The sequence below is a fragment of the Saimiri boliviensis genome, chromosome 13 (genome assembly GCF_048565385.1).
Source record: "Saimiri boliviensis isolate mSaiBol1 chromosome 13, mSaiBol1.pri, whole genome shotgun sequence".
Taxonomy (NCBI): domain Eukaryota; kingdom Metazoa; phylum Chordata; class Mammalia; order Primates; family Cebidae; genus Saimiri; species Saimiri boliviensis.
The window spans coordinates 46,537,611-46,609,699 of NC_133461.1; the positions used below are offsets into that span (position 1 = coordinate 46,537,611).

General features: G+C 36.1%; 1 protein-coding gene and 1 non-coding gene across 2 annotated transcripts; one reads left to right on the forward strand and one right to left on the reverse strand.

The window, feature by feature from the left end:
* Positions 1-506: 506 nt before the first annotated feature.
* Positions 507-34,052, reverse strand: DSG1 (desmoglein 1). The gene is made up of 15 exons (XM_003924759.4): positions 33,846-34,052; positions 25,099-25,134; positions 24,714-24,845; positions 23,381-23,536; positions 22,150-22,294; positions 20,319-20,485; positions 18,394-18,528; positions 17,916-18,101; positions 15,486-15,745; positions 13,715-13,854; positions 12,138-12,419; positions 8,341-8,471; positions 7,937-8,006; positions 5,773-5,972; positions 507-3,734 (listed from the first exon to the last, which is right to left on the reverse strand). The coding sequence occupies exons 1-15, from the start codon at positions 33,891-33,893 to the stop codon at positions 2,679-2,681; spliced, it is 3,144 nt and encodes a 1,047-aa protein (XP_003924808.1). The 5' UTR covers positions 33,894-34,052; the 3' UTR covers positions 507-2,678.
* LOC120361704 (U6 spliceosomal RNA) lies at positions 6,485-6,590 on the forward strand. The gene has a single exon (XR_005577844.1). It is a non-coding gene; the product is annotated as a U6 spliceosomal RNA (small nuclear RNA).
* Positions 34,053-72,089: the final 38,037 nt, after the last annotated feature.

The following is a 72,089-nucleotide window of genomic DNA, read 5'->3' on the forward strand; positions in this document are numbered from 1 at the left end:
AGAGTAAACATCTAAAAGAAGAATGAAGTTCTGCCCAAAGCTTGTTCGTTGAAAAATGACATGCCTTTAAATAACTACTAAAATGGCTGATGGCTTAAAAAGGTAATTTTCAAATTTAGGACTAAACAATGTGCAATCCTGGAAGAAAAAAATGGTTGGAAAGTATCTTCCCAGAAAGATAGATGACTAATACTTCCATTTTTCTTGTTTTCCCATCAGTGTGCAATTCTGGAGGAAAAATTTGGTTAGAAAGTATCTTCCTAGAAAGACAGATGACTATTACTGCCATTTTTTTTTCTTGTTTTTCTCAGTGTTTAACAGTGTTTAGGAGTTCAAATGTAACTAAATTGGGGGAATCTTAACTACCTGCACATTTTAACAGCAATAGTTATTAAAGACAGTTATTTGTTGTTTGCCAGACAACCTAAAAAATATCTCTGGAAGCTATCAGGTGTTTTAAGAAACGGCCTGTGGTGAGGATATTTCATATCAAAACAACAAGCAAGTTTCCTGTGGTCAGATATCATTCCCTTTAATAAATTACTTAATTAATTCATTAATAATTTTTTCTATTCTTTACAACTGGACCCAGGCATACTCAAGTATATTTTTGACTTTTTTTTTTTATACCTTTTGACTTTATTTCTGGAAAGATTACCCATCCTTAATGTAGCTCCCTAAGTGGTAGAAAAAGAAGACTCCCTTCGAATGACTTTATTTATATCTCTGCATTTTGGCATACTACAGACTATCAAAATTTTACATATTCTACAGAGTTAAAAGAAGATGTACACTGTAGCTTTAAAAAACATTAGCCTTATCTGCTGTTATTCAGAGCAAAATAGCTCTATGTTAAATAATTCACTCCTGTCCCCTTTATACCAGTGTAGGAAGTCAAATAACTATTCTTAGGCCTTGTAATTTCCTGGAAAATTTGAGTAATTATGGTAAATTCTTTAAAAGTTGTATATAATTCACAACTCCAGGGAAAAATTTTTGTTCTAATTTTATTCTGTCACATAGGTCACATAGACTTTCAGTTTAGTGAGCTTATAGTAACACTGTATTTAAGAAAGAAAAAAATTTCTCTACCATGCAATAGTAAATTTACCTTTTTCTTAGAGTGCTTTGATTCTTTTTAGAGATTTTTAGTCAGATAACACTATATAGCAAACATACAGACATGGTATTTCATCAATAGGACATTACTAAATTTTGAAGCTAGAAAAATATGTTATACTATATAATTTGGATGCTATCTATAAATCAGAGCACATGTAAGCCAAGGTCTTATTGACAAATCAAACCAGGAATTTAAAATTTATGCCAGTGAGAAAAATTAGTGGGTGAGATAAACTAGTGGAATAGGTTATCTACATTTCATTCTGGTCAACACAGTATTGTCAACTCTGTTAAAGGCTCCTGGTTGACCCCCGCAAAATGGTAGCAGAGATTTGCTAAAGCAACCACTGCTTTACATACTAAAAGCCAATAATTAGCATAGTATTACTTTACAAAAGAATTCTTTTCTAACTTTCCCCATTAAACATTTTACATGTTCTAAAAACATTTTTTTAGATCCCCTTAAAAAAAAATTCCCCCAAGCTTAAGCATACTGCAAGCTTCTTTTCTTCTTCTTCAGTTTTGCCTACAGCTCAGCCTATGTAAATCATTTTAACATTGGAGCTATGTAATAAAGAGCTGGATAAGAATGAATATCACATACTAAAAACAAAACCTGAAAACACAATTCAGTTCCCATCTGCTTACTTGTAAGGTCATTTACCAGTAGTTATGAGAACCATGCAGGGCCTCATTTGCTTCGATTTGAGAAGTTAACTTAGCAAGTTTTGCTTTCTTACGTCAAAACCACAGGGGTAAATGGAAAGTTGAGTGTGATATTCCTCAACTTCACCAGTAAGCAGTATTCACCAAGATTACATCTAACACTAAACACAAACTAGAATCAGAACAATCCTTGACTCCACAGGAGATTTAACTGAGGCCCTAAATTAAGATTCAGAGTCAGGCATTGTTAGTTTACCCTGCACAGACCTCATTGCCACTCTCTAATGGAATTTTCCTCCTAGGAAATACTTCCTAATTTAAAATTTATTTTATCTAGTGCAGTAATTAAGGTAGGAGTGCTTGATGGCTTGTGGACTTGACTATGCTGTCATTCTTAAACAAAAATCAGTTAACCCTTGTATAAATCTGTGGTTGAATTTTTATTTATGTTATCTGTGAAACCGACAGGGTGTCTGTCTGGTACACATTTTAGATTTTCTCACAGACATGAACACATATTGCATGTTTAGTTCTTTTTGAATTTTGCCCAAGCTATGTGGCAAAGCAAAACAGAGCAAGGAGAATGATACCAATTGATGTCATAAGACCAGTTACAGGCTGGAGATACGCTACAGGCCACACAGGCCCAAAGAAGACTCTGCCTCAAGTTTTAGTTCCTTAGTCCTAATATAACAAAAAAGTTTATGAATGCTAAGGAGAGCTCTCCCTAGTAGCAATGTTTCCATTTATTTTTCCCATTGTGCTTTCTCACCTTGGTCCTCAATGATCTGAGCACCAAGTGGTGCATCATAAATCACATTGCTAGTTTTTGGGTGGTGAGAATTGGATCCGAATCACAGTGACTATGAAAAAGTGAGCTGGGATCCTGACTACTTGCTGTATTGCATGGTACTGTACTTTGTGATTCGACTTCGAGCTGTGCTAGGGGAGGCAGACCCAATGGTTTGGTTAAAGTGATGGTCAGAGGAGCTCCTCATGTGGCCAATGGTGGCTGTCCCTCCCAAGCTGCTCAGGCCCATGCCACTACCACTTATGCCGGCTCCACTCAGGGCCCCGCCTCCAGCACCCATGCTGGTGCCAACCAGGCCACTGCTGCCTATGCCACCGCTTATGCCACTGGTGCCACTGATTCCAGTTACACCAGTGCCAGAAACAACCCTCTCTGTGACAATCACATTGTGGGCATTGCCTAACTCAGGGTGCATACTCAGACTACCTATCATGCCGGAAGTTGGTTGGATTACTCTTTCTGTCACTACCACATTTGAAGACTCTCTAGGATGATGGAAAGTCAGAGAGGTGGGTAGACTAGAACTTGGTGCTATTACCCTTTCTGTCACTATAACATTTGACCCATCTCGCAGATCAGGCATCTCTAACATTCCATGCAAATCAACGCCAGAGATCGGGCCGACCACTCTCTCTGTCACCACCACGTTTGATGCTTGTCGGTTATCGTGAATGTGCACAGAGGGCTTCAGAGTGTCAGAGGTGGTGTAAGACTCGGTCACAGTGACATTACCATAGCCCAGAGGATCGGGAATAGGCTTAGGATGCTGTACACCAGGTCCCGAGGGATAGGTGCTCTCAGAAATTACTGTGGTAGTGCCAAAATGTGGGGAGATGGGTGGGTGTCCACTAACCATGGGCTCTGTTTCCTGAGGAGGGCAAACGGGTTCAGTGCTTTGGGGTGGCCAAGAAGGATCAAGGTCTGGATACGATTCAATTTCTTTTCCCAGGCTGATGTCTGCCAACTTCTTAAATTTAGGCCCCAGCGTATCCAAGAAGCTGTCATCCAGATCTTCTCCAATGAAGCTACAACAACCCACAGAACCAGCAGGGGAACCTACACCTTCGATGTCATATATGAGCAAACAGTCATTGGATGGGCGTCCTTCATCTTCATCTGCATAAGCATATGCTTTCTGAATTTATAGGAGAAAGAGAAAGTGAAATTATGAATGCATATTTAACAACAGTAGAATGGCCTTTACCATTAGTTTTTCTTCCAGAGCATTTTCAAAGAGAAATGAAATAAAACAAGATTCTAACATCTGCTAGAGATACTTTAAAAATAATTTTGTAATTACTTGAAATAATTTGGTTAGAAATTATTTTAAGTATAATTCTAATAATATATTATGATATTAAAAATTTACTTAGATGGACCTATTTATAATTGTGTACTTTGGACATAAAACTATGCACAAAAAATCACATGAATTATTTTATAACGAAGTTAAAGGGAGGCATATAAAAATGCTGAACTTGAAGGACACAAAAATGTGTTGTTTCATTTTTTTATCTAGAAAGGGTAGTTCATAGTTGATTTGGGTTCACTCAGGATTCTGTTTCTTTCCTTCAGATGAAATGAATATGCAGATTCTGTGAAGGTTTATTGCAACCTGGCTTTTTCAGCACAGCAACAGGAAAATTGGACTCTGGGTCTGTTTTACAAAATTGAAGGTGACCAAAGATAGTTTAAAAAATAGATAATATCTCTAAATTCAAAGTAAAAGCCCAAAGGCATGTATATTTCTGTTTCATCTTTGCTGTTCATAATAGTGGATTGTAAACTTTCAGGTTAACAGAAATACCTTATAGGAAACCAATTCATTGTGCCATTCATGTAAAAAAAAATTATTGAGCCTTTGCTATTTGCCAGACACTCTGTGTTTGGAACTTAGCTATGCATAATGAACAATACCAGAAACACAGAGCTTATATTTTGGTTGAGTGAGACAGACCACACAGAAGCATATGGTCAGGAGGTGGCAGATGCAGGGTAAGGAAAAGGAAAGTGACAGGTGTTGTTTTAGATAGGGTGATTAAGGAAGGGATCTGTGATAAAGTGATATGTGATCAGAGATTTGAAGGAAGATGTTTTTATGTTACATTTTTATAACAACAGATAATATACAAATATTATGTTATATGTATGGAGAAGCATTCCTGTGGTTTTCAACAAGCCTCATTACTATCTATTGCTATTTGAAGGCTTTTACTAATATTTTATTTTAAAATATCAGCTTATTTAACCCAGTGATGTCAATATCACTAGGTTAGTTAATGAAAGCCTTTTAGGCCAGAATGAAGGACAGAAATGTTTTTCCAGTCAGTATCAGGGACAAGAACTTCCTGAAGGTTGGGTGTCACGTAGTGTGCGACCATGGACAATTACGTCTCTTCCTGGCTATGGCAAAGTTAAGTCTCCTGCAGTTGCTTCTCCAGGCTTCATGTCTTTCCCACCAGCTGCAGCACGTTCTTACAATGTTTCAGAAGTAGACTATAGCTCTTGATCCCACTCTTATTAACTGTTGACTATGTGTCTAGAATTGAGCTAGGTACAGGCAATATAATGTAGAGAACATGTGGATGAGACACTAAAAATGGTGGTAGACATGTAAACTGACAGATCTTAGCAATTGCAGGTTCTATAAATGTATAAACCAAGTGCTGCAGAAATACAGATGAGAAAACATTACACCTATTTTGGATGAGAGGGTTAAGTGTAAAAACTTCAGAGGGATAGTGATATTTGGACTGGGTCTTGATGGGTAGGGGTTTGTGAAAGACCTAGTGGGATGCAAGCAAAGGCATGGAGGTGAAACGTCTGTGGCAAAGGTGCTCAGCAAGTGGAATTGATGTCAATGAGTAATTGGAGATGAGAGGGAGGGTTCATTTTGTGAACATCTTAATTAACATGTTAAGGACTTTGGATTGCAAGCCCTGAACAAAAGAAAGCTGGGAGCCATTGGCTGTTCTTAAGTGGAGGAGTAAAGTGTGGAGGTCAGAGCTTTTGCTATACAATTCATTGACAGCATGGATTGTTGGGCACAAAGATTAAAGGCTGGGAACCCAGTTAGAAGACTCCTGCCAAAGCCCCTTTGGGAATTAGGGAAAGCTTGGAGAAGAGCAGTGGACACATGAATGGTGAGAAAAGCATGTGGCTAGGGACATTACCTGACAGAAGTAGCTTTCCATGAAATTCATATTCAGACCTCCTTCTCTACATTCCCTCATAGAATTTCTTCTTAATGTTCCAGAGTATTCTTGACATGTCTCAGGCATTCCTGACATGTTAACTTCCTCTCTTAGTTCAACTCTCTCTCCTCCTCCCAGATCATGCATTTTTCTGCCATCATACTCATTTGTATAAACTCCTAAAAGTGTTGAACGAATTACATTTATTTTCTTTTGTCTATTATAAACTAAAAATCAACAACTTGATACAAATATACGATTTCTTCATTTAGATATGCATTTGTGAATAAAGAAATAAAAGATAACACATAAAGGAGATATTAATACACTATTGAGCTCAAAATAATATTATTAATCAATTTGTCAATTTGGTAATTATCTGTTAAGAGAGTACTATATTCTCTGCTGGAAGTGAAGGCTACAGAGAAATTAGAAAAATCTTTGTCTTAAAAAGTTTGATTTCAACATGAGGGAAATTGGAGGGAAAATATTCAAATTCTGAAAGTTAAAAAAATAGTGTAAGAATACCCTAATGTATTACCAGAAGCACAGGACATCCAGAAAAAGACATGAGAACTACTGGCTTTCAGAGAGAAGGTTATGGCTATGTGAGGAGAAAGGTTTTCATGAATCTTGGGTTTGCACTTGGATGTGAGGGGTAAATTGAACACTGTTACTCTATTTGAGGTAGGTACTCACTTCGGTAGCACATATACTAAAATTAGTACTATACAGAGAAGAGTAGCATTGCCACTGCACAGGATGATACACAAACTGGTCAAGTGTTCCCTCTTTTTTTAATTGAAAAAAAAAAGAGAAATATTTGAAGTAGATGAGAAAAAAATGATGGTCTGGACTGTGGAACTGCTATGGAATGAAGAATGTTGTCAGTGGGATAGGTACACATTGGCTTTAGTATGTGAAGGATCTTGAGTTTGGGAACAACATGTTTTTCATGTTTCAGTTGTCCTTGGTGCCTCCTATGGTGCTTTGCTCAAAATGTGTGCAAGTTTGTAGGCTAATGGGGACAAATGCATAAATAAATACTGATGGATGTGATGATCTGACAAGTCTTGAGAACTGATTCGGTGTCAGTGAATGTGAGTCAACAATGAGATTCTGCTTTTGAGGTGAGAAGACATTGGGGTTATTAATGAAAATGGACAATCAGGTGGAGAAATAGATTTAAAGACTGATGTTTCCAGTTCTTTGAATAAGGTCCAGTTCTACAAGTAATACACATTCCTATGCCTGTTGTATATTAGAGTTTAAAGTAGAAAATAATGGTTACTGTTTAAAAAGACTATGAGACAAATAAGCTAACCAACAGTAATTATTTACCTTAAGAAAAATAATGTGATACAACTATTTTTACAGATATGATTTTAATTGTTCTTTATTGTAGTGGTAGTTATCCACCTACTGTGAAATTCTAATTGTTCCCTGGTTTTTGCCTGTGAATTGGTCTAGACAACCATTTTAAGGCAAGTTGTATTCATGTAGTCTTACCCATGTGCGAGAAGAAACTCCACCATGTGCACACAATGTCAATTGAGAGCTTTGAAAGATTTGATAGTGTTTCAGCTACTTACTTTCAATGAAAGAAATTGGACAAATATCTTTTGGGTAATATTTATGATGATAAGGAAAATGAATGTAGTTTTTGCTTTGTTATAATAAGCAGCTAAAGTCAAAGCAATTTTAAATCCTTAAATTAATTGTGTATAAAGATTTTAGCCTCAATAAATGAGCACAGATTTATTTCATTTGGGTTTAATTCTAATTAACGTATATATGTGTATGAAATATGTGTGTTTATAATGAAAGTTGTTCCATGAAATTAAATGTCTTGACAAAAACTTACTCATGGTTACAATTCAGTACTTCTATATATAGAGAGATCCTAATTAAGTCACCTTCTAAGTACTCTTTGATGGTTGAGGAAAATTTTTAAAATGCAGCATCTAAGAATCATAATTTCAGTAGGTTTTTCCTTGCCATTTCATTTACAAATTAGTCATTTAAAAAAGAATGATATAAACACTTTTAAAGAAAAGTAAGATAATCAAAAACAATATGCAAAGAGAGAAAACAGACTGCCTCCTTAGTCATTTGAGTTGTTAAACAAAATTTTTTTTCTTACCTGAGTTGTCAACGAATTCGATCAGATTTGTAGCACCAGATATTGGTGGTACACAGACAGTGTTTGTAGGCTAAAAGACAGGAAACAACATTTCCATTTGTAATGACAAATGATTATAATCTTTCTATAGTTATACATTTGGTTTATTCTCAAATTATCTTAGATTTCCTAACAGGATACTATTTAAGAAATTCTGAAATATAGTTAAATTTGAACTTCATTTAGAAAGCCTTTTCTGGTTACTTCCATCTAATTTTGTTGGACTTTTGATTTCATTTTCCCCATTAGCTTTCTCAGCACAAAAAAACAGCATAGACTGTGAGTGATGGTGGCCATCTTGGTTCATGTGTAGAGACTGAATTTCAGTGACGACCAAAGGCTGTTTCTTAGAATGTTGCACTTACATCGAGCTGTGGTCCTTCTTCTGACCATACATGCATTGCTCCATCTGAACATTCGGGAACAGGCTCAAAGCCGCCTACACTACGAGTAGCAGCACCGTCACAATCACAACAGATCATCAAAAATGGGACCACTGGTGGTGGAAGGATAGTAATACTGGAGTTAGCATTGGATGCAAATGAAAAACAAAACAACCTGATTTTTTTTATGGTTAAATTTGAATTCCTAATATAACTGGTTGGTTCTAAAATTATGCAAGTTTCAGAATACAAGCTGAATAATGGTCAGACACCAAAGTAAATGGGAGCTTCTGTATTCTAGATTGCAGTCAATTTTAGTTTGTCTTATAGTTTTAAAAATTACAAATAGTAGGCCTGGCATGGTGGCTCCCACCTGTAATCCGAGCACTTTGGGAGGTGGAAGCGGGTGGATCCCTAGAGCCCAGGAGTTTGAGACAAGCCTGAGCAACACAGTGAAACCCCATCTCTACAAAAAATACAAAAATTAGGCAGGCATGGGGGCTTCTGCCTGTAATCCCAGCTACTCTGGAGGCTGAGGTGGGAGGATGACTTGGACCAGGGAGCCTGAGGCTGCTCAACCAGGGAGGTGAGTGGTGGCTGTGCCACTGTACTACAGCCTGAGTGACAGAGTGAGACCCTGTCTCAAAAAAAAAATTACAGATAGTATTACATTATTAAAACTGATGAATTTTTCCATGTCATTACTTAGAAAAATATTAGAGGAGAGAAAAAGGAAAGATGAAAAGGTCAGGCAATATATTCGATCCTTTGTATTCTCTCCTCCATGTCTTTATTTTCTTCCTTTCACATATGCTTGCCTTTATTGCAACATGAAGATCTTATTCATGCTTCCAACAACTCTCTATGAGGCTATTATTTCCCCCACACGAATGTCTTTTATTTCAGTAACCTTATACAAATAGAAAACATCACACTGATTAACACTGTCTTTTGCTGTTAATCAATTGGAGTTTTCTTATTTATCTATTTATTATCATTCTCTTGTATAGTATAATCTTGGTAAATGGTTTTGAATAAATGGATGAAAGAACGAATGTATAAATTAAAATTGTGGAGCAGGAAGAAAGGAAAAAAGAAGGAAGTAAATTAGGGAGGTGGGAAGATAGTAAGGATAGAAATAAGGGAGAGAGGGAGAGAATAAAAAAGAAAAAAAAGAGGAAAAGAAGTTCATGGTTGGTTTTCTGAAAATATACCAGAGAGTAAACTTTGGGTCTACAGGTAATGATGACTCTAAGGCCCATATATAATTTGTAAATCTTTTATTAGCTACAGTACCCAGAGGTGGTTGGCACTATGAAAAACCAACTCAGGCTGGGCACGGTGGCTCACGCCTGTAATCCTAGCACTTTAGGAGGCCAAGGCAGGTGGATCATGAGGTCATGAGATGGAGGCCATCCTGCCCAACATGGTAAAACCCCGTGTCTACTAAAACATACAAAAATGAGCCGGGTGTGGTGGCATCATTGCACTCCAGTCTGGGCTACAGAGGGAAAAGAAGCCAACTCAAAATGACAAATATTATTTATGATTATAGTAGTGATAACCAGCACTTGGATAATTAAGTTACTCCTATGAAATATTAAATTTAAAAATTTTACAATGTTAGTTGGTAATCAATATGAATAAAAAATAAAGAATGAACTCTTTTCATATATATTTTATGTTATATTCTTCAACTTCACTAGCATTTTTGCCTTTTTCTTGTCTTGGTGGTTCATTTTGATGAGAATGCTTTTTTCTTCTCTCTCTCTTTTCCTATTCCCTGTTTCATGGAACTTTTCCTAGTTATTACTTTAACTAACTATGAACCAATAAGAATAAACTCTTATTTGTTAGTGTAGAAATTTCATTTTTTGGAAATACATTTTAAATTTTGGCAACAGAACTCCAGCTCTAAGCTGTGTTACCTGCATGCCTAGATTCATTGAGGTGTGGATGAGCCATAATGTTGACTACAATGTTCAAAAAGGTGAGTTGTTTAAAATCAGGGAAAACCCAGTTTGCAAATAAATGTAGCAAAAAATGTCTATTGCTGTTCATGTACTACGAGAAAGGAAAGTAGAATATATATATTGAGACAGAGTCTTGCTGTGTCACCAGGCGCTAGGCTGGAGTGCAGTGGCACAACCTTGGCTCACCGCAACCTCTGCCTCCTGGGTTCATGTAATTCTCCTGCCTCAGCCTCCCGAGCAGCTGGAACTACAGGCGTGCCACCATGCCCAGCTAATTTTTGTATTTTTCAGTAGAGACGGGGTTTCATCATGTTGGCCAAGATGATCTTGATCTCTTGACCTCGTGATCTGCCCGCCTCGGCCTCCCAAAGTGCTGGGATTACAGGCTTGAGCCACCACTGCCGGCAGAAAAAATATTTTATATATAAGTGCCCTGACTTCACATTTTGTATATGTGTTCGAATTAAATATCTGAGGTACCTTCTGACATTCAGATTTTATCATTTCACATTTGAAAATGACAATGCTTACATTAATTGAATTGTAATGTGCAGAGTACAACCAACTGACTTTAGAGTTCCTGTTCGCATTTCTCAAAGACCGTGCCATGTGGCTTCTCTCGATCTAATTTCTATCATCATTTAAGGTAATGTTAAAAGTCATCTCAAGAATCCACTGGATTCTACCTTTATGGCTAGACCCTTGACTAGTGCTACCCTGGTGGCCATAGAACACGCTAAATACTTCATGTGTGGTACTTCTTTTTCATCATCAAAGCAATGTTTTAAGGTAAGTGTTATTTCATACACGACAAAAGCAAGGCTCAGAAAGGTTAGGTGACCTTTGGAAGACTCAGATAATTAAGCTTAGAAACCAGGGTTTAACCCTAGGTCTATTTGACTTTCCTTTTATTTATTCTATGCAGTTATAGTATGAATAAAATCTCTTCAAGACCTGTCTCCTGCCTATCTTTTTAGTCGAAACTTTCACCAGCTGTCAGGCACATCTTTAATTTCTTTCACGTTGGAGATCTTCATTGCAGTACCTCACACTCTCATTCTTTTGGGTTTTTGCACATAGATTTTTTTTTCTTTGTATTGTATTCCCTTTCTCTTGTTCATCAGGCTAACTCCTATTCATCTTTTAAAATGCAACTGAGGGTTTACTTTTTTTCTGTAGCCTTTTCTTTTTTCTTTCTTTCTTTCTTTTTTTTTTTTTTTTTTTTTGAGACTGAGTTTGGCTCTGTTGCCCAAGCTGGAGTGCAGTTATGTGATCTTGGCTCACTGCAACCTCCCCCGCTTCCTGGGTTCAAGCCATTCTGCTTCAGCCTTCCAAGTAGCTGGGGTTAGAGGTGCCTACCGCCACACTCTGCTAATTTTTGTATTTTTAGTAAAGATGGGGGTTTCACCATGTTGGCCAGACTGGTCTTGAACTTCTGACCTCAAGTGATCTGCCCACCTTGGCCTGCCAAAGTTTTGGGATTACAGCCATGAGTCACTGCATCTGGCCCTCTGTAGCCTTTTTTGATTGCCTTCTTCACTGAAATAGCAATTTGAGCCTACTTGTTATGGCACTTTCCTGTTACACTGAGACTTAATGCAAATAAATTTTTACCCTCCACAGTCCTATAAGAGGTCAAGAAGTTTTTTTCATCTTATAAACCCAGTGCCAAGCATGGAAATTCCTTGATAATTGCACAAATCGAGAATTTGTGAAACATGTTTTATCAAAGAATCAGAAAACTTATCTTCTCCCTCACCATTTTTTTTGGTGGACACGTATACGTCAGATTGCTAAAGTACTTACATCCTAAGACCAAGAATCCCATGATGAGTAGTCCAATGCCAGCAGGACCAAAATGTACGTTGTCTGAGATTACTGCAATCCCATTAGGTCCTTCGAGTGTATTTGTGTTGCTTCCTTGCTGAGTGGAAGTATCGTCTCTGCTAGCATTGGTATTACTTCCAGTGTTCGTATTTGTATTATCATCTGTGTTACCACCTGCGTTTGTAGTAGTATCACTGTGACTGAAATCAAAACCTTCCATGTTAATATTTATTGTACCGGTGCAAGTTCTTTGAAGATCATCTGTAATAATGTTCAAAATAGAAGAAATATTTTAGATATTTAGCATCATAATGGTTGGACAATACAGAATTTTTTTTACATCAATATTTATTTTAATATCTTTATTCTCATAATTTCTCCTAACTTGCTAAATCATCCTTGTTTTTGACTCAGTTTTAAAAATCAACTAAATTATTACATTATTATTATAAATAACATTATTAGTCATAGTAATACTATTTATTGGATTTTTCCTTGCATTACTAATATTTGAATATTATATATAATTTGAAAAGATAGAATTACAGAAAGAAGCAAAACAAAACCAGAAACCAAATTCATGGTAGCAGCACCCAAGGACAACCCCTGCTGGTATTTTTTTAAATGATCTTTTGATTTTAATTATAATGCTGAATGCTTGCTTATTATTTATGTTACATTGATGTGATCGTATGGTTCATTTCATTTTTTTACTTCAATTTTTTTACTTTAAACTGTAAGTATTATTTTACATTTTAATAAACTTTTTATTAACAGAGTTCCTGATGATTATATAATTTTATATCAAATGTATCATGGTTTACTTACCCAGTTGCCTATTTTTTATATGGGTTTCAATATCTAATTATTAGTGTTGTAATTAACATCTTGTGCATTCAGCCTATTATATTTTAACTTTTCCTGAGGTTATTAAACGTGGAATTATTCAGCAAAAATACAGGAATAATCTGTTTGAGGTTATTTTTGTAATCTTTATTACATATATGTGAGCTCAGTTGTCTGACTTCATTAATTGATGTAACCCTAGAATCTGGCACAGTGGCTGACATTTAGTTGGGACTCAATATACACTTTCTAAATAAACGAATAAAAACATTTCTGGAAGTATATAACAGAAGTATGTTTAAATCCAGTCTATATGATATCAAAACTCATGACTTTCTGCTCAACTATGCTAATCCTGTTGTTTTGTTTTTGTTGTTATTTCTATCATTATCGTTGCATCCTTTTAAACCTATATTGTATTATTCCATTTTAAAGAAGCAATAACAGGTATAGATGATTAAATAACTTCTCTAAGATTCTATAGCTAGTAAGTGATGGTAGAAGACACTAATCTAGTCTCATTTGAGGACTCACGGTCTTAGCAACTAAATTATACTGCCTCAAGTAGTTGAAGTTATGAGTCTATAATGCCCAATGAGACAACTTTTGTTGGAAAGCAGTTACTTTAAAATATGATAATTAAAATTTTAATATATTAAAGTATATGCAGCTTTATCTAGAAAAGATAAAAATGTAAATTGATTTATTACCATCTATGGAGAGAATTGTTCCTTGGTATTTTCCCCCAAGCATATTATATTGGTCCCTGGTAACTTTATTTTTCAAAGTGATTATGCCTGTTCTTGAGTCAACAGCTAGCAGGTCAGCTGGATTATTTCCCATTACATATCTGTATTTAAAAGAAAATGATACAAATTAATGTCAGGTCTCTAAAAAAATGAGAAGAAATTTTAATTTAGAATGTATTTTTTCAGTCAGTAGTTATAACCCCTGGATATAGTTTTCAGTTACTAGAAAAGTAATTACTGAGCACCCGTTTCTTATGGAATGTCCTTTTACACCCAGTTGGATGTCAGAATAATACTTTGATTCTTGGATCTCATTTTCATTTGATTTAGGTAGCAGCGGAACGATTACAGAACACTTAGATCCTGGGATTTCCTGGGCTGCTCCTAATCCTATTCTTTCACAAAGAAGTTGCTTCATCAGCGTGGCCTACACTTTCCCTATTTCCACTCCTACTCCCCGCATGCACTAGAACGTGACAAGGCCTCTTTTGAATTCCAAACTATGGCCTTCCCTTGATCCTCTATTCTATTCTTCTTTTCATCTTTGACTTCTCTGTTTTCCTTCTCATCTACTACTTGTGAAACAAACAGTATTAGATAATATTCTCTCTCTCTTTTTCTCTCTCTCTGGCATTCTGCTAAGTTCTGGGTTGGGGCTACCCTCCGTGAAGTCACTCCTACTGGGTAAAAGAAAGCTCATCAGCAACGTGGTACAGTGTGACAGGACCTCTAACAGAACTACTCACGCTGTGTGAGGAGAACACCAAGAAAGAACTTTCAAAACACATGGGTGGGCTGGGCGCAGTAGCTCATGCCTGTAATACAAGCACTTTGGGAGGCCAAGGAGGGCGGATCACATGAGCTCAGGAGTTTGAGACTGACCTGGCCAAGGTGGCGAAACCTCTTCTCTACGAAAGCAAAAATTAGCCAGGCATGGTAACAGGTTCCTGTAATCCCAGCTACTTGGGAGGCTGAGGGAGGGGAATCGCTTGAATCCGTGAGGTGGAGGTAGCAGTGAGCTGGCATCGCGCCACTGCACTCCAGCCTGGGTGACAGAGTGAAACTCCATCTCAAAAAACAAGCAAGCAAACAAACAAAAAACCCAAACAACAAAAAACACCTGGGTGAAGTGCTTCTCTCATTCTTCTGGTCACAGTCACATATGCAAATACAGGTACATGTGCATGTGCAGTTTTTTTTTTTTTGTGATTAGGTGGAAATATTTCCATAAATATAGTTTTAAAAAATGACATAACATAATTTTCCTTAATATAAATAATTTTTCACACCAGTGTTATTGACCAATATTAAATGCTGAATAAAGTGAAGAATATAACTGAAATGAGCTAACAAAAATCTAATTGATTTCAAGCTGGCAGATTTGCAGTAGGGAAATCATTTCTTAAACTCTTCTGAGGGACTAATCACAGCCTGTGGTGATCAACTAATTGATCAATAAGATACAGAAACACAGGAGTGTTGATATTTTTGAGATATATTATTTTTACATATCTCATCTTTACATTTTAACATCTTACATCTTGCATGAATTTTTATGTTTTCTTAAGTTACACATTTTAAATTAATAACAGTTTATAGTAATTTTTACAATTAAATCATAGTTTGAAAAATAATGAAAAGTATTTTAACTCAGATATTTATAATCTCTAAAGAGAATATATGTACTTAAGTTCAATATGTGAGGAAAACTAGTTGTAAATGTTATTCTTACCTAGCAGTTGTTGAAGGTCCATTTGTGTCCTGGTCCGTAGCTATAAAGTCTCCCACTTTAGAGTTTGCTCCCATATTACCAGTTACTATGTATGTCTTTGAACCTGGACGAAACACTGGGCCTTCACGTTGATTTAGCACAGCCACAGAAATTGCAGTTGCTGTCAGTTTATATTGAGACATAATTGAATGATGAAATTCAGCTTTATTTCTGACGCCAATACTGAGTTGCAGATTATTCACAGCTTCATAATCTAAGGGCTAGAAAATAGAGTGAAATAGTTTTATTATAAGAAGAGAAAACGTTCCAGATGAAAGAGAAATCCTTTGATAATAGTAAAAAAAAAACCCTTATTCTCTTTCATTATGAAACATAAATGCACACAAATACATAATCTATTCTTAAATTTTTAATCTTTAATTCATGTAAATTTGTGCAAATAAACAATTCAATTGCCTAGATCCATTGTTGAAAAGTTGAAAACATATGACATGAGCTTAATTGTTTCCCAAACAAATTAAAAACTTAAAATAATACAGATAGTCAAATTTTACATATTTTCTAGTGCAAAGACAATTTACCCTACTTTTAAGCATTTTATGTTTCTCAGAAAGTAGCTATTTATTACACAGTATGGATCAAATATATTAGAAGGTCAATCATTTGAATGGTTTTGTCCATAAGAACTATTTAGAAGAAATTTCACATCTGTAAATGTGACTCTGAACAAGACAGATAATAGAATGTAATATGTGTATAATATATTTACTTTCTTCAACATGCTTTAGAAAAACTTATTTCATAAAATAGTCAAGTGGTGATTTTTTTAATGAAAAAATGATATTAATATCCACAGCACATGAAATGCACAAACAACTATGCCTTTAGAGCCATACATACCAAATAAATTTTTCTAAATTTTCACAAAAGTAATTTAGATAAAAATAGAAATTCACACATTGAGCTCTCCTATGTAGCTAAAATGTTGAATCTTTGTTCTAATGTTGGCTTTATTTGCAATTCAAAGTCAAATGTATATATACATTACACACCCATAAAATACATATGTATATAATTATAACAAAAAATTTAATATATGATATGTCTGGGCAAACAATTATCATTCTCATTTTACAGATGGAGATACTGAGGACAGATAGGTTGAATAACTTTCTGAAGTAATATAATAGTTTGGGGCAAAATAGATTAGACTCCAATTTCCCCAGTATTGAATCCTAAATAGTATCATGGAAAGAATGTGAACTTCATATCTAGAGAAAACTAGGTCTAAGTGTTGGCTGCACTACTTACTAGCTATGAGAACTTATGCAGGTTCTGTGCTCTCTTGGAGCTTCAATGTCTTTATCTGCAATATGGAAATAATATAGACTAATTAGCAAGGATGCTGTGAGGGATAAACTAAAGCATCTGCATACTGTCTCAAGTTAAATACAAGCTGTAGGCATGGTGACACTTTAAGAAGACACAAGAGGCAAAAAGCCATACATTCCTATGGGGACCGAGTAGTTTGAGAGTCTGTTTTCCAGGCCTATTCTGGAAAAAACAAATAGTTAAATAGGGATTACATTTTACTATAAAAATACATATTGCTTGCAACATATACAATCCATGCACAGCTGTTGTAGATTTAAAAAATTGACTCTACAAGTTGTGTAGCACAGGGAGAAACTTTGACTATCAGCTCCCTAGGGGGCGGTTTTTTTTCTCACATCTCAGATGAAATTTTACTGCAGGTAAATGTGGACCATTAATATATAGAGGACGTAAGACAACGGTGCTGGACCAGTTGATTTAGATCAAATTTCCAGCATATCTGTGTTCCTAAAAAGCCTTGGTCAGCAGCCACGGTGAGATGGGGTTGATTATTCTACATTTATAGTAATTTAACTTAAATTTTATAAAAACACACTGGAGGAATAAACACATTTTCATTTATATGATGAATATTCTACATGTGTGGCAACTGACTTACAATGTTGACATGAACACATTTTTAAAGCCCCTATTAAATCTGCTTTAAAAACAATTCTTAAAACATTAACCTTAAAATTTAATTATACTTTATTTTAAGTGTAAAATACAATTTTTTAAGGTGCTTTCAATTTATATAATCTATTTGGGAGTACTGTATTGATAAAATGCTCAAGTTAAAATTCAATGCCTGTTCTTCTGAAATGACTGTAAGCAGAAAGACTATATTGAAAAGCCTGGCAACAGAGCAAGACTTTGTTTTTTTTTGTTTTGTTTTGTTTTTAAAAAAAACCCTCCATGTTATGTATAAATTTGAAACACAGTAATTTTATTCTTTTAGTGAGTCAAGTTTGTGAAATGTTGGCATCATTTTATTTTAAGCTTAACATTTTGAAAACAGATTAAGAAAACAAAATATTTAGGATAATTACACCATACCTTAACAACCTTTAAAATTCCCACATTTGTTCTTTCATTCATTTCTATGTCAAACCAATTTCCTTCATTTCCAGAGATAAAGAAAATTACTCCCATCCAGTTAGCTGAGAATTCTTCATCCAAATCAATTACTCTAATCTCCATCAAATTTGTATATAGAGTATTTTCTTCAATTTTTATGGAAATCTGAAACGAGAAGTGAAAACTCTTAGCATCAACTGTGTGAAAGAGAGAAGAGCTATAGTAGGCTTGTACTGGAATGTTGATAACTTCATTATTTAGAAAAGCTACCCATGCTTTTAACCTCATTTTTCATTGCTTAAATCCATTTATTCTTGCATAAACACAAGAAAAAGGTATGTGTCTACATTTGGGTTGTATGTCAATAAATATAACGTGCCTCTGTGAACAGAATTGTTAGTATATGTTTTAGAATGCAGTGAATTTAGAGTTATTAATTTCAAGAACAAAGACTTACTTCAGGCAGTACCAAGTAAGGGATGTTGTCATTGACATCGAGGATTTTAATGCTGCACTCACACTCTGCTGACATGCCATCTGCCCCACCATCTCGATCAGAGCCTCTTACAGCAAGAGAATACTGGCCGTATTGCTAAAAATACATATTGCAAGCAATATCACACTTGACATAGAAAGCCTTTACTTTGTCTTACGCAAAGTTCTTTTAAATGTTAGCTCAACATTTACATAAATCTATTATAGAAGTAGGGTTAACACAGACTATGGAAAATCCACAAATTTCACATGATTATTCCCAATAATGCTTATCATGCATTATATAAAAGATGGAACACTTTTTAAAAGGCTTCATTTCTTATTAATAATAGTATGTCCAGAGGTTGAAAAAGTTAATAAAGGGTAAAACAAACCAGAATGATCTCAAAGAAAGAGATTAAGTTTACCAAAAGTTTATGGCATGAAAATTCCATACCCTAAATAATCAGCCCCCGAGTATGCAAAAAGCATATAAAGAGATAACAAAGGTTTGTGTTTTGGGAGGTAGTGGATTGTGGCAATGGAGTTACCGGTGATGTATCTATTCTTGACTCTATTCAATGGTGCTTACATTCCTAGAAGCTGGTAAGAGCTATGGAGGCTTTCTTTGACTCATGCAAAAATGCACTCATTCAAAATGATGTTTATAATTTAGGGAGTTTTATAGAGACGTCTTGAGGTCTCTCCATTGACCCCGGGTTGAGAATATCTGCTCTAGTGGCTTCCCAATGCCTGCAGAGTCTCTTTCCTTTTGACAGCCCTTTCTTACAGTGCTTTGCCACTAAAGCTCTTTCGACACGGAAGAAACCCCATTGGGCTGTTTAAGAAAGTTTGAGAGAGAAAAAGCTAAACATTCAATTTCTTCTAATGTTAATTTTCAAACACATATGAAAGAATACTTAGGTAGCCTAGAAACTTATAACATTTAGGTAATTAAAGAGTATTAAAATAATATGTATTTTATATAAAATGTATGTATTTTATATAAATGTATGTATTTTATATAAAATGTATGTATTTTATATAAAATAATATGTATTATAATATTTAGGTAATTAAAGAGTATTAAAATAATAAATAAACCTAAACATCATTGGCAAGGAGATTGTCATTTTAATAACTAAAACAAAATTAACAGAATACCATCAGAACATAAAGTTTCCTCACTTATGTCCCTAATGTACATATAGGTCAGCAACATTCTATTAAAAGTTAGTATTTTTTAAAATAATAAAAAAGTAGATATCTTAAAACTAAATCATGAAATCACACATCATGCTGGAAACCTCATAATGCTGATTTTACTCTGTTAACAATCACTAGTTATTTTCTTATTTGTAAATAAAAAGATCGGTCAGGCTGTTATTTAATTCCTATCCATCATTCTTATTCTGTGGTTCCTTTCCCAAAGTAAATGAACGGGTGGGCAATCAGTAGATGTTACATAGGAAAAACAAGAGTTCTGTTGTCAATGGAGCTGAGATCTGCTGGGTTGAAGAAAGAGAGCTTAGTGTGTAAATATTCTTGGAGCCTCCAGCATACTCACATGCATTGTAGCTCACCAAGATGTGGACATACAGCAAGTGTTTCCTAAATTCATTTCATTATAGAACACGTTCTTTAGAGAAATGCAGCTTTGACTCTACCTTAAGCATATTTTCATGTACTTTCACAATCTAGTTTTCTTTAATTGAAGCAAATTTTAATTAATATTATATGAAAAATGCCAGTACAAATTGTAATCGAAAAATCCCCCTTTTTTCATTTTAAAAATGTTTCTTACATGAAAGAATCATGTGAAAAAGTTGTACTTTTTTCTCTTCAGTACCCTTGCTTTTAGAATCAATTTCTTTGCGACTAAAAACCCCCTTATAGAAAAAGAATTACCTCTCTGTCTAGGAAATTATTCATCGTTCGAATTTCTCCAGTATATCTGTTGATAATAAACATTGGTGCATCTGCGGGTTCTTGTCTTATAATCTTGAAGGCTATTTTTGAGTTCAAATTGTTTGGTTCATCTGCATCAGTAGCATTGAGTATCATCACCAGTGTATCTGGAAATCAAGGAAAATTGATTGTAAATGGGCAATTTACATTTTTGTTACATTATAGCATATCACCTTTCCAAAAAGTATTAGAGTTACTGGATCCATATAATGTGGACTTCACTGTTTTCCCTTTCTACTCCTTCTACCTATGAATAGCTTAGCTCCTTTATATATCTTCGCTTAATAAAAGGATCACATTTTACTAGGAATCTAGGCATTGCTGATAACTAGGAAACAAAGGAAATGTGTTATTCTGGCTTTCTATTTTTTCTTCCAGTACATTTTCTTATTTTTTAAAAGGCTGCTATGGTGAAACCAAATAATAATAAGACTAGACCAACATTTTCCCAACTTTCTCAACACTTTCTAGCTATAAAAGCGTGGCCTTAGTTTCCATATCTATAAATGGGGATAATATTACTGCCATCGTCACTGAATTCATGTGAGAATTAAATAATTAATAAGAGAAAACTATATAAAGTTTCTAATGAATAAGGCACACTTGATAAATATACATTATTACTGTTTTGTTTTGGGTGATCCTTTGTTAAGTGCAAGGTAACTAGTAGATCTAAAGAAATGCTTGTTGAAGTACATACGTTATCTTGTCTCATCATTTTCATTAATTTTACAAGTAGTTTTGATGAAGATTATTGGATTATTGGAGATTGTGAAAACTGCCAGTTCTCATTCATAAGTTTGGAATTCTTCTCTACTGTCCAACTCCATTTCAAATACAATTTTCCTACAAATGATCCAGGACATCTCTCATCCCCCACCTGGATTCATTGTAGCATAATTTTAAAAATGTTTTCACTAGATAATTAACATTTATTTACACTTACATAATTTATATAATTAAATTCCATTGTAACTATTGAAAGCAGTGAAAAACTCTACATGTTCTGATGTGAAAATAGGTTCAAAATATATTCTTATAAAAATTCATGTTGTGGATTAGTATGTAACAGATGATAACATTTATGTTCAAAAACATGTTATTTATGTTTACATAATTATGGAAAGCATGTACACGGTGCATACCTTTGAAGAATGGTATTAGAAAATGCAGACAACAGATTTTTGTTCCTTTTTACTTTTATATTACATAAATTTAATGAGCATTTTTATAATGACATTTTAAAAAGTTCAAAGTATAGGTGCAGTATTTTAATGAATAAAAGTAAAGTGTAGGGATTTTTGGAATTTACAAGAAATTTTATCACTTAAAGGTTAAACCACAAAATGAAGTTTTGTGTGGAAGTGATTTCTATAAGTGATTTTAAAGTATGTAACTTTAAAAAGGAAAAAAATGATGCAGTATGAGCAGAAAGGGGCGTGATTGTCCTTCCACACAGTTAGATTGGGAGGCTAAATTCACATCCCAATGCCCCTGCCACCACTGTGCAAAATGCCTTTAAAATTTCTTGTTAGGACTCTCCTGCAGGACTGGTCTGAGAGTTACATGAGAAAATCCTCCTCATTGCTTTGGAAATGCTCCTTGTGTCTGTCAGATTGGAGCCGCTTCCATAGTTGAAGGGAAAGACTTTCTATTCTGCATCTTTTCTCTAGCTCATCTCTTACATTCATGATGTGTACTTTGACATAGTTTAGTCTCCTGTTAGGTGCCTGGCTGTTAGGAGTGGTTTGGAAGCCACTATATTACTTACTTGCATTAGAATTTTCTTCTATTTGTCCTACAAATGTAGACATTGAAAATACTGGAGGGTTGTCATTTATATCCAGAACCCTGACTCTGAGCTCTAGAGGCCTCTCTAAATCTTGGCCCATTGAGTTCAGAGCTCGGCAGTAGATCTGGGAGAGAGAAAAGAAATAATTACTTGGTGAAACACAGATTTATTAAGTTCTGACTTTGAGCATTATGCTAGCACTGTGGGGAATTAAAAGAAAAAAGATATTATTATTACTTCTAACTAGAACACAAGTGTTCTAACTAGAACAGGCAGTGTGAATGAACACTGCAAATATTGATTATTATTTGAAGGTGTTTTGAGATATGGATTGATGAGGTTTTAATAGAAGAGGTAACAGGAGCAAAGTAAGGTTTCTTTGTATCTATTTTTTATATTAAGAAGTGTGTTGGGCATGATCATAGAAGGAAATTCGAGTAGCCAAGGAGCCAGCAGAAGGCAGACAGAAAAGCAGAGGTGATGGAGTAAGATTCCCCAAGAAACTGGTAATTATAGGAAGATGGAAATGTCTTGGAATATGCTTCAGGAAAAAATAACAGCTGATCCTGCTTTTGGATTTAATGAAAAACATTTCTGAGCTGGGAGAGAGAGAAATAATTGTGGGAGGTTATGATGGATGGCTTCAGCCTTTTTGGTGAAGTTGGTCACCAGGTCAACTGCTTAAAGTGGAAATGAGGTCGAGAATTTGAAAAGTTAGGATACTTAAGCTATGTGACAGCTCCTGTAAAGAATGGAGTGAGATTCACTTAAGAATCAACTAATTTTCAAGGTGCATTAGGAGCTCAGGTGAACTTGAGGAATATGAATTTATAATAAAGTATCTTTGCTCAGAAAATAGTCCTGCAGGAGCTCCAGCACCATTACTTCACATTAGACTTAAAAGAAGCTAACATTCTCTACTGAATTAAAGGAAAAGAGAAAATTGAAAAGGCAATTTATCCTTCCAAACAAATACTCTAGTTTGCCAGTGAGGACAGACTAAAGGCTAGCATTTTTGCTGACATTTAAGTAAAACATTTTCTCTCTTAATCTTTGCATTTCTTTTTGGTTATGGGATGCTCGTGAATTAAGAAACAACCAAAAATGCCAAATATTGAGACTCTTGAAATCGAATTAAGTATTATCTGAGATTAAGAGTTTCCAAGAAGAATTAAGCCTGAACATATATATTCACATGAAGTCCACTTACAATGAAGAAAGGAGTGACCTCTCGATCAACTATGGATGTTATATTAATTTCACCAGTTTTTTGATTAATGACAAAGATTCCATATGGTGGTTGATCAATTCCTACTCCAGAGATGCGGTAGGTAACTTGCTGGTTTGCAGCACAATCTGAGTGAATCTGCAAAAGGAATACAAGTAAAAATATTACAAAGAGCAAATAGAGTTCTATGTCTGATGTATGACAGCTTTCTTGAGAGTTGTTGCATGTCATGATCTTGTTATCATTTAGGAAATGTTGACAATGGAGAATTATTTTCCTAGATGAGAGTAACAATTAACAGCTCTAATATTTTCAATGGTAACTGACAATGTAATTAAAGAAATTCAGTTTCTACTTAAACAAGAGAAAAGCAAAATACCACTCTACAATATCTAAGTCTATGCAATTATCATGCATATCTTCATTCATTCAGCAGTTAAAATCTGATCTCGTATTATTTGCATGGTCTGTGCTTGCACTGGAGCTACAGTAGGAAAATCCTTGCCCTCTTAAGGAGTTTACCAATGTTGTCATTATGCAACTTTGATCTTCAATGTTTTTAAGTGTAAAGTTTTTGAAGAAAGTTTTGAGTAGATTGCTGTAGGTGACTAGAGTTATCTGAGTTTGAGTGGAAGCTCTTAATTCTCAAAATGGGGAGGATGCATTAGTGGAAAAGGAAGGAGACCATGCAAATAAATGTTTATAGAAACCAGAATTCTTTATTTGAAATAAAATATTGTTTGGTTGTAAACAAATCTTAGTGGGGCATCAGTGTGAGTGTCTGTGTGAATGTATGTGTATATTTGTCTCTGTATCCGTGTACTATATATCTGTATGTTCATGAATCTGTAGGGGGATGTTTCTAAGTGTGTGTGTATATAGAAAGAAAGTTACAGAAAAATTAATAGAAAAGGGGTATGAGAGAAGGCACTTTGTAAATGTTAATAAACAAACAAAAAGTAGAAATTCAATTCTAACACATAGTGAGGGAAAAAGAGCATGCATTGAAGTAATTCCTTTGAATGCACTGAAAGCCAAATTCTCTATTTAAATAATGATCTTTTTACATCTAGAGTTTGGGATATCACATGATCATGTATATGCCTTTCACAGTGAGGCGAGTCAGTATTTTAATGTTTCTCTGAGTGCCTGCATTTCTTAATTTGTCCTTAGGAGTTTCTGTTTTCATCATGTAGCTGACAATAGTTCTGTTCTGAATGGTAGCTTCTCAGTGAGACATGTTCATAAAATACTTAAAAGGCAGTTAGAAACTGTATCCATTCTGATTTTCACTGTTATGCTTTGGAGTTGATACCTTGGCGATTGGGTTTCTTTTTGAGTTGTCTTCACCTTCACGACAGGCCGCCGCGAACTTGATCCATTCACGTTTCTGCCTTCGGATTGAATGCCACTTGATGGTGCCATTTTTAGTGTTATAATCTCTTACCTTGAATGAGAGTAATAAAGAGATGGTATATATTAATTTAAATTCGTATTCCAAATTCCACTCAGATTTTTGGAAGAGGATATAATGTCTGAAATAGAGGACGTTTAATTGGGAAAAGTGGTAATTTTGATCATCTATTAATTTTAGCATGATGTGAACTTTATAAGAATAAATTTTCTTCAGAAAATATATTCTTATTTTCAAATTATATTCCTGCTTAAAACTTTGGAAGAAATGGATTTGTTATATTTACCTGGACTCGGAATTCACTGTTAACTTCTATCACCACCTATAAGAAATAAGATAATCACACTAGTTATTTTTTAATTAAATGCTTTAAAATTCATATTATTCCATTACTTCAATAAAGATATAAAACCATAGGCTTGTGAGTCATTATATTTTATCAGTCTATATAGCAGGTAGATCTTGTTTATGTCTTGGGTCTGATGATGATGCTAAGAATTTTTGATTTTACCGTTCAACTTACTCTTCTTTTTATTAATTCTATTTTTAATTTTTTTTTATTTTTAGCTATGCAGATACTTGTTATTACATGGGTAGAATATTTGAAGCTAGAACTCAAATAAAATGTGGTCAGAAACTCAGGCTGTCTTAGTAAATCTTGTGCCCAAAGAGCTGAGATCTCTAAGGCTATTCAGTAATATTACAAAATAAGTCAAAATCTGAAAACATTCGAGTATAATTTCAGGATTTGACTAGCCACAGATGTAAACAGAAAAAAAGTGTGTGTAGGGTAGAAAAGATATGAAGCAGAACAATATATAGAAGGTTTCAGAATATTTAATCCCTCACACTCTAATTCTAGGTTAAAATTTCCTTGTGTACTTGCGGATTTTAAGTTGAAGTTTTTCACCTGCTTCGAAATATGAAAATAAAAGGTTCTAAAGGAAAAACATTTGCCTTTATGTAAAAATGAACTAGTTGATGTTTTATCTTTAGCTCTGAATGAAACAGATGTTATAAATGCATCCTTCCAGAGCACGGAGAGGCAAATGCAGGAGTATAGGGACAAGTTGCTGGGAATGTAACCTCCTTAGTCTCTTCTCTTGCATTAAACAATTTCCCTAGATAAACAAGTATGTTAGTCAAGCTGCCTAGTTACAGCTCTCGCTGTAATCTTTATACATGATTTGCAGGGAAAAATGGGAATAATTTTAATTATTTTCCCTAAAAGCCATAGGCTTTTCTGAGAGCACAGACATTTACATATGGAGTTTAATACATTCATATACCTGTTTAAGACATTGTAAAATATGCCTAAAAATTAAGTGTGGATTGGAGGCTAGTTTGCATTTATTAAGTTTTAAGTTATATTTATAATTCATTAAAGATAGTATAAATCCTTAATTCATATTTCCCCCTAAATAAGAATTTTAAACTTCTAATTGCATTTATTCAGAATTGCAAAGTATGAAAAACTTTATTTGTATCATTGATATAAAAAAATTATAGTTTGCATTTAAGAATACTAACAATAGTAACTTAAAAATACAAAAAAAAATTTTATAGTTGATTTTAATTGCATCATTATAGAAAATATAAAATTAATGTCTCTAAGTACCTACTTTAAAAAAATTGCCACAATAGTTAATTCAGAAAATAAATACTTATGATCAATATGAGAAGTGTAAAAAATTAATGTTTTTATTATAGTAATTACATGTCCATTGTATATTTAATATTAATAATTATGATTGTTATTACTCCTAATTTATTGAATAATAACTAAGTACTAGGTAATGTATAAATCTATGCATTTAATCTTCACAGCAAATACATATGGTCACCACTAATAGTATCAACATTTTTCAGATGAGGAAATTGAGTTTAGATATTAATCTATGGCTAAATGCAATTCAGTACAATTCAGAATAATTTGCACTTGAGTTGTGAGTTTTACAATAAAATATGAGATAGCCTATTCCCTCAAGTAAATTACTACTAAGTAAAACATGCTGCAAAGAGTTGATATTGCAACTTTAAGAACTCAAAAAATTCTGATTTTAATCTATTATCTTTGTGATTGGTAATATTTATATATAACAACAGTAATATAGCACAAAGAAAAAAAGAAAAGTACATGGCCCAAAGTTTAGGTCACATTATCTGTAGAGTTCACCTTGGGTGCAGAACTGAAATGATGTTAATATACATGCATACTCCTTGCTACCTGTGTGTTTATGAACATTTTCCCCTCTCTCTTGCTTGTGAGCGTGGGATGAGAGATGGGCATACCTTACTTGTCTGTTTGACAGCCATTTCTTCATAGCTACAGAATTGTGTGTGCATCTGCTATCTGTTGTTGCACTTCCCTTACTGCATTGGCACATCAGTGCTTGCTGTTTATTTTGGAAAACTATGCAGATGACTAAGAAATCTTTCCAGCTTTATGAAGCTGGGTCATTCTTTTTCCCATGAGAGACAACCTTAGGCAGAAGACCAAGTAAGTTTCACCATACTGTCAGACTCGCAATTGGATTTGTAATTTAAAAACTGCCAAGTCTGCTTAAAAATGTGATGGGTTGGTGTAAGCTTATTTTCTGTTGCTCAGAGTCTAGAATGAATTCTGATACAAAGTCACTCTTGGACTTGTAAGGGAAAAATAGTGAAATCTGACTATTGATAGAGTTGGAATACCTTCAAAGTATATCCTCAATTCTCTGAACTTTCATTTTTTCACTTGTAAAATGACAATAGTAGACTAAATTTTATACATGTAACTTTCCAGCTCTAATATTAAATACCTGTGTGCAGTAGGAAAATATTGAAGTATTTAGATTGTGGGAAGAGCATGATATAATTGCGGTGTTAAAGCTTACTCTGACAACAGTTGGTAGGACTAGCAGGAAGAGGCAGTGATTACAGACGGTGGGCAATTGAGGGTCTCTTTATCAAAGCAGACTAAAGTTGAGGAGGAGGTAAACTGGAGCAGAGGCAGAGGGAATGAATGGGGAAAAATCAAAGAATACTGCAGGACAGCATTTAGCAGGGCTTGAGAACAAATGGGATAGGGTTGTTCAAGAAAGGGAGGAAGCTCAGGAGATGGCAGTTTTAAACTGTGGGACTGGGAACAACACAGTAACAGAATTTAGCCAGGTTAGAACACATTGAGTTTGAGATGCCAGATAATGCCCAGGTGAAGATGATCAGCAATTGGAAACATGGATCAAAAGTTGAGCAAAAGTTCCAGCTGGATATGTAGATTTGAGGTACATCTTCTCAAGCAGGATAGTCGAAATCATGTGAGAATTTGACATTCCTAAAGTAGAGGATACAGTCAAGAAACAGCCTGCAGCTGAGGATAAATCTAGAAGAAGTCTTACATTTATAGAATGAGAAACAAGGACAACAAACAAACAAACAAACAAAGGAGAGAAGGAGTGGTGAAAGAAAGGATAGGAAAATATAATGCATTATAATTGAGGCCACAGGAAAGGAAAATAGAAAGACAGATGGGATTGAAAGAGATGATATAGAAAAGTTAGGCGGAGTGAATTCTGATGAAATCCTGAGGTTCTGAGGCGACTTCAGGGGAATATTTTTAGCTGGATGGAGCATGCAGCTGTTTGACAGCAAGGGATTAGGGAATAACAGGTGGAGAGGAGGACATAAAGATGGTCACATTTTCAAGATACTGGTGATAAAAGGGAACAGAGGTAGATGACCTAAGTCTACCTAAGTCTACCTAACATGGTAGACTTAGATCTAGCATTCAAGGACATTTTTTGAGAAAGAGAAACCTAAGGATTTTTAGAGGCTAGGAGGAGAATTTGATTTAAAAGAAGAGATGTTCAGAAAGAAGATTCTCATGGAGGTGTGATGAAAAGAGAAGGAGAGGATGGGCAGAAAAAGAAAGAACTTCAAAGACAAAGGCAAGGAAGAAGGAAAGATAAAGATTAAAATAAATCAATTAGGAAAGGGCAAAATTGGAAGACATTATTTTAAATGACCTAGACCTTCTCCCTGCAGTAAGGGTGAGGTCGATGGAGATTAAAATCAATCCATTAGGAAAGGGAAATCGGAGGACATTCTCCTAAATGACCTAGACCTTGTCCCTGCAGTAAGGGTGAGGCTATTTTTTGGCAATTAGGGGAGACGTTTGGATTCAGAAATGAGTTTGGAGTGTGTGCTAGGGAGGCTGTGATGGAGACTTACCTAGAGATGAACACAGGGATTATCAGTATATCTGACTGAGTATATCTCAGCTATCTTGCTCAGTGGGTATGGATGTTGAAGTAAGTCTGATCAAATCAATCTGTGCCTCAGTTTCCTCAGTTGTATGTGAGACTGAAAGTCCCCTCTAGTCCTAAATTTCATTTAAATTCTATGAAAACAGTAAATAATTCACCTGAAATGCATCCTCAATGGGCTTTCTCTTCATTTCTGTTTTAGGAACCAATCAATTTATGCACTTTTTAAAAGCTACAGGAGGCTTTTAAAACTGCAGGTTAATTTTAATAAATCCCCAATTATAGTAATTTTTAATGTTTTTCTTTTCAATATTGAAGTTCATGCTTTTTTGCACATAATAAAAATGGGTTTGAGAGTAACAGGCCACTTTTATTTAAAAAAATCTCTTGCATTTAATAATTGTGAGATGGTCTTCCAAGTCACTTTTTGCTAAGCATTCAATTCTAACATAAGTGTTTACTTTTTGTTAAGCATTCAAGTCTAATGTAATTGTTAATTTTTATATACATCATAAGATGAACTTGAAACAAAGCTAAAATATCACAATTTTCTTTATTTAAAAACCTCCTTTATCTTTTCCTTTGTATTGCTCTGAAAAAGGGTATCAGTTTGGGGTTGACAACACCTCAATGGGTTGATTTCTCTAATTTATTTTTTTCATTTGTTTATTTTACAAGTACACACTGAATGTGTATTATGTGGATCCAGTGCTAGGTTAAGACTTTTAAAGGCCTAAAAATATTATAGCAAGCCTCAGATGAAATGCAAAGTGAATTTAATATTATACCATTAAAATGTTGAAGAAATCTAGTATTGTGATTTCTGTGTTTAATAGCATGAAAATTTTTTGGAGTGTGTGGGGTAAGAGTAGTATAAACTATCCAAAACTTCCTGTGGTACCTCTGCTGTGTGTGGTGAGACATCTATTGAGCAATCTTGCACTAGTGCAAGGCACTATAAGGGATACAAAGGCAAATCAGACACAGAACCTGCCTTCAAATAACGTACAGTCATGTAGTTTTATGAGCAACAGGCAGCTAGTAATTTGTAGAGATATGGTTTCTCATTAGACAAGTATGAAAAACTGTGCCCTATTCTCATAGACCAATTAAGAGTATGGATCAGCAGCCAATGGCATTTAAAACAATTTGACCTGCCTAAGTCTATTGAAGGAATTTGCATTTCAAGCATAATCAGCAAGGGTGGCCTGACCCAGCACTGTGCAAGGGTGTTCCCTGAGTTAAGGGAGCATTATAAATCTAATTGCAATGCCTGGCAGAGCAGACTTCCTGCTGATACATTAGGCAATGCCTATTAGGATCCAGGGATACTCAGCAACCATGTCTTTGATAAATGTGTAGTGGAGAAAGAGTTATCAGAAATTAAGTGCTCTAAATATAGACGAGAGTGTCCTTTTTCTAGGTTGTTAAGATTTGTTAAACAAGTGAATCTTACTCCTAGGATCAGCTTTTCAGATTTAAGGCAGCATTCTTCAATGTTTTAGGTTCTACTCTTTCCTAAAACCAGATGACAAAAAGTTTTTGCTCTGTGGCAACTCAAACCAATTGAGCGATGTTAAATTTGTACTCCCTGTTTCTGTAAAGGTGATAGAAGATGCTAATCCTAAATCTGCAGTGGAATAAGAAAGGTTTTATGAACACCATATGAATGTTAACAATACCTGAATGGAATTTGTAAGTTTCACTGAATACGTGAACAAAAATATTCCCCTTCCATTTTCTAGAAAATATTTTACTGAAAAACTAATCTTTATGATATGTATCACTATAATATATGCTCAAGAAAGTACAAAGAGCCCTCTCTTTTGCTTGTCTTTCATTTGGTCTGTTCTAGTTTGATAGTCTTTCTCTTGCTTTAGGCACCTGTGAACACAATTATGGGGACTTAAGATGTCTTCAATTAAGTTTAGGAACTATGTAATAAAATGTGTATTATTTTCTGTGTATTTTAGCCCGAGTGCTGAAAGTACTCTGAAAAACTCATGCTCATATTTTACAGAATTTCAGTTCAGTTCAAACTGTGGAGTTAGTTTATCAGGTGGTCAGAAGGTTGGTGTTTTGTCCGTTTGCTCTGGAAATATTAACCCATAGAAAGAGGGGGAATAGGTTGATGAACTGAAGTAATCAGATCATTTATGGTCATAGAGAAAAGTCATTTTCTCTCTCCTTTGAGCTTGAGCTACAGAAATTTGCCTTTTTAGAAAAACGCATCTTCAGATTTGTGTTGACTTGAATGAACTAATTGGATTTGGCAAAGTTGCAAGTAATTTTCAGAAATCATTAAAATCATGGAAACCCTGCTGGCTCTATTTTGCTTTCTCACAATGACTATGCTGTACTTTTTACCATTGTCACATGCATGCACACAGATTTCTTTTATTTGGTGCATAGGAAGCATAATTCTCTGGCCTAGAGAAAATACATTCTAACTCCTTTCTCTACTCCATACATTAAATGTGTGGAAACAAAAAGAAGAAAGCAAAATAGATGCAGAATTAACAAAATATGTTTGACTTGCAGTGTTATAGCAGGCGTAATCTCTTGTCTGTCCAGGAGACTTGTCAGAACAATAGAAGAGCCATAGAGCAATCTTGGCTGTAACCAGCTTTGTTCTTTCTGATTCAACCCACTCATTTGAACAAGGTTCCCAACCTTCAGATGCATTGAGCTGAATACACAGTACGCTTGCAAACAGATACTCAGTTCTCTTTGCTTTAAAGATACTACCAATTTAAATGTCTTAAAGGCCTTAACAATTGTAGATTGTTAATGCAGATTCTCACTTACTGACTTTGAGTAGAGATGAATATAAAGACTTTACATAGATTTTTTTTCTTTTATTTTTTGGTATAAGCAAGCATTTATAATGAGACTAGAAGAAAGGTAATTAGAAGAATATACTATAGTGGTGGTTGTTTTATAAAGAAAAAATATTTTAAAGAAAAATACAGATTAGGAAACTCCAAAGGACAATTATCAAAATTATTCTATGTGATAAAAACAGTAGTTAAAATAAATGTTGATCTTCCAAAACTTAAAAAGTGAAATGTTTCGCAAAAAAGCTATAATGTCAATGTAAAAATGAAACATTGTAATTTATTATAGTGTAAGTTCTTTGAGAAATAGTTTTCATAAGGCATGTGAGAGAGTTGTGATTGATTTCAATATAAAATATGATAACCTCCTCTTCCCCTATTCCTGAAAACCTCCCATAAACCAACAACAACAAAAAATCTAGGCACAGCCAGAGAAAGTTCAATAAAGATATATGATATTGATGATGATACATTTTATTGAAGAATGAGTAAGTAGAAAGTGACTGTTTAGAGAAATTTTATATGCTGTAATTAATTAAAAATAAGTAAATCAAGAATAAGGCACATCTTAGAGATTATATGAAAGTTGTTGTATTTCTATCTGAACAAGCTGATCAACTAAAACTATAATAGCTCTTAATGAATCAAATTTATCTGAAACTTTAAGTGAAAGTATTTGATTATTGACAATACGAAAGTCTTGTATTTCAAATGACATGCTGTATAATGCTCAGCAATCCCTACCAAATCTAAGTAATGAAATCAACTGATACTAAATATCAACTGAAAAGTCCGTGGGATAGAACTTATGTTTGAAGGGAAGCTTGGAACTAAAGCCACCAGCTTATTTATGGTTATTTATAACTAAATCCACGGATTATGTCCTGCCTTAATTAAAAAACTGAATTCAAACTAACCAGTACACTTTGAATCAAAGATCTAACTTATTATACCAACTCAACATTCCAGTTGAAAAATTAAGCAAGTAGAAACAAATGTGAACAACAACACTGTACATACTGCCAAGCTGGAGGGCAATTTACTTGGCACCTGCCTTTCTGAATTACATTAACCTTACTGTGAGAGAGATTACAATTTTCAAATTTTCACTGAAGTGAAATTGACATAATACATTAATGGTGCACTTAATTTCTCTACAAAGAGAAAACTAATTACATGTAAGGGGGCAATGACAAAGTATTTCATTACATTCGTCTGACCATCAAGTACACGACTTTTGTATCACAGCTATCATCACTGACATTCCAGTAGTAAGATCGAGTATATTAATAATTATACTTGCTCTTTAATTATAGCCACTTTTTCACTTACTATGTCATTTATAAACCTCTTATACTGCCATTTTTTGAAATTTAAAACATTTTAAATAAAATTGTAAACAGTGTGGGGCTTTTTATAATAGTGGTATAGATTCTAACCAAGTATGCAACTGACAAGATTACTTGGATAGTGAGACCAGCCACAAACTGCTATGATTTTAAATTATGTGGATATTATTTTTGTGTATTAAAAAATTCGAGTAATTACAACACCAAAGATACTGAAACAATGAAAAAATATTTAGGTTAAAAGTCCAGACACATTGATTAGTTTAAAAACCCTCTTGCAAAAGAGATTTGGGACCACAAAGTGCTACTAACTAGTGATAGGAGTTTCCTAAATTCAGTATTTTCCCAGCATGACTTAGCAACAACTTCAAGGTCAGAGATGTAATACAGTGAGTTGGCACTGATGCATTAACGTGGTCTTGAATCTTCAAATAGAGAGTGAAATGCTATTGAAAAATCTAGTTCATAAAATCGCTTTGTCATTAACACACATTTTTAATGGCATTAGGTTAGAAATAATGCCTACTAACGTTTTCTAAAACATTTCCATTTGTTTACAATGAGCATGATTTTGAAGAATTTTTACCTGAATCCACTCACCAGAAAAATGAACAGCACTGCAGCTATTCTGAAGAAACTCCAGTCCATCTCTGCTGGATTCTCTTACATCCAAGACCCAGGGAGTTTTGTTTGTTCTCTGTTCTTTTTCTTTCTCCCACTCAGCTGGTGTCTGATTAAAATAATTTGTCAGTAGATGTTCTTACATGCAGGCTTTGAGGTGTTTCTGCCTTCCTCTGGGAGAGGGACTGCAGGTACGTATAACCAGTCTGGATCCCCACCCTAAAAACTTGGGCTGGTCTCACTGAAATGCTTGACAAGATCATCATTGCTCCCAGGTAAAAACTTGGGGACACACCCTTCTTCCACCTGAGAAGCAACTCTCGACGGGGCAAGGAAGATTCACTCCTTCACTGAAGGTTTTCGGTGGCAGGCACTTAAAGTGAACAGAAATATGGAGGATTATACAGGTGATAGGGGTTTCTCACCCCAGGCTGTCTTTACAAGTGGTTTAATTTCTCTCCATATTCAATAGGCAGGTGTAACTTGAACCCTCACTTTATTCACTCGACTATCTGTTTGTAGCCAAACCCTCAGGTCATAGTAGAAAATTACAAACTTTCCATTTTAGTAGATGTTGGGAAAGTTTCAGTTATTTTCACTTGTTAAGAGACAGAAAATTTGCTAATGTGAGAGTGAGGGTTTTTTTTTTTAAAGTTATTAATTCAAACAAGTAAGACAATGATACTTACAATTATTAGATCCTCTGCATTACTCCTAATTCCCATTAACTGACCAGCCTTAAGTTCAAGGAATCCTCCATTTTCCCTGTGAAGGAATTATTTTCTCTCCTTAATTATTTTTCTCTCTTTATGATTCTTTTTAAAATGTTACAAAACAAACATTTAAATATTACTAAACTTAATTAAGGGTGAAAAGTGAGAACCACCAATGAACATCCTGACGATAATTTTAAAAATGAGATTCGGTGCCTGAAATACTAATGGAAACGCAGAAAGCTGCTCTGCAGGTGAGGTGGGTTAAAAGTCAATGACGATTCCCAAGCGCAGAGCCAAGAATCTGTACAGTGAGCCAATTAGAACATAGGGAATACACTGAAGAAATGGCTGCCTACACATGCAGATGGGAAACTGAATGCAGCCCTGAGGTTTGTGAAAATAAATAGCAACCTTCACAAAGCAGCAGTTGGACATATTTTTTTGTCTCTCTTCTCTTCCCCTGGCAATGTCTAGTATAAATATTGTGAGTGGCAGGAAGCTCATAAACACTGGATGCCCTTCTAGTTTGAAACGGCTGCTTGGAACAAGAGACCTATCTGATAAGATGCTGATTATGGTCAAAAAGTTACTCAAAATGTCTCAAAAAGGAAGAAAATCTCCGCAGGTAGGAGAGTCTACAGAGCGCTGTCATTTCACTACAGATTTGTAGCAAAGAAGATGTGTGGTTTGAATTTTCATGTGATTCATCATAGAGTGTAGAGGGAAGGAGATAGGCTGCCCATGTTTATTTGCAGTGAATAAGAATGCTTATGATTGGAAATGGCAGATGTAAATAAATGAAATTTAGAAAGATGAGCTGGCCAATTTTCTCTAATGAGAAATGTCAAGTAAAATAGACTGTCTCAACCTGTGACTTAGTCTGAGCAATATATTCGTATCAGGTTGTCTGACCATGAATAACAGAAGAATCACTGTGCACCAGAGACAACAGGAGCTACTCTTGCAGCTTTCCAGTGGCAAGTCAATGTTTTATGCACCTTGTATTCTGGGCATGATGGCTGGGCATGTATGGGGGCCTTCTTCACTATTAAATTACCTTTTCCTAAACCCAACCTGGCTCCACCCCTAACTCAATGCCTTGCTCCACCAATCCTATCCGACTAGAGAATCCATAAGGCAGCAGTGATCTCTCAGGCATCTTTCTGGAGAGGTGTAACAGAACTCCAACACTGCAGGACAACGTCTGTCTCAACAGTCACATGAGAGCCAATCCGATCTTAAACACAGTGGGAGAGGGAATTTAAGAATCACTTTCTCTCCTTTGCCTCCTTCCCTGCCTTTTTCTCTTTCTTACTCACTTTAATGTCCTCAGAACAGTGCTATGCAGTAGAACTTTCTATATGCAGAGATATTCTCTATCTATGCTGTCCGATATGGTAGCCACTTATAATATGTGACTATTGAGGATTAAAAATATGGCCATTATGACTGAAGAAGTGAATATTTAACTTTACTTAATTTAAATGTAAATAACCACATGTGGCTAGTGGCCACCATATTGGACAGTGCAGACGTCACTGCTTTCGTTGCCTATCTTGTGTCTTATGCCAAGCCTTAGGTCCTTCTCATTTTTACAAACTCCTCTCCTTCAATCTACTCTATGCCTTTCCTTAACTGAGAACTCGATCTTTGTTTCAACTTTCAATTAGCACATTTAATTAGCTTTCCTTCATGTACTCCTATGTCAGCTGGTCCTGTCCCTTTTCCTGACTTGGTGGTCCTCTTTCCTCATGCCAGTGAGTTAAGATACTTTACAACATAGGCAACACAAACTGTTCCATTTCTGTATTCACATTGTTCTCACGTCTTTCTTCCAGGAACCTCATCTGTGACCTCTCATCGCACTGTTGCTTCTTTCCCATCTCAGTGAACTCCTTTCTTCACTCTGAACATTATTTAGTATGCGTACCTCCATGTACATAGAACAGTTCTCATTTCATGGAAATTTTGTGAGATTTGGGGTGATTTTTTGTCTGGAATTTCCCTGGTGAGCTGACAAAGTTTTCCATAGGGGCCAAAATTCTCTAGAGAAGAGGATATTCCTCTTTTTTATAAGGCATTGCAAACTGCAGAATGTATCTTAACTGTTTGCGTTTCTATATTTGTTGTCAGCTTGAAATATTGCAATACCTTTTAAGAAAACAAAATAATCAGCCCCTATAAAAATAATTTTGAAAAACAAAATTATCAGCATGTTTAACTAAAGATAACACATTTTATTGATCTAGAAGTTCTCAAGCCTAATGACAGTAACTGTTTTATCCACCTTCACTTATATAGCATCCATAGCATGAATTCATATTTCAGAGAAATTCTTCAGAATGTGCTTTCTTTTCCTTTTAGCAATAAAGTATTTTTAAATTGGTAGGTAATAGCTGTACATATCTTTGGGGTGCATGTGATGTTTTCATATCTGTATGCAGTGTTATAATGATTAAATCAGGGCAACTGCAACATCCATCACTTCAAACATTTATCATTTCTTTGTGTTGGGAAGCTTACAGTTCTTCTCTTGCAGGTATTTTGAAATATAGAATAAATTATTGTTAACTATATTTTGATGTTATGTGTAAACCTCTAGTTTTATTTATGTGTCTAAATTATCCTAATGAAATCTATAAATTGTTTAAAAAAATAGGTGTAAGATAAAAATCTTAAACACGGAGGAGAAATTGAAGTAAATAAGTTAGGCATTATATAAATAAAAATTTTGTGTTTGCCTCTATACTATATTAATATTCCTATGAGATATATTGATTGTAGATCTTGTTCACATTGTTTAAAATTCAACTATTCCTCAAAGAGCCAATGTCACACACATAGATGTCTGGGAGCAGGGGGGCTGCATTTTAGATTAAAAGATGTTTTTCTTTTTAATATATAACAATCACATGCAGTGTCTGGTTGGTAATGATTTCTGGTATGGACAAAAGAGCTGAGATTGCAGTGGCTCGATCTTGGCTCACTGCAACCTCTGTCTCCCAGAACAAGCAATTCTCGTGTCTCAGCCTCCTAAGTAGCTGGGACTACAGGAGCGAGCCACTATGCTCAGCTAATTTTTTCTTAGTTTTAGTAGTGATGGGGTTTCACCATGTTGCCAGGCTGATCTTGAACTCCTGACCTCAAGTGGTCTACCCCACTCAACCTCCCTAAGTGCTTGGATTACGGCCGTCAGCATCTGTGCCCAGCCATATTATGTTTATTTTTACAGATATGTGAATTATGTAGGCGTGAAATTTCATGATGATGGAAATTTTCTTCATAGTAATTCAGCAATGAAATAAATAAAAAATATGGCAAATATTGACAACTGTTAAATCTAAATAATAGTATATGGTTTGTTTCGTGTATATTTGAAAATTTTCAAAATAAAAGTAAAAATAAAAACTTAAGTAGATGTTGGCAAATTATTGCCATGGGTCGAAGGTCAAATAGGGTCCACTGTGTGTGTGTGTGTTTTTTTTTTTTTAAGTTGAACACAGCCATAGTCATTTGAATATAAATTGTGGCTCCTCTCACTCTACAACAGCAGGGCTAAGAAGTTATGACACAGATCATGTTGGCATAGAAAGCCTAAAATAATTACTTATCTTGCCCTTTACAGAAAATGTTTGATGATCCCTGGACTAGATGAATAGATTATAGTTTGCAGTATGAAATATGACTCATGAGTAGATTAGCTGATTTTAGGTGAAGTCACAAAATTGATCTCAAGGACATGAACAGAAATGATGACTGGAAGTAACCATTAAAATTAAACAACAACAACAAAAACTAGGCTGGACGTGGTGGCTCACACCTGTAATCTCAGCTCTTTGGGAGGCCGAGGTGGGTGGATCACTTTAGGTCAGAAGCTGGAGACCAGTCTGGCCAACATGGTGAGACCCCATTTTTACTAAAAAATGCAAAAAAATTAGCTGGGCGTGGTGGCAGACACCTGTAATCCCAGCTACTCTGGAGGCTGAGGCAGGAGAATTGCTTGAACCTGGGAGTGGGAGGTTGCAGCGAGTTGGGATCTTGCCACTGTACTCCAGCCTGGGTGACAGAGCAAGACTCTGTCTCAAATAATAATAATAAAAAAATTAAAAAGCTAACCAATGAGAAAAATACATTTACAATAAAATTGTGTTTTTAGTTTTACATTTTTAGAGGGATTTTGTTTCTAATTGATCAAAGTAATCTATAGCCTAACTCGTCTTCCTTTCTTTTAAAGCAGATCTAAGAAAAATCTTATTTTTATTTTTCTCTAGTCAATTCTAGAATGAGAATTCAACAGCATCACATCTTTATATGCTTTTCTCTACATAGAAACAATGTTTATGAACAGGGGAAAATCTTAATTGATTTTGAGAACCATGAAGTCTATCTAATACATAAATATTTTATGATAAAATAAGAATGGTGAAAGAGAGTAAGCTATTATTGCTGTGTTTTGTAAACATTAAAAATATATGATAATTCTGAGTATCTGCTACATGTTCAACACTGTATTAGGCACTGTGTTCAAAACAGTTTTGAACTCTGCTCTTAAGGAGGTTACCTTGTAGCTGCAAACACACTGACACAGAAGTATTACTACTCCGTTCTAGAAGACTGTTCTACTCACACACCTGTGTGGGTTAGCCACAGTCCCACTGTAATGTTTGGATTTCATGTACAACTTCTGGCTATTTTTTTAAACGTGTAATAAGTTATCACCAGGAGAGTTCTACAGCATTTATTTCTTCGGCTTGCTATGTTCCTTGCACTATACTAGGGACCTAGGTTACAAAGATGGATAGAATAGGTCCTTGCCCTGATGTGGCTCCAGGCTGGGTAAGATGGGGAAAACAACGGATTTTTTTTTTCCACTTGCTGAATAGAAGCATGCATAAGATGCTTTGGGAATACACAGCCCAGTTTTGTTGGAGGTGATTTGAGAAAAAACTTACAATGTTAATGGCCACATGTTTGTGGCATCATAGAACTGATTGCTAAAATACTTAATTTCTTCCTTTCTTTGCAGCTTACCTCAATCTCTCATTTTATACTTTAAATTTTATAGTGTTTAATTGAATACAGCCTTAGTCAATTGCTTCTGTTGTCTCCACTTTGCCTTTTAGTCTTCATTTCTGTTCTCATGGTTTCTCTCCAAACCACTTCACCTAGCATTGCTGTGCATGTTTCTAATTGCACATTTTGTATAATTAGAAACTCTCCATTTTAATCCATGTTATATTCATTTTCCAGAACAGTGCTTTTAAAATATTACTTTCTTTATGTCATGTCTCTTCTCAAGAAAGTGCTGTAGGCTGGGCACAGCAGCTAATGCCTATAATTTCAGCACTTTGGGAAATGGAGGCAGGAAGATCGCTAGAGCCTGGGAGTTCAGGACAAGTTTGGGCAACATGGTGAAATCCTGTCTCTATGAACAAATGCATATTAGCTGGGTGTGGTGATGCACACCTGTAGTCCCAGCTACTCAGGAGGCTTAGGTGGGAGGATTGCTTGAGCCTGGGAGGCAGAGGATGTACAGAGCCAAGATCATGCCTCTCCACTGCAGCTTGAGTGACACTGAGACTCTGTCAAAAAAAAAAAAAAAAAAAAAAAAAGTAAAGAAAATGCGGTAACTCCATATTTCCTCCCAGATGAAAATGACTTCGTATTATAAAAACTTTATGGTATATTTATGTCTCCAGGTTATTTACTGTATATGGTGGAAAAAAAGTGCCATCACCCTCATGATCTTCAGATTTTTCCACCATTGCTTTTCATTTTTGAAGGCCCTGCCATTGATTGTGATGATACCAGTATGAAAGGTAACAGTTGTCATTTATGTTTGTTCAGGGTATTTTCCATTTAGGGGTATGTGTATAGTACATGGGCATGTAAACAGCTTACTCCATAATTTTCAGGAACTGTTTCTTGACTGCAGTTTTGAAAACTCCATTTCACCGGTGTTTCTTGAGTCCTGCTAAGCACTGTGCTAGTTGCCAGTAGAAATTTTTAAAAAATAGATCATATAAGTTCCCAAGTTTAAGAAGGCTATAATCTCGACTGGATCTCAAAGGTGTGATGAGGCTTGTCTTTCACTGGGCACATTGACATATGTTGTATAGTAAAGACCTATAGTGTTTTATGAGCCCCTGCAAGAGGGAAATAAGTTTCCCACTAAGGGAAATTGAAAGCACTTTATGGAAGAGGTAGATTTTCAAATTTTTAGATGACTACATTCATGACAAATAAAGATGTGGATGGGAAAGAAAGGCAGTAAGAAATACATATTTTTCAGCCCCAGAGTGGAATTGTATTGGACTAAGTATCTCACTTGTGAGAGTTAGCAGGGACGCTGATAAAACAGAATGAAAGCAAATGTGATGGACTTGGAATGCTCTGCTGAGAAATTTGGACTACATTCAATGGCAGAGAGAGAACCAACATGGGCTTTTGAGCAAGGCAGAGAGAGAACCAACATGGGCTTTTGAGCAAGGCATTGACCTTAAAGTTGTGTTTTTAGAGTTTGTCTTGGAAGCTCTGTAATGAGTGAGTAGGCAAGAGACACTACAGGGAGAAAGGTGAATTTGGAGGCTACCATAATAGTTTAGGTAAAGAAGCTGAAATAGTGTGATTTCAATGGGAAGGGAAAGAGAGATGGGGGCATGATGAAGTTAAAACAGACAGTACCAGGTGGCAGATTCAAAGTGGGTAGAGGAATAGGGCAATGGAGGCTCAGGGGAAACACTTTCCTTCTTTTGAAATTAGGTGCAAAGGGAAGATACTTATCCTATTAACAAAGAAAAAAGAATCTGTCAGAGGTTTTTATGGAAGAACTGAATGGAAGGATGGATCAATTTTCAACATTTAGTTTGTGTTTTGTTTTTCTCTATTTTTACTTAAAAATTCGAACCTTTGAAAAAAACAAATAAGCCCATTCAAAAGTGGGCAAAGGATATGAAGAGACACTTTACAAAAGAAGACATACATGAGGCCAAGAAACATGAAATAATGCTCATCATCACTGGTCATCAGAGAAATGCAAATCAAAATTACATTGAGATACCATCTCACACCAGTTAGAATGGCAATCATTAAAAAATCTGGAGACAACAGATGCTGGAGAGGACGTGGAGAAATAGGAACACTTTTACACTGTTGGTGGGAGTGTAAATTAGTTAAACTATTGTGGAAGACAGTGTGGCGATTCCTCAAGGACCTAGAAATAGAAATTCCATTTGACCCAGCAATCCCATTACTGGGTATATATCCAAAGGAGTATAAATCATTCTACTATAAGGACACATGCACACAAATGTTCATTGCAGCATTGTTTACAATAGCAAAGACCTGGAACCAACCCAAATGCCCATCAATGATGGACTGGACAGAGAAAATGTGGCACATATACACCATGGAATACTATGCAGCCATAAAAAATGATGAGTTCGTCCTCTGTAGGGACATGGATGAATCTGGAAACCATCATTCTCAGCAAACTGACACAAGAGCAGAAAATCAAACACCACATGCTCTCACTCATAGGTGAGTGTTGAACAATGAGAACATATGGACACAGGGAGGGGAGCATCACACACTGGGGTCTGTTGGAGGGAAATAGGGGAGGGACAGTGGGAGTTGGGGAGTTGGGGAGAGATAGCACGGGGAGAAATGCCAGATATAGGTGATGGGGAGGAAGGCAGCAAATCACACTGCCATGTGCGTACCTATGCAACAGTCTTGCATGTTCTTCACATGTACCCCAAAACCTATAAAGAAAAAAAAATTCAAACCTTCATCCAGATTTACAATATGTTAACATTTTGCCCCATTAGCTCTTTCTATGTATAAACACATCTTTTGCTGAATAGTTTAAAAGTGAGTTGTAGATGTGCCACTGAATTGCTACAGCATATACCTTATGATAATAAAGACTTTTGCTGCATAATCATAGTTTAAGTGCCTTTGATGCCAAAAGTACTAAAAGTTGTTGTTAATGAGCTATACAGTACACTGAATGAAATAGAATACATGAGTCCATAGTGTTTCTCAAAAGGGTGGTGGTGGTGATGAAGAGTAAGTTTTCTTTAGGGAAGATTGCCAGCTAGTAAATAGAGCAGAAAATGATGGAAGTAGAAAATTAAGAGATTGCACTGAGCAACATAAATAAAGGATTCAGACAAAGACCGTCAATGGGTACTCATACTATTGAGTAAAAGTTGGTTAGAAAACTAGTTTACATGGTCTCAAAGTATCTCACCATCTTACTGATTGATGAGACCTATTATTTTTAATAATGAGACAAACTGTCAATATGTACCTCCTTTCATGATGTAATGAAAACTATACAATGTCACACACAGTATTCTTGCCCAAAATATTTAACCTGAATTATCAAAAGAGAAAACAATCGGAAAAACATCAATTTTAGAATTCCTAGTAATCGCTTCTCGGCCTTTTGGCTAAGATCAAGTGTAGAATTCCTAGTAAAAAATACCCTGGACAACAATATGACATACAAAACATAGTAAAGGATTGTACTAGACTAAAACAGACTAAAGAGACAACTATGCATGCAGGGCTTAAAACCTAAATGATAGGTTGATAGGTGCAGCAAACCACCATGGCACATGTGTACCTATGTAACAAATCTGCATGTTCTGCACATGTATCCCATAACTTAAAGAACAAAAAAACTAAACATGATGTTCTATCTTTAATTGGATCATAGAACATCTACCAACCATAAAAAATAACAATAAAGGACAATTTATGAAAAAGGGACAATTTAAAATTTTGATTTTGGGCATTTTTGACTCTAGAAAAAAATCATGTTTTTAATGTTCATTTCTCTTAATATTTTTAGTTTTATTGGTCTATGTGTCTGTTTTTATAACAGTACTATGCCGTTTTTGTTTTTGTATCAGTACCATGCCATTTTGGTTACTGCAGCTTTGTAGCATATTTTGAAATTGGGTAATGTGATGTCTCCAAACTTCTTCTTTTTGCTTATGATTGCTTTGGCTATTTGGGCTCTTTTTTGGTTTTACATGTATTATAGAATAGTTTTTTTTTCTAGTTCTGTGAAAAATGACATTGGTAACTCCATAGGAATAGTATTGAATCTATAGATTGCTTTGGGCAGCATGGCCATTTTAATAACGTCAGTTCTTCCAATACATGAACATGAAATGGTTTTTCATTTGTTTATATCATCTATTACTTCTTACAGCAGTGTTTTGTAGTTCTCCTTGTAGATATATTCCACCTCCTTGGTTAGATGTATTCCTAAGTATTTTATATTCTTCTGTGGCTATTATGAATCAGTTTGTATTCTTGACCTGGCTCTCAGCTTGCATGTTAATGGGGTATAAAAAATGCTACTGACTTTTGTATATTAGTTTTGCATCCTGAAACTACTAAAGTCATTTATCAGTTCTGGGAGACTTTTGAGGTGGAGTCTTTTGGGTTTTCTAGATATACAATTATATTATCACTGAAGAGAGTTTGACTTCTTTTCCTGTTTGGATGTAATACATGGTGAAGATGTAATTGTTATAAATATTTTTGCATCAAGTAAAATAGCATAACATGTTAAAAAAAAAAAAAAGAAAACCCATAGGCAAACTAGATAGGGCAAAGAGGTTTTAATTTATATCTTTAGTCGTTGACAGATTATAGAAAATGATTCTGAAAACAAGTTAGACAAAGACAACAAACACAAAATGCAACACAACAAGCCAAATGGAATAATTAATTCACTAATATAATTGCTAATGTTTGAAATAATATACTGACATATAAATTTGGGTAGCACACTAGAAGAATAAGTCATGACCAACTGAAATTCTTTCTAGGAATGCAAGACAGTTTAATGTTAAAAATGATCTATTACAGTAATTAATCATTATAACAACTCAAATTATAAAATAAGTTCTATGGGTGTTTTGAAAAGCTTGATATAATTTATCATCTGTTTTTAAGTGAAAAAATAAAATATAAAAAAATAGAATGGTCTCTCAGTTAATAAAAATAATACACTATACAAAAATCTACTATTATTCCTAGTGTCAAAATGGTAAACACAGTTACTAAAATCAGGGGAAAAAACTCACTATTACATTCTTAATATTTTCTAGATGGAATAGCCAAAGAAAAATGTTGGAAAGGAGTAAATATTATTATTATTAATAGACCATAAATTTGTCTATGTGGAAATTCCAAGAGAATCAACTACAACTTGTAAGACACATGAATATTTAATTAAGAATTTTGAGTACATAATAAGCAAAATTCAATAATCTAAATAATTATCAGTTATGGAATATAATAAAATAAATATGTCCCACTTAAAGTGGCAAGTATAAGTATGAACTATCTTATAAAGAAGCTGAGAAATAATATGTACCACCTGTATGATAAAAATTTCAAGCTTTCCCAGGAAACATAAAGAAGTCATGAACCAATAGAAAGGTGCTCTCGGTTTTGTACAGAAAGAGACAATATTATAAAAAGACCTCCAAGTCTTTTGTTTGTGTATGTTTATCAAAATAGTTTTGTATTTCATATGGAACAACAAATAATCAAGAATAGAAATGAACATTCTAGAAAAAAATAGTAATTAGTAAACTCAGGTCTGACAAGTTACTAAGCATTGTAATACTATAGTTATTACTGCAATTTGGAACATGGAACTGAATAAAATATCACTGAAATTAGGGATCCAAAAATAAATTTAATATGTGAATTAAGAAAAGATCTCTAGTCTGAAATAAAGATGGCTTTTCAAATCACCGAGCAAAATGTACATCATTCAAAAGATGGTGTTGAGCACCTTGCTAGCCACTTAGAGCAAAATTAACCTACTTTTTAAAAAATTGTACTTTAGGTTCTGGGGTACATGTGCAGGTCATGCAGGATTGCTGCATAGGTACATACATGGCAAGGTGGTTTGCTGCCTCCATCCCCCCATCACCTGTATCTGGCATTTCTCCCCATGTTATACCTCACCCTCGCCACCCTCCACTGTCCCTCCCCTATTCCCCAACAACAGACCTCAGTGTGTGAGGCTCCCCTCCCTGTGTCCACGTGTTCTCATTGTTTAACACCCGCCTATTAGTGAGAACATGCAGTGTTTGATTTTCTGTTCTTGTGTCAGTTTGCTGAGAATAATGATTTCCAGATTCATCCATGTCCCTATGAAGGACATGAACTCATCATTTTTTATGGCTGCATAGTATTCCATGGTGTATATAAGCCACATTTTCCTTGTCCAGTCTATCACTGATAGACATTAAAGTTGGTTCCAGGTCTTTGCTGTTGTAAACAGTGCTGCAATGAACATACATGCGCATGTGTCTTTGTAATAGAATGATTGATAACCCTTTGGGTATATACCAGTAATGGGATTGCTGGGTCAAATGGGATTTCTGTTCCTACAACCTGGAGGAATCACCACACTGTCTTCCACAATGGTCGAACTAATTCACACACCCACCAACAGTGTAAAAGTGTTCCTATTTCTCCACATCCTCTCCAGCATCTGTTGTCTCCAGATTTTTTAATGATCGCCATTCTAACTGGTGTGAGGTGGTAGCTTAATGTGGTTTTGATTTGCATTTCTCTAATGACCAGTGATGATGAGCATTTTTTCATTTGTTTGTTGGCCTCATAAATGTCTTCTTTTGAAAAATCTCTGTTCATATCCTTCACCTGCTTTTGAATGGGTCTTTTTTTTTTTTCTATATTAGTTATTTGTAGATTCTGGATATTAGTCCTTTGTCAGATGGGTAGATTGCAAAAATTTTTTCCCATTCTGTTGGTTGCTGGTTTGGTCTAATGATTGTTTCTTTTGCTGTACAGAAGCTCTGAAGTTTAATTAGATCCCATTTGTCTACTTAGGCTTTTGTTGCCATTCTTTTTGGTGTTTTAGTCATGAAGTCCTAGCCTATGCCATTGTCCTGAATGGCATTGCCTAGGTTTTTCTTCATATTAAACCTAAGACCTAACACCATAAGACCTTTTTATGGTGAAGAGCTTCTTATGGTGTTAGGTTTTATGTTTAAATCTTTAATCCATCTGTTATTAATTTTAGTGTAAGATGTCAAGAAGGGGTCCAATTTCTGCTTTCTGCACATGGCAAGCCAGTTTTCCCAACACCATTTATTAAACAGGGAATCCTTTCCGCATTGCTTGTTTATGTCAAGTTTGTGAAAGATCAGATGGTTGTAGATGTGTGGTGTTGCTTCTGAGGCCTCTATTCTGTTCCATTGGTTTATGTCTCTGTTTTGATACCAGCATCATGTTGTTTTGATTACTGTAGCCTTGTAGCATAGTTGAAGTCAGCCAGTGTGATGTCTCCAGCTTTTTCTTGGACTGCCTTGGCTATGCAGGCTTTCTTTTGGTTCCGTATGAAGTTAACTTACTTCTTATACCAGAAAAAATTCCAGATGGAAAACATATTTAAATGTAAAGGAAACTAATATGAGGGAAAAAAAAGTAAAAATTGAAGTACCTTGAATTGGGGAATGTCTATCTAAATCTAGGACCAATAAGGGATTGACAAATTTGGTGACATAAAAATTAAAATATCTATATAGTAAGTAAGCATAAGCAAAAAACAAAAAAAGATTTTTTACATTTATAACAAAGGTCTGTTTCCAAAATATATACTTAATTTTTGTAAAACTGTAAGAAAAAATTGGTGATTCAAAAGAAAAATAGGCAAAAGAAATAAAGAGCTCTTTCACTTATATGAGCACAGATAGGTCTTGAATTAAAAAAATATACAAATGGTTAATATGCAGAAGTAAAGATGTTCACCCTTAGTCAAAATCAGATATAAAATAGCAAAAAACAACAATTAAACAAGTAAAAATAATTCACCCATCAGGTTGGCAGTTTATAATAAAAATACTAGATTTTTGTTGTAAATACTAGATACGTATTGCTGAGGCAGAAGTAGAAAATTATTTACTTGACTGAAGTGAAAGTGTACGTTGAGATAGTGTTTTGGGACAGCAATTTGACAACAGGTAACAAAAGTTAAAATATATACACACTTTTATGCAACAATCTCTATTCCCCAAATTTAGCTCCAGGTATACTGGTTCAACTGATTAAAAATTACATACAAGGATATTCATTTCATTATTGCTGTAATAATGAAAAATTCTTAACAACCCAATGTCTATTAGAACAGAATTTGGTCAGAAAATTTGGGTACATTGGTACTGTGTAACAAAAAAAAAAAAAAAAAAAAAAGAGAGACATTTTTATATATTGACAAGGAATGATGCACAACTTACAATAAGTTTAAAATCAAGTATGTAGATTAATGTGCCCAATGTGAACACTTGAATATAAAAATAAAAATATGCTGCGTACATATATTTTGTATATGCATAGAAATTTTCTGGAATTATTCACCAAAATCTGTTAACTGAAGAAATAATTGTATGTTTAATTTTCTACTCTTCTGATACATTTCTACAGTTTAATAATAACAGGCCTTTGTTTTATAACAAAAAGTAAAAATATTTTAAGCTTCATAATTGACTTTTTGGAGTAGCATACATACATAGTACTGTTACAGCAACTGGATGAGATGATGTTTTGTCCATCTGAAGATAGAGAGGAGGACTATGTAAAAGTTGTCAGTTTACAGGTGTTAATGAAATCGCGTTAAGTGGGGGAAATCATTTAGGGAGAGCCGAAGAGAAAGACAGGAAAATATCTGAAAAGCAAACTGGCTCGTCCACATTTGCTTAGTAAAGGAGACGAGTCAGCAAAGGAGACAGAAAAAGCGCTTCACAGAAGTTGTAGAACTAGCTCGGTCCAATGTAATTTAAATCAAAGCCAATGCTTCAAGATAAAAAGTTTCCATATGACTCCTGAAGATAGGAGAGTAGGAAGAGCACTGAAATTCCCCTGATGTTCTTTCCAACTCTGTTACTTTTCTGTTTCTTTGCCAGCATATTCTTCTCTAACCACCCATTCATGAAGCTTGGGTCTGTGTCCCTCTCTTCTGCTTGTAGTCTCTCCCAAAAGTCATCTCATGCAAATAGCAACTTATAGATCTATCCAGTCCAGGTCTTTTCTCCTGATCTCCAAACCTCTATATCCAATTGCCTATTTGACATTTCTCTTGGGAGTTTCAAATACAATTCAAACTCAATGTGTTGGAAACTCATTCTTGCCTTCACCAGTGATCTCTTCCCAGAAAATAATACCTCCATCTATCTAGTTGTGCAAGACAGAAGCCCAAGAGATATTATCAACATTCTTTTTTTCTTATCCTTCTATTTCAATCCATCACCAAGGTCTATTGATTTTACATCCAAAATATCCCTTCAGTTCATTCACTTTTTTCCATTTTGACTACCACTATGTTAGTGAAGTGATTACTGTCCTTCACTAGGATTGCTGTTGGAACTTTCTGGCAGGTCTAGCCTCTATGCTGACCAGCCTCCAATCTGCTTACTACAGTAATGGTGGAAAAAGAATTTCAAAGAGCAAACCTCAGCCTATCAATCCCTTAAACAAACAAACAATAACAAAAAACCCTCTCAGTAACTTTTAGAATAAAGGGGAGCAAAAGTCTTTCGTCTGCCCTGCAAGGTCCTAAATTGTCTAACACTTGCTCACTCTCCAGTCTCACCTTCTACCACATTCTGTCCAAAAGGAGCTCTTTGGGAACTTGTCCATCTCCTCCTTCACATCTGTCATAGTTACCAAGTTTCCTGGTATTTGTGTGATTGTTACTCACTGTCCTCACCACTAGACTGTTATGTCCACAAGAACAAGAAAAACATTTTGATCAAAACTGTGTTCTTGGAAGCTAGCACATAATATTACTCAATAAATGTTTTTGAATTTAATGGATAAATGAATGAAAGCAAACTGGAGTTTCAAGAAGAAAGGACATATGTTTCAATCTTTATGCAGAGATTTTAAGCCAACAAATGTGAAAACATGATTTCTGGAGAATTTCAGAAGCATTTAGAATTATGTGGAGGTGGGTATTGGGAAGAATATCCAAACAGACTATGGGGTATGTTCTGGAAAGGGAAGGAAGCAAAGAATAGATCCCTTAAGTGATTAATTCTGAAGAAATGCATAGTATGAGCTTGGAGTCTCAGGTCAAAAGACATATATATTTTTAATACAAGCAAAGGAATGAGATTTCCAGAAGCATAGTAGATTGTTGTCCTAAAACTTTCATATTAGAGTTTAAGTGCATAGAAGTAAAATGATTTCATAAGGCTTAGGGTATGTCCGTGAGAACTGATGTTTATGATGGTAGGAACTATGCTCTGGAGCCTGTGTGCGGGCTCCCTGAGAAGTACAAAGGGGCTTAAAGTGGGGAAACATGTATCCCTCCCTCTGCTCCCTTAGCATTGCCTGGGACCCAGTATAAACATAATAAATATTTTGAGTTGAACTGAACTAAAGCCCTATTTTTCAGAAATTCTGCCACCTTAATTCTTAGAGCATCTCTCTAGATTCTATTTCACAGTTACTGCCATAGAAACTCTACTTTATTACAACTTCTTGAATGAATAATTAGCATTTTCAAAGGCATTTATTCCCTCATCCTCTTATTCCAATCATATATATATATGAATATATATATAAATATATATATATAATTCCCTTTATCCCAAGCAGTTATATATATAGTGATATACATATATATACAGTGATATACCATATATATGTATATATAGTATTTTTTTCTACCACTAGGGATTTCAATAATTATGTTGCAGTTGCAGCCAGTGAGCAGCAAATAGTTTTTGGCAATTATGACAAGAGTTACAACAAGAAACAGGTTTTAGAAACACATTTCTGGTTCTTGGGAGGGTTTTTCAACTAGAGCAACTGCAAACATCATCAAAATTCCATGATATAATCAGCTAGGTACTAGGAAATGCTGATGACTAACCTCTGGAAATGCACATACAAGCAGTCAAACTTGTATATTGTGAGTCACAGAACTTTAGACTTAATGAGAAGAACACCCAGGAAAATCTGCACACGTTCAGATATGTTGATTGAGAGGTAAGTATAATAGTAACACCTAATTCAATTCTATCAGGAATCTTGTGTCAGTGTTATATCATCAACTCTAACTCATATTAATCATATTGAGCAGAAACTATGGAATCTTAACAAAAATATTTTAGCATTGAAAATAATTTGCTTCCATCCAGACATGTTAAATTTGATGGTAATAAATGTCTTATGTAATAAACAGAGTATAGAAATCGTTTTCAAAATACACTTAAAATGTCTTGCATAATAGAGTATATAGAAAACTGTTTCTCAAAGTATGCTTAATCTGTGAATTCTTAGGCCTTATTTTATGTTTTATTAAATCCACATTTCTAGAGAGTGGGGCCCAGAAAACTGCAGTTTTTTAAGTAAGCACCCAAAGTGGATTGGATATACTTGAAAATCTGGGAATCTTTTACACAGATATTTGGTTAATAACATTTTATTTCTAAAGTTGTTCTTGTGCATTTATCAAAACTGTTACAAATAAGTACAGTCTACAGTGATTATGAGAATAGTCTATTATTTAAGCTCTTATTGCCTGTTTATGACATTTCAGCAATGGGGAACAATTTGAATGTTGCTATTTTTAATCAGAGGAATTGCTTGGCAAAGCCGGGATGGAAAACAAGCTTTGGAGTCAGACAAAGCCAAGATCAAATCCTGGCCACTTGATTTGATCTCATGTGACCTTGGCCAAATCAATTAATGTTCATAAGTCTGAAGTATTTCCATTTGAAAAATGGAGATACTATGTTGGAAAGGCAAGCAAACATTTATAGACACAAAATGAGGGGAAGGAGAAATCTTGATGAGTTTGTGTAACTTCAGGTAGTGCAAATGAGATGAAATGAAGGATATGAAGGGATGTGATGAGAGATAAAACCAGATCTATTGTTATGAATGGTCTTATAGCCACTGGAAGTCACTGGAGCCTGACGATATTAACTTTTCAAATCCCAGATTGTTGCCTGATGGTTTTTATTTTATTCGAGATATCTAATGATATCTCTAATATCCTTAGATGCTTTTTCTGGTCTCTCCTTAAATAATCTCAGCCTCTCACTGTCTAAAAAGCTTGCAGCAGATGACAGGGACATTGCTTTTGGAACACGGACATCGAAAAAGTAGTGCTAATCTCTTTGCCAAGAAAAAGGGTTGCCAGTGACAATTTGAGCACTTTCAGTGGAAGATGTCAAGTAGCCAGAAACACACACATGAATATGGGAGCAGAATGCATTGTTCATGGAGCCCTCACCATGCTAGGATCTGAGAATACGAATACAAGTGAGGCACGTGGGGTAACTAACAAAGTCTACTGGAGGAATATATGTATGTAAAAAATGAATTAAAATGTTATGTGACAATTTGTGTAATAGAGGTTCGTACAAAATTCTGTAGGAGAAAACGTTTATTTGCTCTAAAGAGTGAGAGAAGTCTTTGGAGAGGAGCTAACATTTGAAATGGGTCTTAATGAAATGTGGAGGATGTTGTAGATAAGGCATGTGGAGAATGCATAATCCTAGAGGAAACAGAGTTTTCCAAATCCTCATTTAGCCAAAGCCTGGAGAGCTGAAAGAGACAGGACTTGGCAGGTGATTGTTCTTGGGGCTAGCTTTGTTGTAGTTATCCCAGCCTTATTTTATTCCCATGGAAGACACAGGTGAACATCCTTCTCCAGCTGTGGAGGCTGCAAAGGGCCTTACAGGATGGTATGTCATGTGGGTTATCATTCTCTTCCCTCCAGGATTTCCTCACCAGAACACACCCTAGCAGGTGGCTTTGCAATCATCACTGGCTTGCTCACATCAGCCCACAACAGAATTGTTTTCTGAAGGCCAAGTGCTGCTTTCCCAGTGCTCCTTCAACAGTTGGTTTATGTTACTCACCTGTAAGGCATCTTTGTATGCCCTATGATAAGCTTTTCCTCCTCAGCACAAGTTGAGAATGAGGGCCCTGGTGGGAAAGTTTCCTAGCCATCTTATGTATACAACCAGAATCTAAAATAATGCTCTTAAATGCTAGGTATCCCTCTCTAAATATTTGCTTAACAACCTATTATTGTTGCTTATCTATTATTTATCTTCTTTTCAGAGGATGTTCTCAGCCTGTGCGTGTGTGTGTGTGTTGCGGTGTATGTGTGAGTTGGTTCATATGTGCTTTTTGTTTTGTGTGTGTTGCTGCAAACTCCTCACAATGTACCAAAGATACTCCTTTTCTGATTGCCCTTTTTATTGTTAAGACTTTTGGATCTGGAAATATTCCATGGGACTAGATCTCCAATTGTGAAATCTCCACGCCTTTCTCTGTAGTTCTAAACACAGAAGCTTTTTGGCATTGAATGGGGCCTTACCCAATAAAGCTGTGCCTGAGCCAGGGTTCCCTCATGCCGGGATCCTTGGTAAGATGCACGTTAGCCTTCCAGAGTTACTTCCTCTTTAAAGAGGGCATTTCCCTTTGTTGTGAGGGAGGTGGTACAAATAAGGTCACACCCCTGTGCTACAGTATGGTCTGAGTGCCAGCAGGAGTTCCACCTGCTCCTCAGAACACCCTTGCCTCCACCACACACTCACTTGGTGAAAGAATACCCATCAATTGTTATAACAGAGAAAGGATCCTGGTAGTAAAATAATTTGAGAAAGTGGTGGATAATACATTTATAGAGCCCTGCCAATAAGTGAAATTCAATAATTTATTTATTAATGTGATAAATATGGATTGAGTTCTTACTATGTTTCAGATGCTCTGCTGGGTGTTACAGAGTGAAGAGATTCATAAGGAGGTCACAGTCCAGAGAGCGTGATGCCCTCCTGGAGAAAATGCAAGCACTGTTTTATATTTATATGTATATTATTTATTTTCCTCAGGTCAGAGGAGCACAGCCTTTAAGCCAGAAGCTTAGAGGGCTGAAATAATTGCAATAAACCTCTGAAATCTTACATTTACTCATCAAATTTTATAGTCATTAATTGATAGATACAAATTAATTTTCCATTCATTATTTCAAGTAAATGAATAGTAAATATGTCAAAATAGCTATTCAGATTTTTCAAATATTTATAAAAATCATCTGATTTATAAAAATCTAATACAATTTATAAAATGTAAATTAAATTAGTTGTAACGTTGGTCATTTTTTGTAGATATTAATAGTAACATTACAATCTAGTAAAAAGGTTTTATATAAATACAAGCTATATCAATATTTAAAAGGAGACTCTCATATTCTAAAAATACAAACCACCAGAGAACCACTGACCATTTAAACTGCTAACATAAGTGAGCCTAAGACATAGTTTTTTACACAAATAATGAGTAATTTACTACTATTGTTTTTTCATCCAACTATAATACTTAGCTTTTAATATTCAATACTGCCATATTTGATTTATTCCACTAGTGTTTATTGAGTACCTGTAACAATATGCTGCATCTGACACAGAATATTCTATAAAAACTTGATATATATTTTTGAGTTAACTATTTAACAAGATACATGAATAAGTTAATTTCTCTGTAATGAATCTGTTTTTCTCATTAATTTGTACATAAGATGTTTCAAATAAAATGTAATTGACCTTGCTAAATAATATTGTCATCAAGTAAAAGTGCAGGAAAATAAATAAATGTGGCCCAATGTCTTTTTAATTACAAAAACTGGAAAAAAACACTTAGATATCCTCTAATCTGCTACATGATCTGATATCTATCTATCTATCTATCTATCTATCTATCTATCTATCTATTCACAAATACAAGCTTTATTGCTAGCAGGGTCCCTACTAAGGGAATAGCAGGGATTACAAATATGAAAAAATAACCCTGCCCATAAAGAAAAATGATGTAAAATGATCAGATACACAGAGTCTGGAACTTTACCTTCATGCCTGTTTCAGCCTAGACTCCTCATTATGAGTTTACTTATGTTTTTATTTATTTATTTATTTTGAGACAGAGTCTCACTCTGTTGCCAGGCTGGAGTGCAGTGGTGCTATCTCTGTTCACTGCAACCTCCGCCTCTGAGTTCAAGCAATTCTCCTGCCTCAGCCTCCCCAGTAGCTGGGACTACAGGTACGCACCATTTGTATTTTTAGTAGAGACTGGGTTTCACCATGTTGGCCAGGATGGTCTTAATCTCTAGATCCCAGGCAGACCTTGCGATCTGCCTGCCTTGGCCTCCCAAAGTGCTGGGATTACAGGTGTAAGCCACTGGGCCCAGCCCTATATATTTTTATTTTTTATTCTACTTTAAGTTATGAAATACAAGTGCAGTATGCATATATTACGTAGGTATACAAGTGCCATGGTGGTTTGCTGCACTTAATCAACCCGTCATCTAGGTTTTAAGCCCCACATCAATTAGCTATTTGTCCTAATGCTATCTGTCCCCTCAACCCCCACCCTGTGACTGGCCCCAGTGTGTGATGTTCCCCTCCCTGTGTCCATAGCATGGGTTCTTATTGCTCAACTCCCACTTATGAATGAGAACATGTGATGTTTGGTTTTCTGTTCCTGTGTTAGTTTGCTGAGAATGATGGCTTCCAGCTTCATCCATGTCCCTGCAAAGAACATGAACTCATTCTTTTTTATGGCTGCATAGTATTTTATGGTGTATATATGTGCCACATTTTCTTTATCCAGTCTATCATTGATGAGCATTTGTGTTGTTCCATATCTTTACTATTGTGAATAGTGCTGCAACTAACATGTGTACACATGTCTTTATAGTAGAATAATTTATATTCCTTTGGGTATATACCCAGTAATGGGATTGCTGGATCAAATGGTGTTTCTGGTTCTAGATCCTTGAGGAATCTCCACACTGTCTTCCACAATGATTGAACTAATTTACATTCCCACCAACAGTGTAAAAGAGTTCCTATTTCTTCACACCCTCGCCAGCATCTGTTGTTTCTTGACTTATTAATAATTGCCATTCTGACTGGCATGAGATGGTATCTCACTGTAGCTTTGAACTGCATTTCTCTAATGACCAGTGATGATGAGCTTTTTTTCATATACTTCTTGGCCACAGAAATGCCATCACCTGATTCTTAAATTATCCTCTTATATCACGTTTGATGGGAAGTAGTGGAAAAGTTGTTTAACTTTTCAAAGTTCAAAAATGAATAAATGTATTGTAGTAACCCTAAGTAGAATTGTTTTTATTTAAATATGTAAAGGAATATAAGCATTGAAAGTGAAAATGTAATTTAAAATCAGAAACTCTGTTAGTGTGATTATCTACCATATGCATTTTACTGCAATAGAGATGGCAGATGAAAAGATTTTCAAATCTAATGAATGTATTTGAACACCTCCTTAACTCCTAACTTTCAGGTATATTTTATTTGAAACGTTCACTTCTTTTGCAATGTCTTTTTAATTACAAAATTAAAATGAATTGAAATTGAAATGAATCAATCACCATCTTTTGAAAAAGTCTTATTTTTAAGGACAGAGGATATAGTTTATTTAATTGTCTTTGAATTTAATAAAATGGTGGTACTTAAAACTGAAGATTATCTAAACTTGCTAAAACATAAGTGGATGCTCTACTATTTTGGATCATGTGTAAAACTAGCCAATACTTGATAGCATTGAGCAAATTAGTAGACTATAACAGTCTAATCCATCTTCTCCATCTAACTGGTTATATATCTAAAGGCCTGTTGCTCCTTAGGGGCTATTACACATCAGGATGGCATTTGCAGAATCTACCCAGGTATTGACTTTGCTGAACATTGGAGAGCTGATGAATTTGTGAGAGTGATGCATATAAAAGTTTCAGATACCTGAAAGCAGTATCAGGTCGAAGTGATGATGTATTTGCATTTATATGTATATTATTCACCAAACTCTCTAACTTGGGAGTTAATATTTGATTTAAACAGTTAAGCCCTTAATTTCAGAATGGGTTTGGAAACTCTTGCATGCATTGCCTTCACAAATTCATCGATGGTTCAATGTTCAGGAAAGTCATTACCTAGCTAGATTCTGCAAAACGATTTTGAAATTTAAGACATTACTAAGAGCTAAATGGACTTTCTTTTACTGCCTAACTAAATGTTTGTTCCTTTAGACATACCTCCCAGGTAACGCCATAACCAAAAATGCTACTCACACTCAGCTTATGATGCATGTCCAAGTTGAATTGGAATAAACCTTGTGAAACTCAGGAAGCATTTGACCATTGTTCTATGTCCACTGCCGTCTTATTAACCTGTGAGCTAGGTATAGTTGCTTTATGTCAATATTACTATTATTTTGCTAAATTAATAGTTCTACTAAATGTATATTCTCAGTGAGAACTTGTTAAACTTGTTTGCTTCTGAGTAGGTGTGCCCAATTAGCATAAATTCATACTCAAACTTGTTATTTCTTTGGACCAACTTAAGTTATTCACATAGAACTTAGTTTTGAAGACAAAGCATTCTCAATATTTCAATGACAGAAACTAAGAAAAGAACTAATTTTTAGAAGTCTCACACTACTTGTGACATTATAAATGAACTTTTCTTGGTAGTATTCAAGAAAGTTGTGGTTAATTTTTACAAAATCTTTCATTTATTTTTAACTAAATTGTTTCTTGAGCAGAATTGCTGTGTCTCTTGGCCTCAGGGTTCTTTTTCACAAAGTAAAAATGGTATGTTGGTTGAAATGTGTCTGTTTTTAGTTCTAACAGGTTGTGATTCTAGGAAGTAAATATTTTTGTAATATGTAAATTTTCTTTTGAGGAAAGAAACTTTGAAATTGCATTAAGAAAAGCAGCTGCACAGTTGGTTCTTTTTTTCTTTTTCTTTTTCATTTTTTTTTGGGAGATGGAGTCTCACTCTGTTGCCCAGGCTGAAGTGTGGTAGCGTGATCTCAGTTCACTGCAACCTCCACCTCCTGGGCTCAAGTAATTCTTCTGCCTTAGCCTCCTGAGAAACTGGGATTACAGGCACCCACCATCATTCCTGGCTAATTTTTTTGTATTTTTCCTTGAGACGGGTTTCACCATATTGGCCAGGTTGGTCTCGAACTCCTAACCTCAAGTGATTCGTCCACCTTGTCCTCCCTAAATGCTGAGATTACAGGCATAAACCACTGCACCCGGCCACAGTTGGTTCTTATTGTAATGTATAATTCCAGTATTTTATATTTAAGTAGAAAGAATATGCTGATTATTAACATCAATTTATTGCATAAAGAAAGCTCATGCCATCTTCAAAATTTTTAAAAGCCTGTCAAATATGAATGTTTCCTGTGAATTTCATCTTGCAGAGAGCAAGATTATAATAAGTAAGATGTGTAATAGCCCCTAGTAAGCAACAGGCCTTTAGATATATAACAAGTTAGATTGAGAAGATGGATTAGACTGTTACAATCTACTAATTTGCTCAATGCTATCAAGTATTGGCTGGTTTTACACATGATCCAAAATAGTAGAGCATCCACTTATGTTTTAGCAGGTAAGATTACAAGGTAGTGGATGAAACCAGAATCATTTTGATCACAAAAAGAAAAATCTCTAAATTACTGGTAAACAGCAATATACTTTGTGAATATAATCTTACGCAGTGGTATAAAGTTTCACATGTCTGATTGAGAGGGTAGGGTAGTAGTTATGGAGTGTGTAAGCCTGGTCCAATTATTTCCTACCTATGTGACCCTGGGAAAGTTATTTAACCTTTCTGTGCCTCAGCTTCCCTATTGGTAAAATAGGACTAATACTAGCACCTACCACATAGTGTTAGAAAAGTTACGTGATTTAATATATGTGCCAGCCACAGAGCAAGTGCCGAATAAGTGTTGGCTATTCTAATTACAACACAGAAATGTATGTAATATATTAAAGTACATGCATCCTTTCTAAATTTCCATTATTTTTTAAATGTGGTTGAATTCATAAGAATTAATTTTACACATGATATAGTTGGTGTATTTGGTTCCTTCCTCTGGTGTGTTGTATTAATTTTATTTTCTTCAGTGTGTAAGTATATGCACTGGGTCAGGGTGTAAAAGGTATTTCTTGTAATGGGTTATGGTTAAAAAGAAAAAACAAAAACAAAAGGGGGGTTGTACGTGAAGTCCTATAGCATCCGAATTCCTGCCTAGTTAAGTGCCTTCTGAAAGTTAAAGCCTTAGTTTTTTTTCCCCTTTCTCTAGCGAACAATGAGCAGCAAAACTTGCTCCAGGGATGGAGAGTGAAGATAATGGCATAACTAGCTTGGGAGAGCCGGCGATCGCCTCAGGCTGTCCACTGGGTGAGGGGCGGAGACGGAAGGTGGGGAGGTAGAACTGGGTGAAGTCCCAGAGCAAGCAGTAACCTGTGCTCAGACTCTGGGCTGGGCTGGACTGATGGGTGGGGAGGCTTCTCTGAGATTAGGCATGTTTGGTCCTTGAAAGGATTGACTGCAGGTTGAGAGAAAGGAGAGAAAGTGTGAAAGTGTTTCAGAGCATGCGATGCAACTCTAAGGAGAATAGCACTGTTGAAACTTGGGAAGAAAAAGAGAGAAATGGATGGGGCAGGGGCAAATGGTGAGAAATGTTGGAGGGAAGTGATAAAAATGAGACTTGGAGTCAATTGAGTAAGATTTGGGCTAGGTGTAGTGGCTCATGACTGTAATACCAGGATTTTGTAATACCAGGACTTTTCAAGGTGGGAGGATCACTTGAGGCCAGGAGTTTGAGACCAGCCCGGGTAATGTAGTGAGACCCTGTCTCTACAGAAAAAAATGAAAAATTAGCAAGGCACTAGGCAAAGTGACATGCACGTGTAATTCCAGCTCCTCAGGAGGCTGAAGTGGGAGAATCCTTGAACCCAGGAGTTGGAAGCTGCAATGAGCCATGATTGTTCCATTGTACTCCAGACTGTGCAGAATGAGATCCTGTCCAAAAACATAAAAAGAGAGAGAGAGAGAAGAATCTGTCCACACTAGACTCCTTATGACTCAAGTGATGTGCTAGCGTTCCTTAAGCTATAAGAGCTAAATTGAACAATGGCCAGTCAATGCAATGGTGTGGTTCACAGGTTGTACTGTTTGCAGTGCATATGAACAAAAAGTTGTTGCTGCCTGAGTAAAGTCCAAAGTTTCATTTCTGGAGTTAATGATGAGCTTTTATCTAATTTTAATCTTCATAATGAATTGAAAAAGCACAAAGAGTAGTGATGTGATTTTCAGTGTGATCTGTTTAGAGACCTTTCTAAGGAGATACTGAATCATCCAGAAAACTAGCCAAAGGTTATAGTTATCCATTAAAACTAATAAATTGTAGAGAAGCAACAAAAGGCAGTTTGTGGGAGAAAAGGATGGAGAAGTACTTCTGGTGCATTTAATTGTAATTGATCTTTTAACAGATACAGCTCCTATCTGCTAGAACTCACCCCTGGATCACTAAAAAGACCATCCTTTCAACCCCTAAGCATTTCTGTGATTTCTGTGGAATTCATTCAAGTGTTTATGAGCAGATCTGGTCAGATGCCTGAGCGCCATGGCTCTTCCCCTGACAACACCCGCTGTCCCACTGGGGAGAGCTAGATCCCACGATGCTGCCATCGGGGGTAAAGAAAAGAAAATGTTGCCCTCTTTTATTATGAGGGGATATCAAATTAATGATGTATTACATCTTTCAAAGCTAAAGACCACTGTCTTCCTAAATCTCAGACATGGCCAGGCCAGGAAGAGCTCGGAGCGGCCTGTACTATATGTTTTTCCCAGACCAAGTCTTTGTTTCTGGGTTGAGCTTTGCCTGCTTATCTCTTTCCTTAGGATGAAGTAGCTGCCTTTCCTTGCAACCACGTATCAATTATCCAGGTAACCTTTTAAAAATGACTTCACATCTGGGCATTGTGGTTCATGCCTGTAATCCCAGCATTTTGGGAGGCCAAGGTGGGTGGATCACCTGAGGTCAGGAGTTTGAGACCAGCCTGGTCAACATGGCAAAAGCCCATCTCTATTAAAAATACAAAAATTATCTGGACGTGATCGGGGAGGTGGGGTGGTTCCTGTAATCCCAGCTACTCAGGAGGATGAGGCAGGAGATTGCTTGAACATGGGAGGTGGAGGTTGCAGTGAGCCGAGACTGTGTCACTGCACTCCAGCCTTGGCAACAGAGCAAGACCTCATCTCAAAAGAAAAAAAAAAAAAAAAAAGACTTCACATGATTGTAAAAATAAAATATTTCAAAGGTTACTAGAAGGAAATAACTAAAATGATATCAGTTCTTTCATTTTAAAGCTAGAGCTTCTAAAGCACTTCTTTTTCATAGAGAGCCCTTTCAGCATTTAGTAATTTCAATGAAAAAATACATAATTACATGAACCGTACTGCTTTCTTTTGTGGCTTTTCCTAAAATGCAAGATCTAGTGACTCGCAAGAAGTCTGAATCTCAGTGTAGGGAAGGCTCCCTTTCTTTGACCCAGTGGTATGCCTCTCGGTTCAGTAGGAATGTGATGAGTCACCAGCAGATAAGGTATGCATGAGGAACTGATGAGGTACCCAGAAGAAAATCTCATATATCTCATAGGAGAAAAGAGTCAGGAAGACAAACTTGGTCCAGGAAACAAAAGATTGGTTAGAGGAAAAAACAATCATGAATATACCATATTGTCTATCACATAGATTCATCTCTTGACTTCAATGTATGCTGAGGTGCTGAAGGTAAAACTGAAATGATATTTTCAATAAAATCTATAAACATTCATTACTGGTAATACTGATATGTGGTTCCCAATTAGAAAAAAAAAAATGCAACAACACTTTGCAGAGCCCAAGGTGCCTTCTTTATTTTGAGAATTTCAGGCATCTCTAGGATTCCAAGAAGCAATGGTGGTATATGGCCGAAGATAACAATAACCCTTCAAAAGTGACTCACCCCTCATACAATATCCCACAGAAACAAATATTACCAGAGGGGACCAGAGATTAAAGGAAGAAAATGGCAGGTGTTTGAGTCGACAAGTTCATGAGCATGCATGAGATATCTTGGGGATTCTCAGTTACAGCTAGGGTATAGGATGGTTTACACAGAGACAGGTGATTCTCTCAGAACAGCTCAGAAACAATTGCCAACTAAACAAGTATACCAAAGGTTCATGCTCAGACCATTTATTCTATTAGGTCAGTTATTTAAGGTTACAAATTGGTTGAGTGAGATTTAAATGTGTTCTGCATGTCAAAAATACCATACATGTCTCTCCTATAAGAAGGAATACATAGGATGGCTGAGAAAGACAACTGTATGCAAAAAGCTGTAAGGTCCCTGTGGAACTCAGAGCCAATACTGAAAGCTACACCAAAACATCATTTCTGTATTGTCCTGCTGTTTCATCTTGAGAAAATAAATTAAGAGTGTATCTTGTCATTAGTACGGTATCCAATGAGATGTCTATACAGGCCCCATATACACATTTACACAAGGTTGCATTTTATAAAGTACTGAAGAGGGGAAGATTACTAGCTAGAAGAGTAACGTTCTTTACATGGTATTTGTCTTCAGGATCTGACCACAACCTCCCCTCTTGACCTCATCCCTTTCAGTTGCCAGCATGTACTCCAGCATGAACATATTCTTATCTTCAAAGGCTAAGCCATTTCACTCCTCTGTGACTTTGCTCATGTGGTTCCATCTTGAAATGTCTTTCCCTCAGACATCATCTCTTTTCTTAGCCTGACAAATAATTTATTATTCTTTAAGATGCATTTCAAATGGCTTTTCTTCTTTACGGTTTTTCCTGACTCCCTGGGAAGAACTAGTCTTCCAATACCCATTCTGTTGTGTAATTACTGATTAATTTGTCTGTATCCATACTAGTCTGTATTCCATTCATACATTTCCCCAGTGCCTAGCAAAGGGACAAACTACAGTTCACAGTAGGGCTCATGAATATTCAATGCCTGATTGACTGATTGAAATTGATTAAAATAAGAAATAAGAAGTAACTCAAAGATCTCTCTTCAGTAATTCCTACCTACATTTTTCTGTTTTTGTTTGTTTGTTTGTTTGTTTGTTTTTTAATAACAACTAATCTTGGGATTTAGATTACTTGACAGGGATGTTTGATTAGGCAATTTTATTTCAAATGGAGATTTTTTTTTTTTAAAGTAAGATTTATTTTCTGCCTCAGAATTCCAAGCCCTTGAAAAATGGTCTGTTGAAAATAGGTTATTGGTCAAGTGCCTAAATGAAAATTTTGTATTATTTTTTAAATAATATATTTATCGCTTTTGGAAGTGAAGCATGAATGTCTTCACTTAACATTTTACTTTGATTCTTATCCAATACATCTTAAAAAAACATTTTGATTGAGTAGTGTAGGGAATTAAACTAATGAATAATTTTGTTTTCTTTCCAGAATGTTCTAGAACACCCACTAGTCCTGCATTCATTGTTCAGGTGGTTTGGGTGGAACTGCCTCTCTTCCTGGATCACTGTTGGAACAACATGGGAAGTTCCTGCCTGAAAATGACGCTAGTAGCAATAACAGCATCAAAAAGAGTCAGAGGTCAGATGGAAGGAAGGGAAGGAAAGGGAAAAAAGACAAAAGAAAAAAGAGAAGAGAAGAAAACAAATAAATTGACCAAGTACTGATGACGCCTGTGGATTCCTTAGATCCAAGTCAAATCACCACCTTTTTTGTATTATTAACCAATAAATTTGGCATAGGCTAATTTGAGTTGCATTTAAACTTATTTAAGTTGTATTACAACCCAAATTTCCTAGCTGTTAAGTTTAGGAATTCAACATGGAGATTAGAGTCAAGAATCCATATAGACTGATAACCAATACAGGAGGAAATGGAATTTTTCTTTTTCTTTTCTTTTCTTTTTCTTTTTTTTTTTTTTTTTTGAGATGGAGTCTGGCTGTGTTGCCCAGGCTGGAGTGCAATGGCCCAGTCTCCGCTCACTGCAACCTCCACCTCTCAGGTTCAAGCGATTCTTCTGCCCCAGCCTCCTGACTAGTGGGGATTCAGGCATCCACCACCACCATGCCCAGCTAATTTTTGCATTTTTAGTAGAGAAGGGGTTTCATCATATTGGTCAGGCTGGCATCAAACTGCTGATTTTGTGATCTGCCTGTCTTGATCTCCCAAAGCACTGGGATTACAGGAGTGAGCCACCAAGCCCAGCCTGAAATGAATTTTTCTTTGGGATTACAGCTTAAATAGGAAAAAAGAAAATGAACAACGACAGTTTGCTTTCACCACTTTTGCCTTTCCCACACAAATTTCCCTTAAAAATTTTCAATTGCCAGCTACTTAGGAGGCTGAGTTGGGAGAATCTCTTGAACCCAAGAGGTGGAGATTGCAGTGAACTGAGACGGTGCCACTGTGCTCCAGCCTGGGCAACAGAGCAGGACTCCATCTCAAAAACAAATAAGCAAAAAACAAAACAAAACAAAACAAAAACAAAAACAAAAACAAAACCCCAAACTTCAATTGAACCTATACTTACTGCCACACACCTGTACACACACTCACACATATGTGCATGAATATATGGAATGGACGAAATTAAGATAAGAGGAAATCAGAGCAAAGGGCCCTTCTAATACTTATTTATTTAAAAGTGGTAGAAGGGTTCAAGATAGATGATTAGAAGCAGCTCTGGTCCATGGCTCTCACACAGAGGAATGAAAGGCAGCAGTGAATACAGCACTTTTTTTTTTTTTTTTTTTTTTTGAGATGGAGTTTCGCACTTGTTACCCAGGCTGGAGTGCAATGGCACGATCTCGGCTCAACGCAACCTCCGCCTCCTGGGTTTGGGCAATTCTCCTGCCTCAGCCTCCTGAGTAGCTGGGATTATGGGCACGTGCCACCATGCCCAGCTAATTTTTTGTATTTTTAGTAGAGACAGGGTTTCACCATGTTGACCAGGATGGTCTTGATCTCTTGACCTCGTGATCCACGCGCCTCGGCCTCCCAAAGTGCTGGGATTACAGGCGTGAGCCACCGCGCCCGGCCGAATACAGCACTTTGAACTGAAATATCAAGATTCTTGCCTTAAGACTGATTAGATAAACAACTCGACCCACAAAGAAAAGCAGAGTGGGGCGACAGCCCACCTGGGAGTGGCATGGAGCCAAAGGAATCCCACCCTCAGCCAGTGGTGATTGTATACCCCTGCCCAGCAAACCATGCTTCCCCCACAGATCTTTATGACATGTGGATCAGGAGATCCCTTTGTGAGCTCACGCCACCAGGGCATTAGGTCTCATACACAAATCTGTGTGGAGTCTCAGCAGAGCAGCCACTCCTGCACACACAGAGACCCAGGAGTTTTACATACTTCAGTCCCGGGATTCACAGCAAGGCAGGAGGTCTGTCCATCCATATCCTCAGGAAGGGTGCTGAATCCAGGGAGACAAGCAGCATCCTTCTGCGAGCCCCATTTGCATAGCACCCCACAAGATAAGACCCACTGGCTTGGGATTCCAGCCAGCCCATGACAAAAAGCTGAAGTCTACCTGAAATAGAAAGGAGTTCCTAGGAGGAGGTACAGTCACTATCTCTGCAGTTTGGTCGACTCACCCATTCCAGCCTGCCACCTCTAGAGAGTCCTAATGGTCCGGATAAGGAAGGGTCCCCCTCAGTGCAGCATAGCTGCTTTGCCAGATCGTGGTCAGACTGCTTCTTTCAGCAGAACCCTGATCCATTCCTCCTGATGCGGCAGATCTCCCTGCGGGGGGAGTCGGGGAGGAGTATCTTACCTGGTTCTATTCTCCCCACCATTTTTTTTTTTTTTTTTTTTTGAGATGGAGTATCACTCTGTTGCCCAGACTGGAGTGCAGTGGTGTGACCTCAGCTCACTGCAGCCTCCATCTCCTGGGTTAAAGCAATTCTTGTCCTTCGGCCTCCTGAGTAGCTGACATTACAGGCGCTTGCCATCATGCCTGGCTAATTTTTGTATTTTTAGTAGAGACAGTGTTTTGTCCTGTTGGCCAGGCTGGTCTCAAACTTCTAACCTCAGGTGATCCACCCACCTCAGCCTTCCAAAGTGCTGGAATTACAGGCATGAGCTACTGTGCCCAGCTTTTCTCCACATCTTTTTTTAGGTACCCCACTCAGTCATAGCCACTCCAGCCAAGGTTATACAAACAGAGCTCTGATCCATCCCTGGGACAGAACTCCTGGTGATTGGGGTAGCCACCATATATGCAGTTTGGTGGACTCAGCTGTTTCAGCCTGCTGGATTTGGAAAGTCCAAACAGTTTGCATGAGAAAGGGCCCCCACCAAATGCAGCCCAACTACTCTATCAAAAGGCAACTAAACTGATTGTTTAAGCAAATCTCTAGTCCTGTTCCTCTTGACTGAGTGAGACCTCCCAATATGGGTTTCCAGCCACCTCCTATAGGCCCATTTGGGCCAGTAACAGGACAGTATCCCCCGGGACAGAGCCTCCAGAGGAAGGAACAGGCTGCCATCTTTGCTGTTTTGCAGACTTCCCTGGTGATACCTCCAGCTACAGGAAAAACAGATTACTAGGGTCTGGAGCCCCCAGCTCCACAGCAGCCCTACAGAAGAGTGGTCCAACTGTAAAAAGAAAAAGAAAGAAAACAAAAACAGAAAACCCTACAAGAACTTCATTCAAAGGTTAGCAACCTCAAAGACTGAATGTAGATAAGCCCACAAAATGAGAAAGAATCAATGAAAAATACTGAAAACTCAAAAAGCCAGAGTGCTTCTTTTCCTCCAAGTGACCACAACACTTCTCCACCAAGGGCGCAGAACTGGGCTAAGGCTAAGATGGCTGAATTTAAAAAGCAGGCTTCAGAAGGTGGGTAATAATGAACTTTGCTGAGCTAAATGTGCATGTGTAACCCAATGCAAGGAAGCAAAAAATAATGATAAAACAATACAGGAGCTGACAGCCAAATAGACAGTTTAGAGAAGAACATAACCAACATGATGGAGCTGAAAAGCACTCTACAAGAACATCACAAACAATCACAAATATCAATAGTAGAAAAGACCAAGCAGAGGAAACAATCTCAAAGCTTGAAAATAATCTTTCTGAGAGAAATCAAACAGACAAGAAAAAAAAAAAGAATGAAAAGGAATGAACAAAGCCTCCAAGAAATATGGGATTATATAAAGAGACTGAATCTATGACTGACAAGTTACCTGAAAAAGATGGGGAGAATGAAACCAAGTTGGAAAACAAACTTCAGGATATCATCCAGGAGAAATTCTCCAACCTAGAAAGATAGCCAACATTCAAATATAGGAAATGCAGAGAACCCCAGTAACCTACTATATGAGAAGATCAACCCCAAGACACATAATCGTCAGATTATCCAAGGCTGAAGTGAAAGAAAAAAATGTTAAGGGCAGCCAAGAGAAAGGCCAGATCACCTACAAAGGGAAGCCTATCAGACTAACAGTGAACCTCTTAGGGAAACTCTATAAGCCAGAAAAGATTAAGCCTCTCAGTGGAAACTCTATATGCCAGAAAAGGTTGGGGGCCAATATTCAACATTCTTAAAGAGAAAAATTTCCAACTCAGAATTTCATATCTGGCCAAACTATGGTTCGTAAGCAAAGGAGAAATAAGATCCTTTTCAGACAAGCAAATACTGAGGGAATTTGTCATCACTGAGCTGCCTTTTAAGAGCTCCTGAAGGAAGCACTAAATTAGGAAAGGATAAACCATTACTGCGCACTACAAAAACACACTGAAATACACAGACCAGTGACAATATGAAGCAACCACATAAAAAAGTCTACAAAATAACCAACCAGCATTATGATGACAGGATCAAATTCACATATATCAGTACTAACCTGAAATGTAAATGGGTGAAACGCCTCAACTAAAGGACACAGAATGACAAGTTGGATAAAGAGCCAAGACTCATCAGTATGCTGTCTTCAAAAGACCAATTTCACATGAGAAGAGACACATAGTCCTAAAATAAAGAAATGGAGGAAAATTTACCAAGAAAATGGAAAACAGAAAAGGTAGGGGTAGAATTTTGACTTTTTCTGACAAAATAGACTTTAAACCAACAAAAGTCAAAAAAAAAAAAAACAAAAAAAAAAAACCACAAACAAACAAAGAAGGTGTTACGTTATGGCAAAGGTTCAATTCAACAAGATCTAACTATTCTAAATATATATGCATCCAATACAGGAGCAACCAGATTCATAAAACAAGTTCTTAGAGATCTTCAAAGAGGCTTATATTCTCACACAATAATAGAAGGAGACTTCAACACCCCACTGACAACATTCAACAGATCATTGAGATAGAAAATTAACAAAGATATTTAGGACCTGCACTCAGCTCTGGATATGGTAAAACATTGTTGGGTTTTGAATAGAGACATGATGTGATTTGACTTCAATTTTCAAAGGATGCCTCTCACTGCAATGTGGAAAATAGAAAAGATGTGGAAGAGTAAAAGTCATGTAGCTAAGAGGCTTTCACAGTAATCCAGGTGAATAATTGTGGTTGCCAACATTAACACTGTAGGCATGGAGGAGGGAGGAAGTAGTCCTGAAGAAAGTTTGGAAGTAGGCTTTACAGACAGGTGGGATACAGGGTACGAAAAAAAGAGAGGAGGAAAAGATGTTATCAAGATTTTTGGTATGAATGATGGAAAGGATGGAGTTACAATTTATTGTGATGGGAGAAAACTATGAAATTCATAATTTGTGGACAGAATGAGGGTGCTGAAGATGAATTCAGCTGGAACATGTTAAGTTTGAGATGCTTATCAGACATCTAAGAGCAGATAATGAGTAAGCAATTGGATAAATACATACTGAGTTCAGGAAAGTGGTCTGGGCTGGACATAAAAGTTTGATAGTCATTGGTGTCTACATGGTTTTTCAGGCCTTGAGACCAGAGGATACAATCAGTGGAGTGTGGCAAGAAAGGAGAACCAAGGGCTAAATCTGTGGAATTTCAAGTATGGGTGCTCAGGAAAAAGAGGTAGACACAGGAAACCAATCTACGAAGTGGTAAAGAATAAGAAGAAAAGAAACGTGTGATACACTGGGGCTCAAATGAGGAAACCACTTTAAAGAAAGAAGATCAATTCATTGAACAATGCAAATAGGACGGACAGGAAAATGACAACTAGTTGTGTCCAGTTTCTGAGAAATAGTGGGGATGAAAGCCTGACTGGAATGGGTTTAAGAGAGGATGAGAGGAGCTGAAATGTGGAAGTGGGTATGTGCAACTCTTGCTGAGAGTTTTGCTCTAATGAATAAGAAAGATGGGGAGGTAGCAGGGAAGAAAAGTGGAAGTAACAGACTCTTTGGTACTTTTTAAGCAAATTTTTAAGATGGGAGAAACGGAAGTACGTTTGTATGTTGAGGGGGAGAATCCAGTAGAGAGGGAAGGCTTTTTCTAAAATTGAAAACAGAATTGTATTTTAAATCGAAGACAGAAGAGTTTTTTGGGTGTCCATTGGTGATTAAACCAGAGAGAATACATTTTGACAATACTAAGGAAGATTAAAGATAAATATTATAAAGAGCTTTCTGACCGTACAGCAGTGAGACTAGAAGATATTATCACAGGAAGTTATTAAAAGTTACCATCTGACTTTTAAAAGTCTTAACATAAATAATAATGTAACAGATGCTTATGGAGTATTTCCACCCCTAGAGCTAATGGGGATACAGTGAAACCCAGTCTTAGTTTTCAGAAGTTCCTTATAGGAGAGTTCACCATAGGAGTCTGGACACTAGAGCCAGGCTGGCTGGGTTGAACCCTGGCTTTCTCATTTATTAGCTGTGTGGTCTTGGGAAGATTACTTCAATTCTCTGTGCCTCAGTTTGCATATTTGTAAAATAAGGTAATAGTATGTTCCTCATATATCAGTTATGAATATTAAGTGAGCTAGTATAGTTAAGAAATACTTTATACAGAACACATAGTAGTCACAGCTACTTACCAGCTATCCTGAGTCCAATGTTGTAAGTGCTTATTTAACAGAGGAAGATTTGTGAACAGTATCATGGCAGTGTAGAGGATACAGTGGTTCATTTTGATTTAGGGTTTGTAAGAAGTCCCAGAGCGCTTTACTTAGAAAGTACATTTAAATGGACCTTGCAGAATGAGTCAGACTTGACTAGGTAGCATAAAACTCAGCTAAGCCTAGATAAGCAAAGGTTCAGAGTTGGAGCATGCAGGGTGTGCTTGAGAGCAGGAAGATCAGGAGTGTGAAAGGTCAGTCTGGGAAGTTGTCACTGGAGACGGTAGTGGGGCGTTGAATGCCTTCTATGGAATTTGCACTTGGTCCTCATATAGTCAGATCTGACAGTATTCAAACGAGGGAGTCCAGGGAGTAAAACAAGAGTAAAAAAGTAAAGTTGCCCCAGGCAGCTCAAACTCAGCCTGCTTTTCCTCTAACTTACTATCTTTCCCCCGGTTCAGTGGCATCAGCAGCCACTCCCACTGCATTTTATTTTTTTTTTTTTCTGTTTTTTGGTTGGCTCGTTCTATCCTCCTCAGTTTCTCACCACTTTTAATATTCCCTCTTGCCTTTATATTATTTTATATTCTGTGCCCTGTGCTTGATCACTTCTCATTTCCAAAGAGTCAGCTTGGGATGAGCTCTGAGTTCTTTCTGACCTCTCAGGACAGCAATTAAAGATTCTTCCTCCAGGCTCCCGGGGTGCTCTGGGCTTCTCCTGGCAGAGCATTTAACTCATTTTATTTATTTATTTAGTTTTAGCCTAAAAACCAAACTAAAAAAAAAATGACAACCCCAAAATATTCTTTGAGCTCCCTGAGTTCTTACACAGAGTGCTTGGAATGCAATATGCTATTATAAATGCTGAATAAATGAACACATTGGTGAAATAACAAATGACTTTTAATCCTTTAAGAAGAAAAGTGCTCAGAAAATCAGGACAAAAATGACGTTGTAAATCCACAAAGGAAGTTCAAGGAACTCTTTTTCAGGTACCCCTCTGTCTCCCACCCAAAAAATCTTGAGAAATCACCTTACGTTTTCTGAATTTATTGTTGAGTCTTTTTAGCTTTAAGGTTTTTTGCTTAAAAAACTGAAGACTTAAAAGACATGACATGTGAGGCCCAAACCAGGTTCAAAGCATTGTCTCCCTAAAGTCTAAACACAGTGGGACACTTTTGACTACAAAGAAAATAGCATGAGAGGCTACTTTCTGACAGAGATGAATAAGAGGCTACTTTCTGACAGAGATGGAAGAAAACCCACTCATTCAGGACAATGTGTATAGTACAGTGTATTAACTTGACCATCATGTGCGGTCATCAGGGTTGTATTAGTTCATTCTTGCATAGCTGTAAAGAAATACCTGAGACTGGGTAACTCATATATGAGAAAAAAAGAGGTTTAATTGGCTCATGTTTTCACAGACTGTACAGTAAGCATGATGCTGGAATCTGCTCAGCTTCTGGGGAAGCCTCAGGAAACTTACAATCATGACAGAAGGCAAAGAAGGAGCACACGTGTCACAGACGGGAGTACGAGCAAGAGAGAGAAGAAGGAGATGCCACACAGTTTTTTAAACAATCACATCTCATGAGAACTCACTATTTCAATGGCAGCACCAAAAACGGGTGGTGTTAAACCATGAGAAACTAGTCCCATGATCCAATTACCTCCCACCAGTCCCCACCCTCAACATTGAGGATTACAATTGAACATGAGATTTGGTGAGGACAAACATCTAAGCCATATCAAAGGTCATCCCATGGAGACATTTGATTTCCTAGAGATAAGGGAAAAGAGGCATGTACTATATCACCTAACCAGGCAGGTCAGCTCCTTCACACAGGGTGCTTGCCCATCACTCCCCTGCCTCAGAAGAGAATGCCTCCTCCTCCTCATTCTCTGCCCATCTTCCTCCTTTCAAGCTGCCTGCTTCACAGACCTCGTGGGTATGTGGCTTAGAATCAGAAGAGACACACCTATAATACTGTGATCACTTTCCTCATTCTGACTTGAATTGCAGTTGATTGTTTACACATATATTCCTCATGTACTCACCTTGCTCTTTTATATATATATACACACACACACACTCACATGTTAGCTTCCAGGAGAAAGATGAGAACCTTCTCATCCTTCACAGAGCTCTTCATGGTGTAATGTAAGTATTCCAAGAAGGAAGAAATTAATACTGGAGACTAAATAGGTGGAATGTGCTTAGTAAATGCTTTCGGATTGTTTCCTGAATAGAGAAAAACAGTATAAAAAATAGAAAGTAAACAAAAACACAGAGCAACGTGGGTGCATAGTTTACCGAGTATTGTAAAGTGCAATTAAGTAGCATCATTCATATAGCCTTGAATTGCAGGTGTTAGAACAGAATGTTTATGCGTCTCTTTTTAATGAAGAAAATACAAAAAAAGGAGAAGAATAGAGAAAGTGGGTAAGGAAAATCAAAAGGTCTGCTCTGCTGTTTTTGAAATGTCCCCTGAGATTCATTCACAAACAGGGCATGGTTTATGAGATTTGGCAATATTTAAA

Excerpts from the sequence above, each read along its gene's own strand:
- DSG1 (XM_003924759.4), bottom strand. The coding sequence starts at position 33,893 with ATGGACTGGAGTTTCTTCAGAATAGCTGCAGTGCTGTTCATTTTTCTG. Across the intron at positions 22,295-23,380 it reads AGGTCACTCCTTTCTTCATT|ATCTACTGCCGAGCTCTGAA; the intron begins GTAAGTGGACTT and ends TCTCTCTCCCAG. Across the intron at positions 8,007-8,340 it reads AAGAAGGACCACAGCTCGAT|CCTACAAACACTGTCTGTGT; the intron begins GTAAGTGCAACA and ends CCTGTCTTTTAG.